This window comes from Numida meleagris, chromosome 9 (genome assembly GCF_002078875.1).
Source record: "Numida meleagris isolate 19003 breed g44 Domestic line chromosome 9, NumMel1.0, whole genome shotgun sequence".
Classification (NCBI taxonomy): Eukaryota; Metazoa; Chordata; class Aves; order Galliformes; family Numididae; genus Numida; species Numida meleagris.
This window is the reverse complement of record NC_034417.1, coordinates 11,424,406-11,496,494: the sequence shown is the minus strand read 5'-3', so window position 1 is coordinate 11,496,494 and position 72,089 is coordinate 11,424,406. Positions and strand designations below refer to the sequence as shown.

The window sequence follows — 72,089 nt, the reverse complement described above, 5'->3', positions numbered from 1 at the left end:
TACAGCCTTTACTTTCCCATTAAGCTTCCTCTCTCAACCCACGAGCTTGTTCAAATTACTTTCTTATCCTGTCCTGTTAACAGAGGGGAGTGAGAGTACAATTCAAGGGTGCCCAAGGGTGTCATAGGCAAAATAATTATTCATTCTGCTGTCTTTCATCCCTATGCCAAAAACATGGCTCCCTTTTACGAGCCTTGATTTGAGTCAAAACTGCTGTGTTTTGAACAGAGCTGTCAGTCTTACTTAGGACTTCCACAAGGCTTCTACAAGGCTCCATAACATAAGATCAAAATAATTTGATTATCTGCAGTTCATGTGTACCTGTTGTGTTAAAGAACACTAACTTTTAAACCTTTTACAAGAGAAGGCCTTCCTTCGTGGAACTCCACTCTACCTAGCAACACAATAATGACAGCTTGAAGGAGTAAAGGCTAGAAGAGTGCAGAATGATACATTTCCTCTTAGTATATCATACACTAGGTACTAACAAAAGCAAAGACATCAAATTGGAAGAAAAAAAGATGACTGCCAGACAGCACCTGCAACTGTAACCCAAACTGGAGGGACATTGGCTCAGCAGGTACCTACATCTCCTCCCAAGCAACAGGGGCTGTAGTGGTAGAGAAGCCCACACACAGAAGATATTATGAGAAGGCCTGGTGAGAAGAATTCTGTGACATTGAAGGCTTTGTGAGAGGTTTTCAACTGGCTGTAACCCAGGTAGTTCTCAGCGTAGGAAATTTATTGCCCTATCTACTTCAGTGATAGCACATGCAGAACTTGCACTAGTATTAGTTACACGGACATTAATTCAGATTCATAAAGATATTTTAGTTCATTTTGAAAAATAAAGAGAAAAATAAAAGTCTTACAAATCAGCTCTCTTCCATTATCCCTAAACTATTAATCCTTCTCCTCAATGGAAATAAGCGTATCCAACATTGGTGCAAATTGCTATGAGGGCATCACCTGGCCAAAGTTGATTAGCATGCTTTACTTCATCACATTAACCACTTCCTACACAGAGCTTCACGTTCACATCCTGAAGGCTAGCATAGCACCCCTTTCACTATAGCTGAGTATCAGAGCAACACTAAGCAATCTTATGGTGGCTGAAAAACAACTGCTGATGGGTGTATGATAGGTCAGTCAATAACCTACAGATTATAATGACTCCAATCAACACTAACCAACAGTAGCTTTCAAATCACTTTGACAGATTATATAATACCCATTATGTAATGTTTGATGCACCACCTCTGTCTCCTTTGGATCCCACAGATTGTCTGATAACTTTTATTAGCTTTCAGTAAAGCAGCACATATTTTTGCCTTGTAAAATTTCTGCATGTACTTGCAGCAGGAAATGAAGATGTTCACGTGAAATATCTGAAACAAAATACTCCAGAGCCCACAGGAATTGAACTAATAGTGTATTTGCTGAACACTGATTATGACATGATTGTTATTGCGCTAACACTTATGGGTAGAAACAAAGTTGGCACACAAGCATACTTCTCCACAGTTGGTGTTTTTCTGTGCCAAAACATATTTCTAAATGAAGCAGTGATTTGGGCATCTCTGATAAATAAGTGACAGATCCCAAGGCATCAACTTGCTTTATACCACATAGGGTGGTTGCTGACAGTTCTCAGAAGCAAAAATGTTCTTGCAAAACCAGTGTCACAATGCAGAGTTAGGCAGGAGCAGAACATCGTAGTAACTCCACTGATGTCAGTCTTCTAGTTTGATCCTAAATGAATTTGTTAACCAATTATCTGTGGATAAGGAAGCAATTCTGGGCTGCATATTTTTGCAAACGTTCTGTAGTAGTTCCTAAGTTGCTGTACCTCGACATTTCATACGGAAGAACAAACCAGTGCTTTAATTTTGGAAAAGTGTCATTACTTATTATCCCATTTTTATCAGTTTACATTTAAATTACATTAAGTGGTAAGTATAAGGAAATACTACAGTCATGCATTTGTCTTCAAATTTATTCTTATTTCATATGAAATAAGAATACATGCATATGAAATACATTCAAGTTCTACTCGAGTTATCCAACCAAATTTAACTGAATAGAACGTGAAAGTTAGATGCAAAAATTCTAAAATAATCTTGTTCAACTAGATACCCTTCATATCTTCAGCTTTTATCAAATTACAAACTTAACCAAAAACAATATAAAATAATTCACCCTATGAATAATTGACACTTGCTCACATTTTACAATCAGTTCTGTAACTAAGAAACCATTTTGGATTGCAAACAACTGACTTAATTTTTAGATGACTCACAGAAGTACTTCTTAGATGTGCATAATATGAATTGGGCAGCAGTCTATAGGTTAAACCTAACACCAGTCTCAGTCAGGAGACATTAGCATGCAAAGTAACTGAAGTGTAAGTGGCATGCAAGGCAAAGCCAAAAGCAGATTAAAGAGGACAGGTTTACCTTTATGTGTGTAGTAGGTTTAAACAGAGTCTTCTGGTTTGAAAGAGCACCGTAGAGCTCATTGCACTTGTTCCTGAAGGAATTCTTTCAACAATACATACACACATAACAGATACCCAGAAAGCATAACAGACAAAAATCTCATTCCCTTTATAGGGTAGAGTCAAACAAATATTTCCTTTTTTTTTTTTTTTTTTTTTAAAGTAGAAATCAAGAGCAGGAACTTGCAACTTTGGAGCAGGAATTGTAATAAGTGAGATGCAGCATCCAACTACAGAGCTCTGCTGTTGGGCAACAAGTTCTATTTTTGAGGAATAAGGTTTTTTGCTAGAAAAAACTAAACACAGATTTCATTTTTGTTCATCTTGGAATTTACATATAAACTTGTAAACGGTGTAAAAGACCTACTCAAAATTCTTGTAGTGTTATCTAAACAGACTTATTTACCTCCTTATTGTTTTCTAGTCCGTGTTCAATCTGATGGTGAATGCTGTATATCTAATCATAATCCTGCTGTTATCACAGCTGTTATGTGCTTTATTTTTGATGACTCAAAGACAGATGTCCCAAAATTGCCCTAGATCCCTGCCAGCCTTTTCAATTGCATTATACAATCAATTAAACTTTCCTGACCCTATTCCTGTCTCTAGATAAAATTCAGACATTGGCACTTCAAGAACCAAATCATGTGTGTAAATTGGTTCTAATGACAGTTATAGATGTGTAGTCATATGCAAATAGTGTATTATCGAACATTAAAATGTCCAGGAGCAGTAGCTAGATGGATGCAGTCAAGAAAAATTAACTAGAAAACGCATACTCCAGATACTTCCCACAGTATGTAATGCAATTAAACAGAAGCAAAGGGAAATTCACACTAGAAACTGCCTCTCTCCTGCCGTGCCTATTTATTCCCCATCATCTGTTATTATTGTTGAGAATCTTCACATTGTGTCCCAATTAAGCAAATCTCTCAGAATTAATAAGGGTTCGCCTTCTCTATCACCACATCTCTAATGGTTGGAACTGAAAACATTGGCACCTCATGCTGTACGCGAGTGTGAGCAGTTAGCATAATAACAATTGTAAGATGTGCTTGCCAAAAAATGATTACAAGTGAAGCTTTATTGCAAGGGTGTCTTGTTTAGGAGGATTTAGCACAATTCGGTGGGGTGACAGCAGTTGTCAGCCATTGATACTGAACATAATAACTATTAAAAAGACAACTTATTTATTGAATATTCAGAGAGCTAAGCCATTGTTCGGATATGTCTGGAATACAGATTATTTTCCTATGGTTTGTTAGTCTGCCATGACAGAGATTTTCAAAAACTCCCTGGAACAAACTCTGTTTTCTTTGATAGCCTATCAAATGAGATTCATATGCCCGATGTCAACAGGATGACGGCAACCAAAGTACCTTATAAGCCTGAATAAGTCATCCATCCAAAGCATTTGTTGATTCTAACTTGTAAGTCACCTGTGAAGAGATTTTAAGGACTCTGCTGTATGATTCAGTATGTTTGAGTTGCATCAATCTTATTACATCTTTCTTTGTATTTTTTTAAGCCAATTCTCACAACTTAAACACATAAGCATCTAATGTATGTACACACACTGTATGAATTTATATGCCTCCTTCCTCATGATCATCCCTGATGTTTTACCAGAAAAACATGCATGCGCACACTCTCCTTCCTCATGATCTGGCAGAGAATGAATGGCCCTCTGTTCCCCTGATGAAAAAACACTTGAGGGGAGAGTTCATGGAGTAGGATTTCATTTAAGAACTTCTACTCTAACATGCTAGTTCAACACAGCTCAGCCTTACTCTTTGCTTACACTTTCATTAGCCCCCTCCCTGCCCTCTCCGTTCCCCTGAGGATGGAGCCCCGCGTTCTGTTCAGAAAAGAGCCCATGGCAAAGACATTTGTCACACCACGGGGACAGCATGCTGTGTAGGCAGGCTCCGTGCATGGCCACCTGAAGTGGTTGCCACCTCCACGCCTAGGCTGCAGCCTTTGCATATACTTGTAGCATACTAAAATTTAACAAGTTCAAAGTAAAGGGAATGAGAAGACCAATTTTTCTTCTGCACTTTAGCTCAGAAAAAAATAGCTACATAATCCTTTCCTGAAGAAAGACCTAATTCCTTCATGGGACCTATTTTATAGGTATACAGAGTTACCTGAGGCTGGAGAAAGCTTTTGAATTTAAACTGAGGTGTGACCTAACCTAAAGTTAAAAAGTTTCTAAGTAAGAACATTATTTCCTCAATGCAGCCCTGATCATTTCAATTTTTATCTTTCTTTGCCTTATAAAAGCCTCCAAACTAAGCCCAAGAACTCCCCCAACATACACACTTTCTGTGGCTGTTATGGTTGCAAGCAGCTGTGTACATAACACACCGTTAGACTCCTCCAATCCGTGTCAGCAAACAACTGGATCAATCCTCAGCTTCAGCATCTGGGACCTCCAATCTGGCCGCCAGTCACATTTGCTGCCTTCACCTTTTTCAGCATCCACCATCTGGTGCAGATTTTAATCATAGGAGTCTTTTTACTGAATTAGCTGACTTTAGGTCAAGCATTTGTTCAATGTTTTTCCTGTTAGAATCCGGCAAGTTCAGACATACAGGTTTTGCAGCCCTTAGTGCTCTTTCAGAAGGACCCGCATGAACAGTTCCCTCCTTTTTCTATAAATTATTGCATAGTTTATTTTGAACCACCACAAAATTCAATTATCCCAAAAGATCTTTCATCCACTGAAAGAATCTCTGAACTCCTGCCATATTTTTGGAAGAAATCTTTTCCTCTAAATATTTGCTACAAAAGCAAAGATCGCCAAAACCTAGGTTGTCGTGAAGTTTTAGATCAACACTTCTTAATGAAATGCTATGTAAAAAGATAAGCATATTTGCAGGGCATAGGTAAAACAGCTCAATAAAACGGTGACATATGTAAATCTTTGTGTTTTCAGATTCTAAGCCACAAAGCCTTTGATACTGTAGTAATGAAGGAAGGCTGTTATTAAAGTAATTATGCCAAAATAATAAGGACTATCAACTCCATCATCTATTAGCCCTCTCAAATAACCAAATAAAACAACATAACAAACACATGTCAAAAGTAAACTCAGGAAAATTCATGTGGGCATGTCTTCATATTCAGTAAGTATATCACATCTCAGACAAACTCAAATCATATTAATAAAGTTTCTCCAGTCATGGTGGGTGCTTTTTTTTCTAATTGAAAATTTCCATAGTTTTACGTAGATATAAACAGATTAAATGAAATCTTCCTTAAGAAAACAAGGTAAATATTCATCTGTGTTTATGAAGAATTTACATTTGGTATCAATGTGTTTACTACATCATTCATTAGGTACATTACCCTAAATAAGGGCCTCTTACCTAAATCAAAGGCTTTGCAAGCACTTAATGTATATTGAGATTATTCAAGAGCTCTTCTGAATGAGCAACCCAATCTGATTTGCATCTACTGTTCCTTCAGGACAGGCCACATTTCTGTCTTGTTTATTCAGAGACCTTCTGTAGAATCTGAAAAGTGGATAACATCTTCCCAAATGTCATAACAATTCTCATTAAAATGTGAACTTTTGGCACGCTTCTCACAGAGCTTTAATTTCTCACTGCACGACCACTGTTCTATGTGTCATCTTACTTCAATTTGAAGCCTTTTCTAATTATCTTTTTATCTTGTTAAAGGGTCAAAACTCTCCAAAGCAGTGGATTGCTCTGGAGACTTGTTTCCACCAGAGAGACTTTGTACATACGTGCAGTATAATTTGCTGTACCTTGGATTTCATTTAGGTTTAAGGCTGTTCCTTTGCCACAGTCAGGCAGGCTAAGCATAGATCTATAGTATAACCAAATTATTCCAGTATTTTCCCTTCTTTTCAAATCATTAGCATCTGAAGCAGGCTTCTCCTTGCACATCTCCTCCTTCTTTAAGTTTGCAATATGTAGTACCTTTTTACCTACATCTATCTGTGCTACTGTCCACTTGTTTTGTTTCATTATTAAACACTAGTTTTCTAGACAACAAGAAAAGGAAACAATTTTTACTAAGCCCTGAGCGCTAAGAATGAAGTGGTAAACATGATCCATTCCCCAGAGCTCAACCCATATAGTTCCTGATACTCAGAAGCAAAGCAAGTTATAATTTGTCTTCAATCCTTGAAATTCTGTCCTAATTTCCATAACACAAATTTAAATAATTACCTGGAACTCAGAGCTAGACAGTTTGCATACAGAGGTTTCATTTCAGCTGATGTTAAAACAAGCTATCATACACAGGAAAGAATGAGATTACTGAAATAGTTTTTACTGAAGTTTTAATAAGTTCAGTACAGACAAAACAGCGTCACAGTTTTTGAAATACTAGTCTGGGACAGTGCCAGATAGCCACCTACTAAGCTCAATTTGTACACGTAAGGTGGCTTTTCAGGGTGAATTCCAAGAGCTGGACACAAAATACACAGAGTACATGAATTCTGGGAAATAGGATCATTCACCCAGAGGCAGAAGCCCTGGCCATATGCAGGGGGTGGGTGGAAGCCACATCACAGTATTGCATCCTACAGACAGAACCTCACGCAGTACACCAGACTGGCCTCACATCCCCATAATCTCCCCGGTAATACCAGAGTCTATTTCAAGCTTCATTTACACAATAAAAATCGATTTACACAACCAAAAATCAAGTCAGCTTGGAAGATACTCATCTACTCCCAGATGGGCTAGTAAACAAACAGCGTAAGTAAACACAGCACAGAGAAATCTTGCATTTGAAGCTCAGGAAACACAAGTTCCTATTTCTCTGCAGCACTTACCCTGTGACCTAATACAAATCCTTTTTATCTCTCGGTGTTCTTACTTCTACTCCAAGAACGAATTTAACTTTTCACATGTTGTGCAATGTAATTCATAGCACCAAACAGCATCCGCTCAGTATGGACTTGTACACATGACCAGTTTTCCACCATGAGGCCAGCTGGTCAATTACTCTTTATATACAACTAACACAATCCTGATTATCTCAGCCTAATTATATCTTGACATGCAGCTCCACACTGGTTCCAGAAGAATCTCACTCTTCTCTGGTCCATCCTCCATAATCTCTCTTAGCTTTAGCTGGTTTGTGTCATTACATACTGCCCCCTTTATGAATAGTTTGGGAAAATTAATTCTTCTGATTCAGGTGAATTCTTTTCAACACTGTATATCACAAGCCTTAACGCTGAAAAAATTAATGCTTCATTAACTATACTGATTAGACAATACAAATTAATAATTCAAACCCTTGCAGAATGTCTCAGTGTACTGGGCAAATGGGCATTACACAGTCTCTTCTTTTTTTTTTTTTTAGCATTCGAGGTAATCTCACCCTGTTCTGGAAGAACGCACCCATCAATTTGTCATCAAGTACTCACAAAACATTCTTTCCCTTATACTATCCTTGCATGAAACACTAAGTGATGAAAGTCAGCCTTACACCACAGTGCAGCTCCTTGCCTGGCAATTGGTAGTCCTCATGCTATGCGTTCTGGAAGCAACAGAGATCAATTTGTGTGATCTATTCACATTTATTCTTTGCCCTGAACTGCAGCGGCCAGTCCAATTTTATATTTATGAGCACTACTCCAAGCAAGCAAAAGGCCTCCTGCTGCTCTCTGCAGAATGAAAGCATGTGTCTGACAGGAAGCAGAGAAAGCTATTTCAGGATTATTCATCTGGCTCAAAGTTAAACAGAATTGCAAGATGAAAATGTAGCAAGTCCTTAAAACAACATAACACCTTCCTGTTTTTTGAAGGAATGCCTAATATTACAAAAAAAAAAACATTATTTAGTTTTAAAGAATTCAGGTCTTTAACAACAGCACCCTGGCTGAAATACCACTCATTTCATTTTAAGAAAGCACCACCTTCAGAAGGCAAGAATCAGGGTTAACAAAAGGTTAATATCTGTCATCTGACAAAGATCAGCATCTCCCCATTCCAGTGGCTAACATTACAGGGGCTACAACAATTAAACCATAAGAAAGCCATAACCAATGTAATGTAATAGCTGTATTAGTCAGGCAGATCATTTTACATGGCTGGGTATTCTGAAAGATTCCATGAGGATTCCAGATGTAAATTCTTGACGATAAAGGAAATGATAGAAGCGTCTCGAAGATTTATTTTTACTTTCTGTTCAGCACAGTGAGCACATGGTAGAATAATGAGTCCATTCATTCATAATTGCAGATGTTTTACACATCTTGCTGAAACATGTGCATTAATATGTTATATGGAGCCTTCTCTTCTATTTCCACATTGTTAGAATAATTACTCTTGATTTGGATGTTTGAAGCGCATACATATAACGCATAAACTTTCTTGAGCTCCTATTACAGTTAACACTGTTACAACTCATGTCAATCACAAATCAAATTTCTCATCACTGGAAGGTATAGATGTTGCAGAGTTACAGATACAGATCTACAGTTTGCACTGATAAGTTCTGGCAAGCCAGGAACTAGGGCTCTTTCCTGCACATTACACAGTGCAAACCTCTTCACCCATGTTTGCTGATAACGGCACATCATATAACACAGGTGTCTTTACAGCCACTGTAAGATTGCTTCCAGTAATCTTGGAACTCTCCTAATCTAGCTGATTTTTGTATAAAACTTTTATAGTACTCCAATATATAATTTCAAACAAGCAGAAAAATACTATGAAGCAAGAAAACAGGATTTTAGGAAATAAACTGATTTATTTAATCAAGTATTAAAACTCTGAATTGTTTCCTTTCTACTTCACAATTGTTTTCTTCCAAGTCTCTCTCCTCCTGTTCCTCCTCCTTCCTTTTCCAAATCATCAAGATATGTTACTGCAAAACGCTGTATTTCCTCCAATTTTATGCTCACTGCTTTATTAGCCTGACATGAGGCTGAAGGCACCTCACCTGTAACGATGTTGGCCAAAGATTCCTTACATCTTACTTGGTCCTGCCAACCTCTCCTACTCAGAGTTGCTTTGCCAACACAATCATGTACTTCTTCCTAGTAACAACTTCATCTCCACAGTCATGAGATCACTGCACCCAATTTCCACTAACCCGTATGATCTTTTTACACGTTACTTCTGTCCAACTGATGTTTGGGTATTTTGTGGGTGTTTTTTTTTTGTTTGTTTTTAAATTAATGTGAGCACCAATTGCTCATCACTGAGGCACAGACAAACAGAGAAGCAGGTGCCTTCTTCTCAAGGGTCCCAAGTCACACAGCCTCCACTGACTAACCCTTGTTCTGGACCTTCAGTTACTGTAATAAAGCAGAAACTTCTATTTTCATTGCCTTGAGGTAGACTCGTGCTTAACTAAAATGCAAACTGGATCAGATCAGTCAACTTTGACTATTTTACTACAAAAGTCTATCAACCAAAGCTTTTCAATTTCATCCTAATGCACCAGTATACATGTACGTAGGGTTGCACATTCAAAGATGGATTAACAGAAGTAGCAGTAACTCCAGAACAGTTTGAAAGGACAAGACAATTGTTGAAATGCATGAAAACAAAGTTACTGAGCTACTGGAGATCATAGTGAAGTTTCTAGTTAATTTTCTTTGAACAGAATCAAACTTCAAATCCGTATTTATATTTCATTTCAAAATACATGCACTTCAGCACACACACTCACAAAAGCTGCACCTCATGCACTGTTTGACATTTCTGATTCACCTGGATTCTTGACTCTTAGCATAAGCAAAGTCAGTAAGAATACCTTTGTCTGGATACACCAAGATAAAAACATGTTATCTGTATGCTAAAGTGTTCATATAATTAACCTCAAAGATTACCGAAAGCAGGAAAAAGAAATATGCTTCACATTATTAGTATGGAAAGATACATCATGAAAAATCCAACTCCTTCATGAAAGAAGGAAAAGATAAATAATTTTCAAGTCTCTATACAAAGTAAGTTGCCCCAACCTGTCACAGAAACACTGCACGTAACAGTTCTTTTAAGCTTGGAGTGTTTTCTAGCATATTTCTATCTTAGTTGTAGATAATACATATAATTTTGTTTAGTCTACAGCTATGCACAGCTAACTACTGAAGCAACTTCCTATCAATGCTAGATATATATATACTGACATTCTCAGTCAAATATACTGCATCATTATCCTTGCCAGAACACAGGTGAAGTTTATTTTCACCCTATAATTTCTACCCAGGCAGATTAATTTAAGATGCTTCCACAAATAAAGTGTACAAGATACAAAATGAATGATAAACATGCCAAAGTAGGAGAAGGAATTAGTCGTGATGGCTGAGTCTCAGCAAAGCCTCATGTTCCATTCACAAAGAGTCCCATTTGAGCTTAATGCAAACTAAATAATCTGAAAAGCTAGGCTGAAGATGGAAGTAGCATCTGAAAAGAAGTATTTCAACCCCACTCTCAGCTTCTTATCCAGGTGAGAAATAACAGAAATGCATGTTTGGTTTTTTGTTGTTGTTGTTGGTTGGTTTAGGATTTTGGTAATTCTGTTCCTATTCAATGCTGAAGTTTGGAGTTTCATTCTAAGACCCAGACAAGTGAAGGAAAGTTACAGAAATAGTTCGGAATTAAGGTAGAGTAGCCACATGTTAATCCATGCACACAATTGAGTAAGTTTACCTGAAACAGGTACTATGGTTCCTGCAAAGAATGGAAGTCCAACCATCGATTGAGGGGCTCTCCCAAAATAACTGACATGAGTTACTGACAGGAGCAATGAATTATTTAGGTTTTAGGTTTATTTAGGTTCAGACAAGTTGTGTACATTTTTTTTCCTATCAGAGTTTTTTCATGACTAAATGTAAGGGGTGGGGAAGCATGAAATCAATTTGCCACAAAAAGCTGCTCCTCACCCCATGAAAGACCACGTTTTTCTAATACAATTAAAGAAAAAAATAACAGTTTTGCCTGGAGGATATATTTCTTTTACTGTGACACGTAAAGCCCTGTTTATTGAACAATAGGTTTTGTGTGCAAGTGTAGTTTTCCTCTTCATCAGAAACTTGAAAACAGGGATGTTAAAAACATACAGATTTTCTTAAGAGTGAGTTTTTGTGGGTTTTTTTTTCCTTTTGGTTTAAAAGAAAAAAAGTTCTACATCCATTGAATATCACATTCAAGTTTAAAAAAGTAAATGCCTATTATGCAAAACCTAAATTATTTTGCACATGACATTGCATTTGGCAGGCTTTGAGTTTTTTCTCTTGAATACTAAAAGCTCATGTTGCAGACACTAAAGCAATGAAACAAAACCTACAGAAGAAAACGGAATTATAGCCTTAAGCATGATGGTATGTGGAGCCTGCATGCTGTTCTTTGTTAAACAAGTGCCATGCTCCCTGTCTGTCAGGGCTCCCATTTGCAGCAATAGCCCAGTGCTGCCTCTCTAAGTGACGCATAGCCAGGAAAATAAGATTTTCAATGAAGCCTCACACAATTAAAGTGGTAAATATTTCACATGCTATTCTGGTGCCTGCAGGAGGCGAAGCTTCATGTGGAGCTAACTTATCCACCACAGCCAAAGGAAATGAAGCAGTTTCAGCCATCAGATGGCATGCTTAAATACGTGCTCCAAAGATATTGCACACACTTTGCTTTGTTTTAATAAAAAAAAAAGGGAGGGGGAGGTGGGAAAGAGGCCAAGTTGCAGAAAGAGCAGCTCAATCTTGTAAGACACGCAGTACCTATGGGTCATACTGTACTATCGATTACTCTGCAGAACTCTTCTTTGATTTCTACAGGGAGTTTAGCTTAAAAAATTGATGAGACCAATATGCCCTTATTAAAGCAGCCACATTAGGAAAAAAATTCTTACCTGGTTAAGGCTGACTTCTGCCTCCCTTGAAGTCTGGGACAAAACCATCTACTGCAGTACAACAAGAACAATCCTTCAAGCCCCAATCTTTAAAAGCCCACTAGGCCCAAAAATTTACCTAGCAGAAAAAAAATAATAATACAAGTGCTTGCAAGTAAAATGAGGCAAGTGCAAGACTGGGGCCCAAACTGTTGCATGGGATCTTAGAGTCGCTTGCCTCCACCTTATCTCCCCTAAAGCTACAGGGTTAAAATGTGAGCAGAATTGGTACAGAAGCAAAATAAATCTGCACCAGAAGTACCAACTACTTAACTGGGGAAACAAAAAGATTTCCCAGTGCCTTTGTTGGTGCACACATTTAGCAAGTCCTAGAAGGGTTCCTCCACTGCTGTGCACGCTTTGTGACAACTAGGACAGGAAGCAGCACAGCTGTCCAGCTGAGTAATGTAACATCAGGCAGGCTCCACTGCAAAAGGGATACAGTTTTGAAAGATGCTGCAGTTCGTGGTCAAAGCAACTTACTGAAGGATTTTACACATCTTGCTCCTTAGTTTTTTAATTTGAAAACACAGAACAAGTGAAGATATCAGTGTCAGCGTCTACCTTTTGTCTGTACTATCTGCAAAAACACGGTAACATTTCTCATTTATGTCACATGGGAGACTTCTGTATGCGCAGCACAAAGGCTGGTGTCTGTTATGGCAGATCTGCTTTGCACAATTACATGCTGCTAGAATGTGAGTAATGCTTCAGCCCAAGTCCCCCACCTGTCCTCCGCTGGGCACAAGCACTGCACATTTTCTCCCTTAAAGTCCACAGAGATAAAGATAAGACATGGGAAAAAATGAATTGTGAGGGTGAGAGAGGTGGAATATATTAAGGTGATGCAACAGCACCATGTGCTGAACTCGGCAACAAAAGAGTTCCAGATGCACAGTGCCTTCCACGGTACTTGAATTTTTCTCAGCCAGCGTGCAAATTCACAGAATACGTTTGTCTACGGAGAAAAAGCGCAGCAGGGAAGTTCCAAGCCTGAGGAAGTGACTTCCCATTTCCCAGACACACACACACTCCCAAACCCTCACTCAGTCTTTCTTTGTGAACTCCTGAATCAAGCACACTCCACACTGAAGGCAAGTACGCACTGCCACTAACCACAGGGGCCTCTTGGACTTATCTTGCTCACTGTCTCAGTGACTGCTACTGTGTTTCATCTAGAACTCCAGGAACAGAAACCAGGCTCTAATGGGAGGAGAGGCAGAGAAAGCTTTCTGTCTCAAATGCTGACAGCACTAGTAGCATTCTGAGGTTGAGAGAAAACAGGTGAAAAGGTAAGTTCGTTACACCTGCTGTTTCCAAAATCTGAGTGTTTAGGATTCACAACTGTCATCTTAAAATCCAAGAGTGATTCTCTAACACAGTCCTTGAAGACAGCCGCTTAGACAACAAGACTTAGATTTCTCTACTTTTCCAACCCTGGTTTTCCACAGCTTTCTGTTCACATGCTTCAAGTAAAGCACTTAATTTTCTTCCAAATGAAAGTGTTTTTCGCAGTTTCTTCCAAAATGGCAAGGTCAGCAGGATTCCAGCTAAATGCAACAGGAATCAACACAGGAGTAAATGCAGGATATCCCGTCACCTGCAAAATGCTGATAATGAGAGCAGCTGAGCTGGAAAGCCACTTGTGGTCTTCAATCCAGCTGCAGTAGGGATTCATTAGATACTGCCTGCAACATGCTTTGAACATGAAGAGCACAAGATAAACGTGCTATCTCCAGCCTCATCACCACCACTACACCTAATCCTACCTAACGGTACAAGGCATCACACAAATGCTTGGTGTTATACCGGGCTGTACTGCAGGAGCAGTCCCAGTCTTGCACAGCCTCAGACACAGCCCATAGCCAGGTTTCACACTTGATCCAAAGTTCAGGTGGTTTGAAGATGTCAGGAAGACAGGAGGATTATGCTGCAGTATGTTCTCATAGCTACATTATAAATGTTATGTACTTTTAAGGAAATGACAATTGATCATTGGCAAGATCTTTTGAAAAATCATCTACTGTTCACTGAGACCAGCTCAACAGTAATATATTCCTAATGTATTCTGCCTGAAAAAAGATACAATAGTACCCAACAACGATAGCAACTTTCATTTCCAAAGCATAAGCAGCAGTGACAGTAACAAAGCAATTATCAGCTTTCCCTAGCATTTCATTTACAAACTGCATAACTCCTGAAGCCTCTGAGGTAGATTAGAGGATGCTGTGGTCCCAAGATCATTTAACACCTCTCTCTGAAAACTACCTCTACCGTAAGAGCTGGAGAGCAAAGGAGAGCAGCCCTTTCACTTATCCATTGTTGTTTAGACTGCATCCAGACAATAGAAGTGCTGCAAGTGGTATCCTCAGACTTCAATTAACTCTTGAAAAGCAGTGTTCAATTAAATGGATGAGGAGGAAAAGAGACATTCTGCTGACAATGAAAGATAGTAGAATTGCATTATACAGAAAATAAGTGTGTTTGCTTTGTGTGTTTTGCTGTGTTTTTGTTAGCCTTCAGAATACTATGTTAAACTTCTGTATGACTTATTCCAAGATGTCCAAAGCAAAGTTAGGTGAACATGCCTCAGTAAGTGCAAAAAGGTATCAGTTTACAAGTATAGGACACAGACCATCAAGGACTATGTTTTTCTGCAGCACTGGAACTAACCAACCAACATTTCACAGTAGTACTTGCCTTCATCAAATATCCCACCAAGAAGTTGGCCTTTGAAGGTAAAGCTGGAGGGCAAGAGAAGTTGACTTATCATAAGGAATGCAATACAGAGTTGCACTAAAAGTCATGTTCTCTGTCAGCGACATGGGTTTGGGGATGGCAGCAGTCACAGGGAAGGAGGCTGCAAATGGTAGAGCACTTCCAAGCACATTGTGCTCACTTAAGAGCTAGTAAGCGTTTGATCCACCACATACACCATATACAGCACTCCTGAGTGACCTCATATTCTGAAACAGCTCCTATGCTACAGGAGAACAGTTAGCATGTGAATTAGGCAATGTATTTGGATTAATTTGACATTTTAAGATCAATGATACAGAAGTTACTTCCCTCATCCAGAAGATGAAACTTACTTCCCCCATCTTGTTTTTCTTTTCTACATTTATTTCTTCATAGTAATGCAAATTTTTAAAATTACACAGCTACAGTGAGACTATGAAGGTAATGGCACATGCTCAACAGAGAAACAGGTGTAGAAGCAGGAACACCCTAGCTAACACGCAGGAGAGAGCAAGGGATCACTAAGTTCTTCATTACTCCTGCCATAAAAGCTTTAAAGCATCCTTTTATTTTGTAAATAACCTCATGCGGGGATACTCAGGCCTCAGCTGATTGAATCTCCTCTTAAAAGGACAGAATCCCACAGCAAAGCTCCATGACAAGAACTCCATGAGACTGAACAGTAACACAGTCTCATTTAGTCTCTATCCAGACAAACTCCAAGGCAAGTACATTTTACATTTGGGTAACTTACAGTTCCCCAAGTTGTCACAGAAAAAGTCTACAGCCTCTTCCCCAAATCTATTTTGTGACAACCCTACAAACCACACTAGAGATTTACCATGACAATTTACGTGCTCTGGCTTTTCCTGAGGGGCTTCAACTTATTCCTTGTCTCAGAGCAGAGCGAGCACAAGAGTACATACCTTATCTCTTCTTAACACAAACCACCCAAACCCATGAGGTTTTCATAGGAAATTCAGCTCTGTACCAACCTCAAAAATCGACGCCTAAAAATAAAAATGCATTTACATTGCATCATGCTGCCTGCAAAAGCTCCAAGGATATGCCATGACTGGCTAGGCGTTCCATTCCAACGCAAGGTGCTTTCACCAGGCTGTTGGTGACATGGTCATGGCTCTGATACAGCAATACAACTCTTGTAGACTTACCACAAACTTCTACGTACATGTTTCATATAACCTCAGTGTTCTGCACATATTTTGAGAAAGTTGAACAGAAATCTCCTTTTTAAGTGATCTAGCTTGCCTTTGAGATCAGATGGATTAATATCAGCATCTTCCGGCTTGTAGAACACTAGCAGAGCTCAAAGTTCAGTGAACTGCATGAGAAGAGTCAGGGAAAAAGAAATTGAATGGATAAACCAGATCTTTCTCTAGAAATAGGACTGAACACAGATTAGCCTAACAAACAGAATGTTTCTAGGAAATACCGATACTGCACTGGGTTGCTGAAATTAGAAGAACTGCAAAGAAAACAATTAGCTACTGCAGTTTCACCCTATGTAAAATGATTGTTCAAAATTATGTTGAATGTATGTAATACGTAATTGATCATACTAAATTCAGAATGCAGCTGTTGGCACAAAGAATACTATTTATTGAATCTCTCCTTTAAAATCAAAGTGGAAACTGAGTGGAAAAAATAGTTCTCTTCTTGGCCCTTTCTGTGTTTATACTCCAATCTACGCCCAACACATGGCTTTGTTGCACATATTGTATGAGTGCCCTCTATAATTAAACCTTTATTCAAATCTCCCCCCGCCTTCTTCACCACCCTTGGTTAGATCAAAACAGTAGAGACAAAAAACTGAAACTTGTCTGGGGTGCAGAAGCAGAGAGGAAGCGATACCATTTAATGAAGCAGGCTAATGGTGGTAGGGAGAAAAGGTCTCAATTCTCCCACCTCAGAAACATTGAGCCTGTAAATATTGCTGAAATCACATTTGGGAACAAAGCTCCGCTTTAAGTAGGCTCACCCTTGAGTGTTGCTAAGCAATGGAGAGAAGGCGAGAGAGGGAGAGTGCCTGACTTCAGGATTAGAAGGATAGATAGGAGGAAAAACACTAAGGCTTCTAGATAGCCTTATTTATAGCCAGCTTCCAAGTTCTATGTTTTTCTTGCCTGTCTTCTGACCTATTTGTACCACAATTAATCAAACGTGGTTCAGTATCTATAGCACCATGCCTCCAGCACAGAGTTGCGCTGCATCCTGGAGCTCTGGCACAAGCAGTTACGCACCGGAACTGTCAACATGTCTCCAGATTGAACAGGTAAGAACTGCAGAAGCTTTCCTGATATAACTGCTGTAGAATTTGCTCTCTTGTGTGTTAGGGAAATAACGCAGACACGTGCTTTTATGTAACTTCAAATCTATGCATAGTATAGAAAATGAAATGCTTGTGATAGCTACAGCTTGTTCCAGCTCTGCTGTTAGGCTGTGGTTGCAGAGGTGTGGGATTTGATTATACAAAGTACATAAGTGATCTTCACCTGACTTAAGCAAAGTTTGTCTGTCCACTTGCTAATGATAGCTTGGTATTGCAACAACTTCCTGCTCTGCTTTTACTAAAACAACGTCCAATCTTTTAGGAAAACTACACCTTTTCAACTGCAGACAAGTACTTGGCATCTCGCACTACATCAAAGCAGAAAAAATTGTTGCCTTGCTCAGTTACTTGCCTCCATAAACTGTAGCATGCATTCATAAAGCATGCATTTTTAGAATCACATATTGATTTTTTTTCGGTTGTCCTTTTTATCTGGCAGCTGCTGTGTCTTTTCTGTTGTTGTTTTAATTTTTATTGGGTTAAATCATCATAAATACCTTGCAATCATTTATGGCTGAATTGTATGCTGCATGCTAAGGCATTTGTAAGCTGCCAGGTCATTTTGTAGGCATTAAACTTTTACTGTCTACCTGCCTTTTTAACATTTTCTAACAACGGAGCTGGAGAGGGAGTGACATTTGCTGCTGAGTAACAGATGCCTGCAGACTCAGCCTGAACTAGCAGCAGTTCGCAGGCTGAGATTTGGACGCCAGGATCACTAACTAGTCACTGTTCTAGTTAAAGAAATTATGAAGGCCTCCCCCATAGTTCAGAATATCCTGAGCTTATCACCCCTGCAATGCATATGGGAAGAATTTCCCTGACAGGTAAATCGTGTTTAACACACAAAATCATAGAATCATAGATTCTATGACGGAAAATGAAGACTAACCAAGAAGACTCAGACTTTTAGCCACATTTGTTTTCCAGATACTTTCAATTAACATTGTGAAAAGCAGGGACTGTGACCCAAATATTTGAAGCTCAAAGCAGCTCAGACAGCGTACAAAGGCGAGTTGAGCCACATGTTGCAGAACTGAGCTACAGGCTTGTCCTGAAAGATGACAAGCGAATTGCTGAGCTCAGTTTCCCATGCTCAACACACAAAATAGGTCACCTGTTGTACCGTATTTATACACACACACCGAGCCAGCAGCAAATCAATGGCCGCTTTCTTTCACGGCTGAACAGACGCAAAGCCAAACCATTTCTCATCCTCCAAGAAAACACGCAGGCAGGCCACTAAAAGCTGATCAAGTGGAAATACAAACGAGGATGGAAGAAATATTCTGCGGACAACCCTGCTAGCAGTTTTTATATCACAAACCTCTCAAAACATAAAGCATATAGAAAATGTCTGAAGATGCATGATGCTGCATGCTGTGTTGTCTAATTGACCTATTTCTTTTTCCCCATTTTTGTTAATGAAAAGAAAGGAAGGAGAGAAGAAGAAATCTTTCCTATCAGCAGCAGCAGGGGTTGCTGCAGGAAGAAGATAATTCCCCCCTGCTGCTCTACTGACAGCCACCGAGCTTCACAGGAGGAACACGGCATCTTAAGGATGGAACCAAAAAACACAGCAGTTCTCAAATCTTCATCTCACCTTGGTTGATTTACATACATTTAGGACAAACCGGCTCACTGTGGAATTACCTTGTATGTGGAAGATAATAGAGGAGGGAAGAATTCAGTGCAATTCCTAGTTTGCGCGCAGGAGAGAGGTTGGCTGTCTGCGTACCCCTCCCCCCCCGCCAAGCATCCCAGATAAACAGTGACCACTCTCTTCCTTAAAAGCACCAAGCAGACTTCCTAATTCCAAGTCACGTGTCTTATAAACTCCATACTATTAAAAAAAAACTTTAAAAGATGAAAGGATAAAAAGCATCTTATTAACAACCGGCAAGTCAAGGCCTGATCAGGGTCCACTGAAGTCACAACAAAACCTGTGACAGAGGCCCAGGAGTTTTGGATATTTTATCAGCTTGTCATTATAACAAAGGCATCTCATAACGGGCCACTAAGATGAATGCAAATCTCGCATCAGAGACAGCCAGGCATTCCCAAAATTAAAAATTTGAGCACACAGCAGATTATAGGCAGCAGCTTTGGGCATGTGGCACAACATCTGTTACAAAAACACTAGAAAGCAGACCTGCGGCAAACTGGACCTCTGCCAGCTCTCAGGATTTTTTTTTTTTTCCCTTGACAAGGCTGTCAGGAAATGGACAGATGGCAGCCGATGCACTCGCAGGATAGTTAGTTCAGTTAACAATCAAGTATGCTAAATGATTTCAGATTCGCTCCGCACCAGGCATTGTATTTTGTACTGAATCATTAACACTATGTCCTGATAGGAATATAGTTTGGTAGCAAGAAACTGGCAGATATTGTATTTCACAAAGCAGTTTCTCTGGAACAATTTGTCAGGGAACATTAGAACTGCCTTCATGAATAAAATCAGAATCGGCCAAGTTTACCAAGCTGGTTCGTGCATAATCTTAACTCTACAGTATTCAAAGAATAGGGATTGAAACAAACATTAAGATGCAGGGCAGATAGTAGCACAAGTTGTTCCCACACGTGCACTCAGCTGAAAAAGCAGCGTTAGCCAGGCACAGTGCGTGCGATACCTTATCACTGCAGCTTGTCTGCCTTACCACGTGCAAGGCACTGAGCTCTCCCAGCAGGCCAGTTCTCACAAGCAGCCCTCTGGATAACGTGCTTGTCCCTCAAGCACACTGATGTGAAGATTTGACCCAGGAAAATTGGTATTTCTTGGCTTTCATGAGTGCAACCCATAAAGTTAAGGCACTATACCTCCAGGGGGCAAATAACTCAGCATTGAACATTGATGAACAGCACACAGGTGGACTTCTGGCATTAAGAGAACTATCTTTTTATTCTTTCTCTTTATGATCATGTCTTCAGCAGCATGTTTTGTAGACCTCACAACACAGTTACTCCATTATCTTGCTTCTTTTTTAAAAAAGCAAGCAGCAGGGCAAGAGTAATCTTTGGAAAAAAATAAGTACATTGGAAGAAAACTGAAAATTGCAAAGCATTCATAGTGACCAAACAACAAATCAGTGATCTACACATTGAGGTAATGGCCTACAGAAGAACTGCAGGTGATCTGACTTGCAATAATGATATTACATTGTGAAAGACTTGTACTTTGGAGCAACCCAAAAGCACAGATCTCACAGTGTAACTACTGAGCCAAGAGCAGCAGAGCAGTGCCAAATGTGAGGACGATCTCAACACCTCTCATAGAGCAACGAACCCACCTACGGTCAGTCAGTGAACGTGACATGGATCTTCTGTTAAGTTCCCATTTCTGCTGACGTTGGTTTTCTTTAGAAGTGTTTAGATGGCATCAACACAGACTAGGAAAAAAAAAAACGAGTAATGGAAGCTGAGAACTCATCTGTCCTGCTCTAGTTCAGCGGAGGTACAAGAATATTCAGAGGAACTCTGTTTGGCTAAGCTCATTTCTTCTGGCTCAACTTCTTGCAAAAATGTGATTATACCTTAGTGAAATTTAATCTTTGCATTCCAAACCTTCTTTCCAAAGAAAAAAAATCTTCTAAGGGCATAAATTATCAAGAGAGGAGAGACACCAACCAACTCTGAGAAAACAGATGAAAAATAGTTGTCTCTTCTCAGCACTACTCATCTGGTAAATCTGCAAAGCTATTCCAAAAAATGAATTACAGAAGAGCTGCATGTCACTTTTCAACAGTCAGAAATACACTTTATCAGATAGAAAGTCAAAAAGAGTATGAAAAAGCAGGACAAATTAGCTACAACAGATTTAGGAATGCCAGGCATTCATAATATTCTTTCATAATGCCAGACAGTCATAAAGATTGAAAATTTGGCTCCCAGTGGTCCCACAGTAGTAACTTATTTCTCATTTTCCCTTTAATTCCTACTACAGCCAAATAACAAAGACAAACGTAGCAGATATGTATTTTTATAGTAACAGCAGTTCCTCATAACAATTCTGCTTCAAAACCACACATTAGGATGGAATTAGCAAAACCCAGTTTGCAGCCTCGTTTTTCAGCCAAAGGTCCACACTTCCCCACCCCTATCTCCCAGTAATATCTGTCCCACATTGTCTCAGGAGAGAAACAAAAAAGAATTCTTTAGTTCTCCACAAAACATTTTTTCCATTTATGGATAGAGAATGCATAGCATCATTAGACCCAAATGAGACAACTGCAGAATGCTTCTGCCTGGGTGTGATTGGCCATTCACAGCAACAGAGAGCTTTCACTGGTGAGGAGGGAAGGGATGTCAGTGGGAGTTTGTTCCCATCTGTCAGCTCAGCAGCACTGATGGTGCTGAATGAAGTCTTTCTGCTCATTCAGCATCTGTGGTCTAATATTTGCCAGGAGTTTGATCTTGACCTCTTGGGTTGTGCCTACAGTACCCAGGGTTCCCAGGTGGCTTCCAGCCAAGTGTCAGCCTGGTCTAGGACTGCTGAGCCTGCAGAATCAGACTGCCCTAAACCACATTTTGTTGATACAGTGTTGACTAGCAAAACCCACAGCACTGTTATTGCTATTTCTTAGTTTCTCCAAATACTCTACTATGCAGTCCACTAAGATTAGGTTTTGCAGCTTTGGGGAAAGAGAGTAAGCAATTCTTATCAAAACACAGATATTTAAAGAGAAAAGGAAATCAAAGAAAACCAGGTGAAAAAAATGGCAGTAAGAAGGTTTTGCAAGTTTTTTTTCCTCTGGTTATGTAATATTCCACCCATCCCAGATCAACTACTTTTTACCTTATACCATCTTGGACAGTGCAAAACATCAGCAGACATCACAAGGGAAATAAAATTTTATGGCCAAAACTAATTATGGATAATCTGAAATAGTTGTAGATTCATGTATTAGGTAAGGCTAAAAAAAAAAAAGAAAGATGCTATATAGGTCTATCCATTCAATTTCTTTTCTTTTTAAGCATCTTTTCTTTTATAACCTTATAGTTGCTAGTAGTTTCTTCTGCTCAGTAATTCTTGAACTCACACAACTATGTAACAAAAACACAGTTATACACATACTGTTACATAGCAGTATCTTTGTGCAGTAAGGTACACTGATTGAAGTCCTTGTATTTTAATCATGCAGTTAAAAATTCAACACTAATATTGCAATAATAGTTATAAAACACTACCTATGACTATAGCTCTGTAGCTTTCTACAATGTGACACCCTCAACTCTTTCTGTGCAGATATACAATAATTCATAAACTGTTCTTACCTGGGCAGGTAAGAGGTTTTACCCTGTTCAAGATTACTTAGGAACACACGCTCCTTGTGAATGATGTCATGGTTATTAATAGACATAAATGAATTCATGTAAGTATTGGATATGTTGCATCATTTTTTAGGTACGAAGTGGATTAACTTTTGACTAAGATTATTGTACATTGTCTATCAATTTCACTGCCTCTGTAGAGAAAGATTATGGACTTTTATAAAGTAGTAGACAATGTATAAGCTTTTCTTTATCAAAAAAAATCCAGAAACACAAGCACACACAACCTTCTTAGTAACACCATGTAACTACAGTGTGGGCTAAGTGAAGTCATATGGCATGACTTGATTTTATTCCGTTAGGGCACCTATAACGTTAACACAGAGCGGGTATCACAAAGACACAGTAATAGCTACCTTCTCTCATCTTATTGCCTTGAGCAAACAGGGCCGTCTCCAATACCAAAAACAGAATAACATCACATTAAACATGCAAAATCCAAGAAGATACCGGCTTTGAATACTCTTTGATCTTTCATAACAGAAGGAAGTGTAAACCAAGATCAAGTTTATTAAATACAGATAAAAGCACAGTCAAGTTCCTTTCTTTCCAACAGCAGTTAAAAATTGGACTTAAATTTTTTCTTAGAGACAATTAGTTTTATATTTACACGTTACTTCAATATACTATTCCAATTTAAAAATCCAACTTCTGGTGACTAGAATCCATATTTCTTCTGCCTTTGAACTGGAAATTGCTCTCTTCCCAACATTAGGGCATAAGTTAATTGAGAGTATGAACTCGTAGCACTCATATGGAGAGGGAACAAAGCTGTAGCAGTAATGCAACAAAAATAAGAAGTCTGTGCATTATTTTAAAATGTACTTTATCCACACATAAAACATCCTTCCAACCAATTCAGTTTTTGCTACATTTTAGTAGCAGATTAGGGGTACAGGTTAGCTGAAGAGTCATTGACTATTAAAAAAATAGATCTCTCCAACCTTGGAAGTACCTTGAAAACTGCCTTCTGTTCCTAGCACTGTGAATTCCTAACTTAAACTCCCTGCACAATAAACAACTGTAGTGCACTTAGATTTCACTTGGAAAAGCAGTTTAGTCACTTTTTATACTTCAAGGATTGTAATTCTTTACAACAGCAGCAGCTTGAAATGCATTATAATGCCTAATTCATTTGAGGCTTAATTGCAGAATGCTTTTAATATGGCCTTTAAGATAAAACACAATCTAAGTACCATAAAAACCTTACAGCTTCTTCCACAATTAAACTCCTTCAATGAAGAGCACTATCTTGTAATTTTGCAAGTCAAAGCATCGGTTGTATGCGTTAGAGCACAACGCAGTGTAAGCAGATGCCAATAACGATATAGGCTTCCCTTTATAACTTGAATAAGTATGACACCAAGGTATTGACGAATGACATTCTCTTCTCCTGTATTCATATAAACATCAGGTTTGAAAAAGGACAAGTATTTTTGTTACTGCTTGGATCATTCTCATGGCTCTCAGCAAAAGGATTGATGTACTCTTCCTACCAATACCAGCAGCACAGGATTTGCTTCTCGTAAGGCATCGCCACCCTCAGCTTCTGCTGAATGAATTCAGCTCACCTAAAGCTTAACACGTACCAAGGTAGACTATTTATTGAAAGATCAGTTGAAAGGTATGAGTGATAACAGCCAAAATTCAAACCAGTTTTAATAAAACTTCCAGCCCTGACTCTCCAAATCAATATTTTCACCCCTCTGTCCCGCTTGACCCCAGGCCCCTCTGCCCCATTCCAGTACAGCAAGCCCCACGCACTGATGTCAGAAGTGATAGATGGCTGGGTGCCTGGGGTGGGTTTCAAAACCAGGAGACAGAATGGCATCTGTCCATATACATGCCCACCTATCATTATCGTGCTATATTCAGCTCCCTCCTAAGATTATTTTCCAAGCACACCTCAATATAAAGAGGGCTGGTTTTTGTGTTTCTTTTTTATTAAATGAACAACAAAATAAGTTTTAACAAAAAGAAAACTACTCAAAACTACAGCCAATATAGTTACGTCTCTCCGCATTCCCAAACCAGTTGTGTAATGTTGCTGCCCTTTTGTTAAGATAGTTCACACTGGCACTTCAGAAATGGCTGCAGTTTCCAAGAGATGACAGAATTTCACATCCCCACCCTATTCCCTCTGAGTGCCAGAACCCTTCCCAATGCCTGCAGCAATGCTTTGAAGTAGGTGCAACTGCAGCAAATGCAAAAGATTAAAGGATTCTGGGGTTCATGAAGAGAGGTGCAGAGCTCACTATCACCAACGAGGTTCATCTAAACATTTTAATTTTTTATTTTAAAATTTTTCATCATGAGAAGAGTTGGACCATTATTCCTTTCCCCAGGATATGTTTTACATAACTGTCTATGCTGTCTGTGACTAAATCCTTAGATGCATATAAATGGACATGCATCTCAGCCTTCCGTCTTCACTCCTGGGAGACTGTGCAGAACCTCACTCACAGACAACAGCATATCAAGAACTGAAAGGATGAAATATGTTCAAAACATACAGCAATATTACCACACATCTCATTTTTTCTTTAAAGCAGCTCTCACATAGGAGGATGTTTAAAATGTGGAAATCCTATAAAAAGAAGCTGCAATATTCCTCTGACAGATTTGTTTTTGTTAAACATTTCATTTATTCAGTATTCTGTTAAGTTTAGAAATTCTGAACTGATGCTTTGAAAAAGCAGCTGACCTCACAAGAGCACCAACCATCATGTGTCCCACCAAAGCAGCCTCCCAAGTGTTATTTCCTTCAGAACAAAGATCTCTACCTGATTTTCTACCTTTGTTCAAAACCTGCTCAAGTCGTCACTATGACTTGCCCCCATCGCTAGCCATTTCTAAACCTCCTGGCAAGGGCACTACTAGGAAAACTGCACGCCTGCATGGCACATGGTACATTCACAAGAAAGCCCATAACACAGGCTGCAGCAGATTTCCTTCTAATTTATAGTAATATTCAAGAGATAACACCCTGTTGCACAGAGCTTTTGCTGTTTAGAGGTAGGGATGACAGATGAGGAAACAGGATCAGTCTGAGATAGAAGATGAAGTAGTTCTGAGAATCAGAAGTTTTCTGTTGTTTTATTATTTCTCTTTTCTCCAAGTCTGCCTGCCCAAAGCTCACCCTAAAACTTGGGGACCGGCCTCTTCCCTTCCATTATGGCACATCTTGCCATCCCTAACCTCAGCATCATTTCCTTTTCTTCCAGCCCACCACAAAGCTTTTCACCTCATACTTATCTATGCACCTTCCTTACCCTCTTTCCTGACTCTGCAGATCCTAGCATTGCCTCAGTCAATGCAGAGCACATGGCTCAGCCAACAGTGGTGGTGTCTTCAGGCAGTAACACGTTGGAGGTATCTATAGCAGCTGAGCTATCATAACCACAGCAAGCTGTTTTCACATTTACTGCTGAGTTCCTGAGCAGCCTGCTGGCCCTGATCTGCAGTTCCCATGAATCAGCTGGTCCCAGTGAAGAGAGTAAACTGCTATTAGTGATGCACTTCAATTTTAGTGAATGTAAAATATCTAGTCACATTTAACAAAGGTTGAACTTGGGTTTTTGCTAAAGGCTACTTTTTCCTGGGATGAAGCTGCTTGCAGATCTTAGTTTCTCCTCCTGAGCACTTTATGCACGTTTATCATAAGGTACTTGGTCACAGTTCTTGTACTTGTCCCTTTCTCCCCTCCATCCCAACTAGAACTGCTGGCACATTTTACAGGAACATTACCAATCTCAGTGTCAGAATCCAAGACTCTTTTTTTGAACCATTCCCTATTGCTGTATTACAAGGGTAATATTTTAGAAAAGGGTCAGAGCGGGAAGCAAGGAATCACAGTGGGGTGCTGGTTTTATAGTTTGAACACCTAGAACTGCTGAAAGGCAAAGAACACGGTAAAACTGGTAGAAATGTTAGTAAAGATAAGCTTAAAGCCCTAACAAATAAACAGTACTTGGCGAGTTAATAACGTTCTATGCTTAATAGTCAGCATGAAAACCTTAAGGCTACTGTAAAGTCAATAGGCACAGAAAACAAAAACTGTGTCCCAGTGTTAGAGATTGTATCTTGTGCATACGCTTCTTCAGATGTGAATAGTTTTTACCAAAGGTAAATAGGAATAACAAGGAAAGTAATAGCCTGTGGCACAGCATTGTCTAAGTATTTGGCAAAATGGTAAAGCACAATAAAATCAAGGATTTTTAAAAATATTAACTGTAAAACAAATTAAATATTGCTATTTCGTTATGTTTTTGATGAGGGTTAATGAGGTCATTTAAAAAATTAAAGCTGCTTCACTTTTGTGTACAGCATTCCAGACATTTCCAAGGGGGCTGGTGCCAAGAGACTATTTGGTTTGTCTACTTCTCCAGCTGGGCAGCCACCTTCCCTCCCCAGCCCTCACACCACAGCCACGCTAAGGGTGCAACACTGCCTGAGCTGGCACACCCTCAGACGTTCCTGAGCCTTGGGAGCTAAATGTATCATTCTTAACCAGTACAGTAGTACCTATAAGCCCCAAAGAGCAAACAGCTAGCACTCTCTTTAACCTGCCCCCCTCCCCTCCGCTCTTATTTTTTTTGGACAAAGCTTTAATAATCCAGAGGTGTGAACAGATGAAAGTGATACAGCCAAAGCCAACAACTCAAAATACAAAATAATTCTACTCCCTGCCTGGTGACTTCTAAATTTCCTTGGCCAGTCCTCAAAGTTTCTCGCAGAGACCAGAGGCCCTTATCTGATGGAATTCAGCATCAGTAACTTCAAAGTTGTGCTCTGCGGGCGTGATGGGGAAATCAATCCAACCACGATACACAGAGATTAGATCAGCTATTGCCACTCAGAAGAGAAATCTGTGGACAGTCTTGTATAAGTGTTAGCTCAGCATTCATCAACAAAGGAAAAATGAATCAGAGGAGCAACACGTCAAGGAGCGGAGAAGGAAAGAAAATACTTTCTCATCTGTCACTACAAATCTATGGTATGTTCCCATCTGTGGTTTTTTTTTTTATTTTTTATTTTATCTGTGTTCACTTCTGCTTCTAATCCCAAAAGAGCACTGAGGAAAACAAAATTCTAGAAGAAAAGTGTGGTTAGAGATATCAAGTGTCATACATGCTGAAAGAGACTAAAACTATGGTATCATTTCCAACTAGAAGAGATATGATTAAAATGGGGAGACAGTATCACAAAACAGTTCTAGAATTGAAAGCTCTCCTTGGCACTAGAACATTCCACAAAGCACAGCTTCAAGGACCTGATCTAGTGCTGATGAGCCGCTAATGAGATCCTCACTCATGGACCCCAGTTAAAAGGCCATTTGAAGTAGCTCACAGCAGAACAACACGTACAGTAACTTCCTCACCACCACCCCCTCAAAGGACAGGCTCAAACCAGGCTGACTTGGTGGTTTGTTTTTTTTTGTTTGTTTGTTTTTTTTTAAACCAGATGGTGTGCATCAAGAGGCTTCCAACAGAGCACTGGCTAGAAGCTAAAGCTGCCCTAAAGATAACGTGCAATCTGAAATTGGAGACTGCGCAAAGATGCCACCTGCTCTGCCCTGCAACGTAAGCCAGCCTCTGGACTGGAGCCAATTCCAGGGGCAGAGATTACTGCAGCTTGTTCACACATACACACATATGTGATGGAATGCATTTTTTTCCTAGTGCAGAGCTGTTATTCCAGAACACACAGGGCCAGTGTTTTTTTTTTTTTTCCCCACCCACTTTGCCCTAGGTAGGTGCCATGCAGTCTGGAGAAATGAAAAAGGATGAGGAAAATCCATGCCTTCTTAAGAATTCTTTTTAAACAAGTTTAACTCCCTTCACTGCCTTAAGCAGCAGATTCAAGTCAGGATGATTATGTGCTATTTTACCATCAAGACCAAGCTAACAAATATATTCAGAAGGGACAGGATTGCTGTTTCCCCTATAGCAGGGCTGTCCCATATAAAGCAATCCAATGTTAAGAGCACCCTCATCCTTTGAAATTCAAAAATAAGAATCTCTGTTCATGAACTCTTTAAATAGGGCATCTTGGCCTATACCCACAAGCTTCTGATACAAGGAACTGTTTGCACCTCCATATCCAGACTGCAATTTTAACTACAACCTTACTGGTCAAAAAGGTAAATTAATTCATGGCACCTGTAGCCAAGTTATTTGTTTCACGTAGCTTTTTCAGCCATTGGTGTAGTCTACTCCATTTCTATCTCTCCCTGCTACCTCGAGCAGTTACAGGAAAATCTTGCAGCTTTCTTTGCAGCCCTAGGAGCAGAGCTCCTCATGAACATCCATAAACTGATCTGAACACTGCCAACTTGCCTGGTCCTGGAAAAGGGGCTGTCAAGCCACCCCCTGCAAGATCCTGCAAGACAAATTGGCATGAACTGTTCTGACCCACTGGATCAAATCTGAATTTTAAGAAAGCTTCCACTTCACAACACATAACTAAGTGGTTGTTTCCACTTCTGATATAAAAAACCCTACAGTCACCTGCCTCTCATGATCATTATGCATGTTTATCCAGGTCAGCTATTTCCTACTCTACTGAATAAACAAATAACTGAGATTTTTGCTTTCCATCTAGCAATCTCAAAATGGTGACATGAGCAGATGCTCAAAGATGTCATCCCTGAATGCATACCTATGTTTGTTAATCCATCGGCTAGAAGTCACAGCTTTGAGTAACACCTCTGGAGAAATCAAGTGTAATCCAAGCAAGATTTAGTTTGAATTTTGGACCGCTGGGGTAATAGAGATGACCAAGGAGAAAAAAAAATCATCATGATCTGAGCTAAATTATTATTGAACTGAACACACCTCTCTTTTATAGAGGAAGATGAGCATGTCAGCATGGTAATTATTACCTGACAGATCTAATTCACACGGAAATCAGCTGCAAGTCTCAGAGAATTGCAACACACTGGCCTGAAGAAAATAGCAAGCAAATGCTTTAAGTATTCATATAAAGTGTAGTCAATGTATATACTGAGCAATGCTTCTAAGGAAGGCCATTCTAAAAGTCACTTAAAATCATCACTCCACTGCTAAGGGCTGGTCCTGTGAAGGTCATCCAAACTTCAGTGCAACTTCAGTTGCTCCCTGGAGCATCCTGCAATACATGCTGAAATCCTGTAGTTTTGGCTTCCTCCAGGAAACAGCAGCTGCCTCATTTTGGACAACAACAGGTCGTTAAGGTTTTCACAAACAATTTCAATAAATTTGAGAGGCCAGTGGTGTTTGCATGTGTGAAGGTGATGGGAGCAGCATGTCAACTTGTACCTTGCTGGCTGGCAGTCTCCCAAGTTGCAGATCTCAGGAAAAGACACTGAAGTGTCAGATAGCTTTCCTTCTGCAGCTTCCCACCCCATTAAAATGCTCTGCAAAGGTGTAATGTTTGAACAGGGGCAAAGCACCACCTCTTGAATCTTTACATCACTCACTCTTGCTTTAATGTCATTTGATTACATACTGCTGTATAAAAGTCAGACACATTTGCCTGCCTGCATTGCAGAGTGAAGACACTTAAGAGATACATGGCATAATCTTTAAGGAGCTTTACCCAACTATTAAACTGCAGAAAAATGTTCTGTTGTCACTTCCAGCTGAAACTATGAGAGGATCATTTTAACAGTCTCAAAGCTGCTTATTACTGCTGAAGAGATAGAAAAAAAAAACAGGCATATCTTAGGGAGAGCAAGATCCAACAGTGTAAAGACACAAACTCCTGACATGGAGGACAGCTGCACAAAACAAAATTAGCAATGCTTTCACTGGTCAGAGCACATACTGAAATAATAACCAGGAACCCAGAGTGATGATATTAGGCTTTTGTTATATGACCTTGTCAGAACTTCCCCTAGCTGGAAAGAGTCCTGCAGCTTTGTTCTTTCATTTCACCCCTACAGCCAAGTATCACTTAGATGCATCTATTTTCCCAGCATGTCATTTTAAGAAGTTGAAATTTTATTCAATACATTAAGTTGCTCATCTGTTTGAAGAAAAAAAGAGCCTCTATCTAAACTTGTCGATAGCATATCTAAACAGTAAGTAAAATTACTGTACTGAGAAAGCATTTCATTACCAGCCATTCAGACCACATCTTTGTTAGGAAACTGCGATGAATAGCACATTTATACTACAGGCTTCCTGTGTTCTCAATTATGATTTGCCCACAATATCCACACTCAACCTTCCTGTCCACTTTTGCAAAGGCTACATTTGCTACAGGATCAGGTGAAGTTCCTATTTGTTTTCAGGCAGAATTTCTAAACATACACATTTGCATTACAAGTCCTGTAAAAACCCAGGCACAGGTCTGAGGGCCTGTACATTTGGTCTATGGTATCCTCATATGCTAAGCTACTTAGTGCTTACATAGTTAATATTTATCTCCTTCCTTCTATAAGAGCTATTGCATTGCAATTGTCATGTAAGGCATCTCCCATCATAGTACAGTTACCCAAGTAACAACCTGGAGCAGCAGCTAAGTTATCATCCCCCTGTACTGGAAAGGCTCAGAGCAGTGTTTGAAAAATGCTAGAAGGAAAGCATCTCAGAAAGGTTAGCAGAAGTCAGGATCAGTTCTGATCAAGGAAGAGCCTAGGACAACCACTGTAGGTACAACACTTCTACACTGAAGTTTAAGGAGCTTGAACTGTTCTCAGCACCACAGCAGGTTCCTAGTCCTGCCAAACAGGCCAACACAAGCAACTGCATCTAAAGAAAGCATCATTTCTGGGCCATGATTGGCCTAGACAGCAACATGATGCAGGAACAGACTTCCTTTACTAGCAGCTTGTTTTATCACCTTTTCTTCAGCCTTCCAAGTGTATGTGCTGCCTGTCTAACTATATAATTAGACCTTATCCTGCTAAGCACTATATGGCCATGAGCCACTGAGTGATACTCCTCAGTGGTCAGAAAGCAAAAAGCAGAAGGTCTTGTCCAAAGGTCAGCTCCTATTTGCTACCACCTGCCTCTCTCAGCAGGTGCTCACAGCCCTGCCTTTTCCTCAGCAAAAACCAGCAGAATAGAGAAGGCTTTTCTTGTCTTCTACTACTCACACGCACCTTGTAGCAAATGAATCCCGGGAACTGAGGTCCCACTGTAGGCTTCAGCAGGGTTTGGGGAACCTGTTTCTCAAGGACAAGTTTCCAGAGACACTGAGCACATTCACCATTTGTTAAATATAGATATCTAAACCAACTGGCTCTCCAGCTGGCCCACCTCCAAGTTTGACCACAGCACTCTGGAGCTGATGTATCCCAGATAACAGCAAGTTCTGCCATTTCCACAGCCTCCTGATCCTTACCAGGAAGAGCATTTTCTCTTTTTTTTTAAAAACAGTTTCCATACCCACTGTGCCAACATCAGGGTTTGATCCTAACCTCATGGCACTGACTCTACACCTGCTTAAAGCACAGCAGTCTAAGGCAAGACTTTTACCAAGTGCCTTCATTCTGCAGCAATTAATTTCTCCCTCAGGACATCCACCCATTTCCTAGGATCAGAAGATCTTCTAGAGCTGTTTTCAGTCATCTGCCTCCTCCCTACACACATCCTGAATGCAACACAAATGCAATCATGAGCAGGAACACTTGGATGCACCATCCCAGCCTTGCTCCCAGCTGGAAATGCACAGCAAGGAGCAGACAGACCTGAACTCGGTGATGAGCCCTCAGTGCCTTTCCAAGCCTCATCACAGACAAGGAAGTCCTTACACCAACTTGGTACAGAAATCATGGTGCTCTTAATATTCTTGCAGAAGACCTATGGAGAACTCAGTGCTTGGTAATTGTAGCTATATTGTCCTGGGTACACAGACATCAGTCACACAGGTCTCCACTTGGAGATCTGTAGATGTGCTTTGCAGGCTTAAGTCACAGGGATTCTGCATACTTAACGCAGATACCTTGAACACCCACAGAAGAAGGGAAAGTTTCCAGCTTTCCTCTAAGATAACTTCCTGATTTTAAATCTCAGGTATACTGAATGCTTTTACTCTCCTGGATACAGTTTCTTTTTAATGATTTTTAGCTTATTGTGCTTAGGTGAAGAGAAGTACTCTAGGAAAAGCTGCTCCTTTAATAGTTTTGCTTGAGAGGATGCTATTGCAATGAATTATCTTTCTTTAGCCACAGCTGCCTCCCAATGGATTTCTTATGTTTCTTACAGGGAATTTAAGAGCAGTCTCTGAAGTCCCACAGAACTGACAAACTACTCATTTAGAGAGGCTCCATGCTGGGTGACTCCCAGAATCTCCTTTTCTTTACAAACAGCATTTCTTTTAAAAAGGTACAGAGTTTGTTTCCATATGCTCGTGATTTCTCAATACTGCTGTTCTTACAAACTAGTAAATGAATGCCTCCAGCTAGCACTAACATTTCTATCAATGTAACAGCCCAGCCCACAGGGATCTAATTTACTGAAACTGGTTAAGTGCTACACAAACATCATCTAGAGAGATTAATTGGCTGTTAAAGTTTGATTGCTTTGCAATCCCTTGGTCATGGTTGGAAAATGAAAAAGTGATCTTTTGTCATTACGTAAATACCTTAAGGTATAGAATATATGCAGGGCTTTGTTTACATTTTCTAAACACAGCAAGTCTTCAGTGGGTAGCAGAGCTATGACCCATTTATTTCTACTGAAGTTTATTTAGTATATTCATTATGAATGACATTTTCCTGAAGTTTATTTAGAAGTAAAGTCTTTCCAGGCTGTAATTAATCCAAATTAAAACACATTTATGCTGATCATTACAGCAATTTGTTGCAGACAAGTTTCCATTTGAACATTTCCCAAAGTCTGTATTACTGTACTCTGAATCTCCAATTTCCGAAGTGCAACTTTCCATTTCCCCTATAAATAGCACAAACCAGATACCCCTGCTCTTGTATTTTTTTTACTCAGAGGTTCCCTGAAGTTCTGTGGTAATTTAGTATCACTCTACTTACTCACTTCTCTTCATTTCCAGTCTGAAACTCTTGCTTAACCATCAGCTTCGTAACTTTAGCTTTCTCAGGGGGAAAGCCTTAATCAAATATTAGGAAGTCTGCAGAAGAACTCAAAGCTCTGTTCACAGTCCATGCTAAAAGACAAGGTGAGGAATGAGAACTGGAGACACCAGCCAAATGAGTTGTCAGTGAGTCCATTTCATACAACTTGAGCAATTAAAACTAAACTATTTCCATAGCACAGTTCCATGGACACAAAAAAACACTTCTTTTCCTTGACAAACTTTCATCATTTATACACATACTACCTCACTGACAACACATCTACAATGATACACTGAAACCTACAGGCATGCCCAAAGGGATGGATGCCCTCATTATTATTTGTATCAACACTAAGGATGATTCAAGTAAGAATCACAAACACGTAGACATTGGAGTTAGAATGAGGTTAAGAACAGAATGGAATTGGCAAAATTACTATTAGCAACATGCATAAGAAATGACATTCACTGTGTTCCAGATACAGGAGAATATGCAGGTTTTCCATGTAGCAGGAAAACCCTTTTCTTTCTCAGGCTCAGGAAATTTGATCAGGAATCAGATGCATTGCATATGAAACCCTCAGCATACCACATTCAATTTCTCTTCTACTGATATGTGAATAAATGCCCGTAATAGTTCCGCATCTGGATTGCATGCAAAGCTGTAATGCAGAGAGGAAGGAGAACTGAGAACCATAGCTGACAGTTCATATAAAATGGTTATGAAATAGACTCCAAGGCAGGGGCTCTACTTCTGCACCAAAATGAAATATTTAAACGATTTGAAGATAGCAACACATTTGTAGTCTGCACAGATAAGAAATAAGCACAGAAATCCACTCTACACACGCAAATACTTAGTTGCACAATGCATATGCCAGCCCATTTACCACAGAACTTGCACAGCTCTGAAGGAAGAAAATCCCAAAAAACATTTTATTCAGCTGGTGAAAAACCCAGCTGGTATAGGAAAATAGGTATAGGAAAAGTAATGGAAATATACGCATATAGATAGATCAATTCCATGCATTAGCAGAAGCTCTGAAATTATCAGCACAGAAAAAGTGCTCAGATACCATGGTGATGAACACATTATAAAAACAGAGTGCCAGCTTATCCAGAAAAGGTGCAATCCTCTAATACATAAGTCCATCAAATGGGCATAATTTTCTCCACAAAAAAAAAACCAAGGTACATGGGTCAGCAGAGAAGGTACTAGGTACTTTGGGAGGTCCTAGGTGCCTCACTTGCCATGTTGAACTTGATTTTGGCCATTGTATAGGAACTTTGAAAAAAAACAGGAAATGTGACATTTGGAAACCAAAGTTTTCCCAAGCTAGATGTAATTATTAACCCTGAAATTGTTTGAAAAGACAACTACATTGACAGACACACATCCCCTTTCCCACCTCCTTGCTCCTGCCTGCATAGCTCTGCAGAGTCTGGAGAGCCTTCCACACACCCACAAACACTCAGTCCAAGAGATACCACCTGAATCCAAAAGACTGCCACTGGATTTGGTAGCTGAGGGATGCTTTAGGCCAAGGCTAAGAGAGGAAAAGGAAATGCACTGTTCAGAGAAGCAGTTAGCTATCATCTGCCACACAGAGCTGACAAAGAGCTGCCTGGGCAGCTGTATTGGTAGCCTGAATTTGCGCACCTCAATGTGGGTGAACACACCAAACACTGCTCAGAATTATTTAAAGGTAGCATACAGCTGGTTTGGATCATGCTTGTATAGAATAGCCTGCTCAAAACCTCAGCTTGCTTCTCCCATTGAGATTACATTCTCCAGTCATTGCCGTATCTAAATGAAGTGGTTTCAAAATAGGCACCTATATCACTTAGGGAAAAAACAACCACACTTTAAAAGAAGCAATAAAACTGTCTCCTTTCTGCAGCAAAAAGGAGACTAGCTTCCTCATGCCTACCAACATCTCCAAGATTTATGGTGTCAGTTGGATTCACCTCCCTCGCATCCCATTAAGGGTGGCTATTTCCTGTCAAAGATACACTGAGCAGAGCTGCCCTGCGCTCCTGCCCCAAAATGCAGACTCCAAGAAAGGCAGACCCCTTATTGACACCACATCCTCTGCACTGACGCTGTTTGCCTTCTTTACTGCAGCTGTACATGTTGGGATCAGCACTTCAGCGATTTTTATGTTCACTTGAAAGTGTCTTTCCTGGGCAGCACACTCTGCAATCTCACCCATAATATATGAGGTTTTAACTGTTTCCTTTTAGGCCTTTTTTTTTTCTTAGCCTATTTATAGCTTCCTAACTGACTGCATTTTGCAATTTATGAGCAACTTAAATGACCTGAATCTCCTGTATCTAATTGTAGTGGGAGAGGCCTCATTATTTGTCATGCCTTTCCCCAATCCCTCGCTTTGAAATCCTTGCTTTGTGTCACATTGTCAGAGGTGATTACAGCACAAATAGAGCCTGCACTAAAAACCACAGATCTTGTGTTATGGGCTCTTCCCGGCCTGTAGGGATTATTGATGGTTGATTTGGCTCAGGAAGCCAAATTCAAGAGTCATGTCTCCCCCAGAATATCATCTGGGGGAGATTTTAAGCAGAGGCAAGACTTCCTCTCTCTAGTGCCTATCAAGAACAATAGGATGCATGTGACAGAAGAGCTACCAGCATTTTGCAATGCCCAGCATCACTTCAATGCAACTTTCTTCAGAACTTTAGTGGTTGTGGAAGGATTTTACTATTATTTTTGGCTTTTCATCCTCCTCCACAACTCACCAAGAGAACTGGTCTATGCTTCAGCAGGTAAACAGTTAATCGTGACATTTTTCCAAGTGTTTTCTCATTTGGTCCATTAAAATTCACTTCAAATTTAAAACAACTTCTAAGACTTTCCACATGAATGACATCAAACAGTGCAGCCTAATGTTTTCCAGTATGTTACTTGACCCTCTCAAGTGAAGGCATTATATGTTAGTCACATTCTAGACCTCAGGAATCTCAAACTGAGCACTTTCATTATTTTTATTTATTTGTTTTAAAGTCTGGTTAGAGCTACAAAAGCTTTTAATCTTTATTTCCCCACATAATACTGGTGGGTACCGGTTCTGTTTGCTACATATTAATTGCTGTTTCTGTTACTTGGAAACAAACTCTGTTGTGTCTCAGGTAAAAATAACCTTTGCACTTTTACCATATAGTTAATGCATCTGCAAACCTTCCATCACAAGTAAAAATAATTTATTCTTATTTTTCAATCATTGCTTTCTCACTGGAGCTACTAGACTGCCTTGCACTATACTTTGGGCTTCTAAATCCAAAGTACTAAGAGAAAATATTCCATCTCTATAGGCAACTCAGTGAGGGGCTCTCTCAGTCCCTCTATAGAACAGCATCCATTGCTAGGAATCTTGTGGCAGTGATTCAGTTGGAGCCATATACTAGATATTTTCATAAACCACGCTATGAAATAAATCTTCCTCAACGCCTTTAGGTTTTTCTTCAAAGTTCGGAGAAAGAAAAAGGTCAGTCTTAAAAGAACATGAGTGTTTTTTACTTTCACGTGTCCTAATTTGCATATTACTTTCCTTCCACGATTTTTAGTCGAATGCCTAGATTCATGCAATCAGAGCCATGCAAAACTTGAGATATTTTCAACTCTGAGCCTATCCCTACTACGTGGCATTTGATACACAATATACAGCACATAAATGTGGAAGCACTTAACAGCCTTCCACCTCTCTACATTTAAAATATTTTTTAAAAGTTCAATTTCAGCAGAAAAACACAACAATAAGCATCATCCCCTATTTCATTCCTTCTCAGCTAACTCACCTTTGACTTTTCAATACAAGGACAGTAACATTACTCAACTATTCTAGAATATCCACAAGGACAGTGGATATTGTCCACTTGGTTCATTTTTTTAACTAATCCTTACAAAGGCCAAAACCCAACAATTAATGCACACAGTCCTCGTCGTCAGTCACTGGGTACCTGACCTCCCCTAGTCAGTATCTCTAAACAGAGCAAAATGCTAACTAATAATTGACATCAACACTTGGACTGTCTGAAGGTCATCTCTTTTCTCATCAAGAGAAAAACCACGACTTTAGGGTAAAGAGTTCGTAAGCTCATTCTTTGCATAACAAATTTGAGATGTTTATAGAAATACCTAAACATTCAAGAAATCTGTCATTTCAATACAAGCTTTCCAATGTAGCCCTAGCAGTGCTGGGATTTAAATTTTAACAGTAACCAGCTATGTTCATCAACTTCTATGGCAAATAGTCATGGTGCTCTCCTTAAAGTATTTATCCCTGCAAGCAGCAAGTAATTGCCCATTACCACAGCCTTAATATTATAGTATTTCTTGTCATTCCTGAAGGAATTGCTGTAATATATATGGCACTGTATTCACGTGGCATGGGCAGGAGCACAGAGCCCCAGTGCAGTCTTCCAGGCAATTTCATCTCTGCCGTTATTATCTTGTTTTCACTAGACAGTAGTAAGTGACTGACTCTGGTATTATAATGTCTAATTTATTCACATCAGCTTTACTGAATACTGCACAACCCCACTGATGTGTCATTTTGGAGGATCCGCGTCTGTATTAGCCCTGGGTACTTTTCAATTACCTGTTCTCAGAATCAACATTAAAAAGAATGAAATGAGAAGACAAATAAAACAAAGGAATAAAACTGGTCATCAAGACCAAATTTTACAACAATTCTAGATCACAGAGCAAAGGCCCTTCCTTCAAGTGACAGCTGTAAGTTCTTCAAGAAGAGTTAAATGACATTTAAATTTATTCAAAAGAAGGTTAATTCAACTATGATGTCTGGCTAATTTATTTTCCTTCCTTTCGTAGAGAAGGGGAAAAATTCTGAAATGAATCAAAACTTTTAAAGATCACTTTGTTCAAAACATTTGCTCATGTGTCTCAGTTTACAAAGGAAATGTTTGCATCACTTACACAAGTACAGTAATATTATAAGGGCATATTAATATTCCCATTATGAGTCTCGATACTTGAATATCACAGATGTTTCACATTACCCACAGAAAAACTTTGACTTTTAACAAATGGTTCAAGCTCTTTTTTCCACTTCTGCCATGCATCAAGAACTAAGAACATTTCAAAGTTTTTAAAAGGCCTTTTGACTGAAAATTGGAAGTGGTTAACATTCTGATGCAATTTTAACTACCATGTGAATATCTAATTGAGCAGTCTTCTCTTCTCTTAATGGACTGTTTCGAAGTGCTGTGTCCCCAAAGCTAATGACTTTGATTCAGCACCGCATCAGCCCACTTTTATAATACAACTAAGTCAGGTTATAGTTCTTGCCATTTTTAATTCTTGCAGTCCTATATTGAGATCTTTATAAAGCTTAACCATTTACCAATTTCCTCCAAGATATTCATCACATCTTCTCTGCACTATTTGTTATGGAGGAAGAAGAACAGAGACTTAAGACCTCTTTAGGAAGGGCATTAGATATCACCAAACCCAAATATTATTTAAATAAACCAATTTGACATTAATCATAGAATACAGATGAGCATACAACTTACAAAGACTCTGCATATAAGAAAGTCATACCCTTGCTACTAAACCATCAGTATTAAAAAAAGATTACTTTCTGCAGAAACATGGTGTGAATTTATGGGCTCAGAGTAATACAGCACAACTGTTCAGAAGGAAGTCAGTGCACACAAGATCCCATGGTTAGTGTTCTGATCTCCTCATGAAGATCTGCAGCATCTCAGCATCTTGCCATTGCTGGTTCATAAACACATCATGCTTCCATAAATACGAAATTCACAGGGACCCAGCTGATGTCAGTGAGTGTTCATCACTTGGCTTTGAATCTGTCCCATTGATAGGTCTGAAGAACACTGAGCACAGCAGACACATTAGTCCCTCAAATTTAAAGAGGGCATGCTGGGAGAGAGACAGAATTTACCTAGCACTGACTTTTAAAACAAAGGCTAAAGGGAAGAGAAAGCCAGTAGCAGGACTTGGAATTGCCCAGAGACATACAAGAACCTAAATAACTGATTACAATGCTCAGGAACTGCACATCCTCACTCAGCTTACTGCAGTGTCAGAACTCTGCCCATCCTTTCACTGAACCATAATCATAGCTGGCCTGAATAAGGCGGCCTGTGGATGTACACAGTCTAAAGATCAAACTAGGTATTGCCTACAATCTTAATTATGTTCTGTAGAAACACTGTAGCCCAAAACCAAATGTCAAAGAATATATTTTTCTTCTAATGGCTCTGTCATGACTCTAGAAGTTTCTTCTATTAGGAAGACATTTCATATTCTATTATGAAGTGATCTATCCTATTCATCACATGTATTTAAATATTCATTAAATGCTGCCAACATTAATGCTGCGTGCAATAAAATGGAAAAGGAGAAAGACTGACAGGTAGCTGAAGTCTAACCAGATTGAAAGCATTACAAGATTTAGTTTATGCTGAAATTTTTAAGAGGGAATGAAAAGCTTTGTATTTTCTTAAGTGGGTTTAAATGTTGTTTGTCTTTCTGTGTTCAGGGAATGGGGTCAGAAGTGGAATCATCTGTTTATTCTGAGTCACAACAGTGTATTTTTGCTTACACTTTTCCTGGGAAATGCTGAAGCCAGAGTCCATTTAAAAACAATCTTTATTATATTCACTTAAGACACTATAATTATTTCACCTACCCCAAAACAAGTTTTGTATTTCTTACACGTCTGCCAGCTTCCTCTGAACTCAGCCATTGCCACCGCTGTTGGTTTCAACACCACAATCCCAGAGCAGCGGCAGCAGAGCCCACAAAGAAACATGGTCCTGAATGAGTCAACAGGCATGGGTCAAAGGTCTGCAAGCAACGTCATGCTCCAAGCCTCAGAGGTTCACTTTTCATTTGCACCAGTATTTCTATTTTTGCTATGTGGCAAAAATACCCAGAGGCATTGGTTGGAGGGGTTTTTAATCTATGATTTGTTTAACTTCAAAACAATAAATAAAAAATAAAAATCAATTAGAGCAGCCAGGAAGAGAGAGAGCTGCTTTTGTTGGCTGGAAATGAAGGAGTCTAATATATCCTTTCATAAACAAACCTCCTCTATACTAGATTTTCTTGTAAGAACAGGCAGGCTTCGAAAGACATTTGGAGGTTTAGTTCAGGATAGGAACCCTGAAAATTCAGTTCTCTGCAAAACAGAGCCGGAAGTCTTGTGAACAGCTTGAGTGAAATTTCTAGTACTTCCCATGTCTGCTCAAGCAGTACTGTGAAAACCACCTCTCAGGCTGCTTTTCAGGAAACTGGCCATTTTCTGCTGAACCAGCCAGAAGCCGTTAAGTTCAATACATAAAATGACAAAAAGAGAAGTTGGCTGCCCTCAAAGGTAAACAGAGGTCAAAGGGGAGCTTGGCACACAGTTCTTTTTTTGTTACAGAAGTGCCCTTAAAAAAAAAAAGCTGTTCTATGCATATTCTGCTCAAATTAAAAGAAATAATTTACATATAGTTTAATAACTCATCTGTTCATCTTTCAGAAATAATGGAGTAGATGAGATTTTTGGCAGGAGTACTAGCAGATCTGAATTCTTTCAAGGAAAAAACAGAAAAGATGATTTGTATGTCTAATAAAAATGAAACCATAATGCTCAGTTTCAATTTGACCAATTGTATACAGACTCTCCAAATTAACAAAAATGAACCTCAGATTCTATTCGGCAAACAAGCCATACATCTGAGAAAATCACAAGTTCTCAACAAGCAATGATAACAGGTTAAAACGCAGTGAATAAATCACTTCCAGAATCCAGAAAAGATTCTGAAGGCTCTCTCATCCAAATAGGATTGCTATTCCTTGACTGACAGTGCTACATCTTCTGCAGTTGTAACAGCTCCTGTGTTTAGACATTCAAGAAGGGGGCTGGGCATACTTACAGCAATGGGAAAGAAAGACAAATAAGATATTCTTTCAAAAGCCCTGACTGACAGACCACCTTCACAGGCCTCAATACAAAATCCACTGAATGAGCAGAGGTGCTCAAAACTAGTATTTGCAAGCCTAAAGTTTTTGAGCATGTAGATGGAGTTAACAAAACTGCTGGGACTCAGCCACTAAGTACAGCTTCCCCTCTTTTCCTTCTCACCCTGCAGACAATCTCATTTTAATTACCGCCTAACACTCCACATATCTTCAATCCTCACTGTATTCTTCATTGTTCTCTTTTCCAGCCTCTTTCTCACCCCAAGGCAAGACTGAGAAGGCAAGGACTGTCAGAGAAACGGAAGGAAAATTTGGAGGGGAAACCATTCCCCAGCAGCCTGGAACTGAACAGAACAGGTTTTCAGAAATCCCCTGCCTTCTCATCTCAGACAGTGCCAGAGCAAATAGCCAGAGAAAGCAAACACCTGAGCCCACGGCCAGGCTCCCCCTCACACACCCCACCGGCCTCTGCTTGCTGGTGGATCCGATCAGACATGTTCCTAGCTCCAAGGGATCCCTGAGTGATAGATTTTACATCTCAACCTTCCAAAAGAAAGCTGAGGGGTAATCAATCACAAGTGTTATTCATTATCAGTCCTAAGAGCTGCTTATGGTGCTATTGGCTGGAGGTGGATTTTAATTTCATCACCCACTGGATATCTGTCTGCCACCTCTATTAATCCCCAGGCTGATCAGAGCAATCTAGCTATACCTATGGCCCAGAGAGATTTTGGAACAATGCAAGTCAAAACACCCTTGCCTTGGAAAAACATTAAGAATAGATACTTTGATTGCACTTAGAAAAGGAGGCATGCTTTGACCCAGACAAGTCCAGGCTAGATTGCCCATGACCTTGACTAATCTTTTCTTGGCGTGGTTTTTTTTTTTGTGCATCATCTCCCTTGAGCACAGCACATGCAGCACTCCCAGTTCCTAATGCAGCTTTCCCCCCCCCCCGGCATGCTGAGAAGAAGAGTTTGAAGCTAGGTTTTCATTTAAGGGGAAGGGAGGACTAGAAGTTTAGATATTCAGAGTAAGTCTGGGGAGGAAGGAGAAGAGTGAAAATTGGAAGGTTCTGGTTGTATAAGAACAACGAATAAGTTCCCAGAGGGAAGACTAGAACAAGAAAGAGTGATGACACTAGGAAGGAGGAAACACTGGGATAGCAATCACGTCCAGAAAAAGCTCTGTATTTCAGAAGTCAGTCAATGAAGATTCCTCCTGGAAGGAATGGTGCTGAGACTTCATCACGCAGCAGTATTAGCCTCTGGCTTCGCACCTTCCTGACCTGCCCCACAAGATCACTTACAATCATTGGTTGATCTGGCTCTGTAAGCATTTCAGTCCTTAGAATTAATTTGTTGTTCACTCTTTCTTAGACAAGCTCCCAATATATTTTTGCTGAATCTACATCTATTTTGTGACTTAATGTGTATATGTTAAACCACAGAGACATGTGACCTAAGCAGTGCCTGCCATACAACAGGATGCAGCAGCACTTAGATCATCCAGGTCAATTAAACAAGGAAGAACTGGATATACAGTGCTCCAAAGACTTCAGCTAAGGCATAACAGGCTGCCCTAGCCAAAACCCCTCATCCCTGCCCTAGAGCTATACTTCATCAGATACCTTAATTCACATTTATGCAGCAACTTTTATCCTATGATCCTGAAAACCTCTTACAGACCGTACATACAGAATAAGTCATGCATACATGCATGCAACTCAACAGATGCAGCCACACTAAAGTCAAAAGTAATATTACATTTTCAATTCTTGGTGAAATCTGAAGACATGCCCTTTTTTAAAACAGATTTCTTCCTTTAACCAAAGAAACACCACACACGAAGTCGTATGAATTTCCTTATACAGGAATGAGGTCCTAATTGTTGCTTAGCTTTGCTAGTTCCTACAATCACCAGGAAAAGATTAAAGCAAGAGTAGATATTGGTTCCTTGTCCTGTTTACAGTAATCAGCTCAAACAAAGTAACTTGAGTCACTTACATCATTAGAAGGTGCATATGGTTACATTTTTCTCATTAAGTTTGCACAGAAGAAAGGAGATAGATGCCTGCAGACAGAACTCCCTGTAAACAACTGTTAGTCTGATGAATTAAGGAAGTCTAAGAAGAATGCTGTGCCTGCCTACCAATGCAATGCACCTTTTCTGAGGATTCATATTCGAGTTGTTCCCAATGACAAGTATGAGTAGGGTGGCAGTGCAGATCTAAGAGCAATGCAGAGAAACAGCAAGCTAAGCTTCACATGGATCAGCAGCCTTATATTTATCAGCAGCTGAAGATTTTTGTGGCGCAGCCAAGTGGCCAGTAAGTGAAAATCACCACCTACCAGCCTCTCCACTGCAAAGTATGTTTATCCTGAAAGCTGGATACTAAATTCATTTTCCAGGAGAGCCTTAACATAGAGAGCAAGTAACACTAAACATACTCCATCCTGCTGGCATTCCTTTCATCCCATAGGATAAAGCAAATATAATTTAAATCAAAACTCTATGCATTAAGTGTCCAGATGTTTGATTATTCCTGTCATTGGTTAGAAGGAAACTGAGCCAGGGAATCGGGATGAATAGCATGAGGATGAGTGGGCACCATTTCAAAAAGTCTGTGCTTTAAATCCATTAGTATTCAAGAGGTTTAAGTGCCATGACACTCAATTCATTTTATCACAATAACGAAATAGCTTGTTCTGCCATTTTAAGTCAGATAATCAAGGATGTAAGCATTTTACCTCAAAAAGCTTGCACACCTACACCACCAGTTGGTAATTACAAGTGTGCAATAGTACCTAAATATTTCTTTAAACCAAAAGCTTTTCCCTCCTCTGGCTCAGCATTAATTACTGAAAATTAAAGACGTGTTATTTCCTCAAAAAAAGTCATTGACAATTATGGTACCTTGCAAAAAGGCTGGGCATTTGAAGCACAAATCTCTGTTCAAGAGAAAGAAAAGCAGAAGAGTTCACAAACTTCTCTGTATGAATCATTCACAGAACTCTGGAATTACAACCACAAAGAGGTGTTTTGGTGTAATCACCCTATCAGCCCAATCTGAATGTCAAAAAGAGAAAGCTGAAAAGTTCAGGTTCAAATCTGGCCAGTTTACAGGCTGCGTTATAAAATGTCTTCACCTTTATTGTAAAGAACCTCAAAGCTCATTACTGTTTTTTTTTCTTCCTGTAAATAATCCATTTCACCCCTTTGCCAAGAAGCAGCCAACTTAAAAGTGGAATTTGGCAGCTTGTTCCTAACACATAACTATATTGAGGCAGAACATGCCATACACAACCAGATCTAAAGGGGAAAAACTCAGTCATTCACATGAGATTTTGAGCAAGATGAGGGCTAGCTTAATTCTCCTCCTAGAGCAGAAAAATCCCTTGAGTTCAGAATGAATGACAGGAGAGGTTTTTTTGATCTGTGCAATGCTGGCAAGGCACAGCCTTGCCTAAACGCAATGCCTGGACACTGGCTTGCTCCCAAGCCTGTGAACAACATCACAGGCTGAAGACATAGAAGAGCTCTTATTTTCTGTAGCAATTCCATGTAGTTCCTGCTTTCCAAGGATGATTTATAGAAAAAGTTTATGCCAGCTTTTCTTCTCTGCTTATAATCCCCAAATTGTTCTGAATTCATCCAGCTGCTTGCTTACATGCAAGATTACCAGGAATACTTAATTTTATTTCACCCAGTTGCAAATTAAAGTCTGATCAGCACTTCTACTGAACTTCAACGTTTGAGAAATCTTTTTCCAATCACTAAATAGCAATAAATAACAGGAATACTGTTACTCCAACCATTAATATTTTCATAGAGAGAGTTTCCATTTACCTAGATTAATCATGTTAAAGAGATTAAAGGAATGGTATTTCTGCATCACTTCCCTGGGCACCTTGCATTCCTCTTCCATTGAATCCCTTTACAATACTTTTTAAATTACTACCAATTTAAAGAGCAAATGTTGCTCTGAGTATAACCAGGAGAGTTACCGGTAATTCCTTTCCAACAGCAGTTGTCAAAGATGTTTGATCTTGAACAGTAATTGCCACTACAAGTTTAGCAAAGTGATTTACAGTCAAACTTTGTAACTCTACATACTCCATTCTTAGACACTCGTTGCAGCAACCAGCATGATCTTAAGTGTCTTGCCACAGAAATTGTTTTCTAAAAACCTGAGAGGATTCCACCACTCAGTAACAGCAGTAATAGTCCTCAGACATCTCAACTTGCTAGATTGATTTTTTCGGTGCTAACTTTGCTGAAGGCTACTTTGCAGTCTTTAGCTTGGTGTCTACACATGCCAAGCACTTCTCAGCAGCATTTTTCTACTTCCCAACACCATGAAAAACTGCCAAATTATATTAAATTCCTGTACTATAGTAATCCAAACCCTTCAACCAGCCCACCACCCTTTCCTTACTCCCCCCCTTTTAAAAAAAATAAATAAAAACGTTAAGAGAATTGTTTTCTCTCAAAAATCACACTTTTCAAACATCCATGACAAGACTTGAAGTGTTTTAGAACTGAAAGTCTAAGACTGGTTTACAACCACTAACTTGTTTTTTTCCTCCAACTTCCTACATTCAACTGATCTATCAAAATTTTCATTCCGTTTGACAGGGCTGATCAAACTTTAGAATCAGTTTTTAGCAAATGCTTTCACCAGTACAAGTGCTGGCTTTGCTGCTTCGTTGTTTGTTAGTACAATGGTGACTCAATCATTAGATACTCAAAGTATTTCCAAATGAGAGAAGTTCTACAAATATCAGTATTCCACAAGAGGCAGCACTTAACGGAAACTATCTTGTAATGCTTTGCACGATTTATTTGTAACTAGTCATTTAGCTTTCAAAAGATAAAATAGAAGCCAAGCAGTAAAAAAGAAAAATCTCTGCTGTCCATCTAGAAATAACTCCTAAGCTGCATGAGCCAAGTGGCTAAGCATTCACCACAGAGTGAAGAGAACAGTTACCAAGCACTCCATGCTGGAAATTAATAAAATGTATTTAATAAAGCTGTGAATTAGCAGTCAACTTTCATTTGAGATTAGAAAATGGGAGCATTTGCCAGCTCTGGTCATGGCCTGCATCACCCTTGAGGGAAAGCTGACCAAAATGTCACCCAAGCTTCTCTAAATTCCAGTATGTTATAGTACTATCTTCAGTAAAACACACAAATAGTACCAGTGCTCCATTCACAGCTCTCTACACAGCTGACTATTATGAGTAAGAAGAACATTTTCTTCCCTGCTGACCATGACGTTTTACAGGAAAAGCTCCAGTGCTCCCTTAGCCTGTATATTCTGAAGTCCAGTGCTGCTCTCAATTAGGCCAGGACAGAAGGCTTGTAATAACTCAGTCTTTAACTGGATTTAGGCTATTTCCTGCCTTTTTTTTTTTTATTCAAGGCCAAGCAGGCCTGTGTTTTAATGCAGCAGCAGTCCTCCTGGCAGACCCACTAATGAATCAGCAGAAGCCCATCCATCCGAGTAAATTTCAGAACCATTTGACACCGATTTAAACATCTCCCTCTAGTCCTGAGCCACATTTTATCTAAGACATTCTTCAAACACTTCTTTCCAGCATTACCAAGTGGGCACATTGCACTGCATTTTAAAACGAGACCATACCTCTGCCCATGACAGAAGGGCACTGATGATGGACACAAAACTTAGGTAGTGTTAAAGACCATTTGCTCTCTTAATCAGAAAAGCTCTCAGATGCGTCAAGCAAAGAACTAGAAAGAATGAGGCAATTCAGAAGGCAAAGCGGTAAGCAGAGGAACTGGATACACTGACAAAGCAGAACCAGGCAATTCAAATTATTTTCAAGTATTTTTTTGTTTCTTTACCAATGAAAAGTACACAAACAGGAAAAAAAAAGAAACTCAACATGTTTTCCCTTTTCCTAAAAACCAGCACCAAGCTACAGACTTTCTCCTTTTAATACTGTTATCCGACAGGTAACTGCAGTGTGAAGGAAGAAAAGATGAATGGGGGGCTAAGCACTGACTTATATTAGGAAGATTATCAATAACATTTGCACAGAGGTAGAAATAGATAACCGCACGATGAATGTCAACTAGAAATAGCAAAGACGGTGCAAATGACATCTTGATTTCATCAGTCTGTTATTATATCAGCCCTTGGCCACTACCAGGCAACAGTTTTTCCTCTGGAAATTGCAAATTTGCACTTTTGGTGTATGCATGGTGGACAGAGGAGACAGAAGATAATCTAGTTATGTTTAAGAGATCATTTTGGTATTTCGCACAAATGTTTATTACTGTAATCCTAACTAAGGAATGAGATTTGTAATGAAGAAAGAACTGCTCTGTACTTCTTAAGTTACAGCTCACCACTTATCCTAAAAACAAGTTTTCCTGGAATAGAAGTAAAAAGACTTATGAACTGTTTATCTCTTTCAGAGCTTAAATCAGCAACATTATATCTTAAGCTGTAAATTATAGTAGCTATACTATCTGTTGTAGTCTCTTTCAATAACATATCATTGTTAACGGTCATCACCACTCTCCTCTTACTTTACATCTTATGTCTGGTGATAACGTTCGTTATAAAGAAGTAAATAAAGCCACAGAGCAGCCTGATCCGTCCTCCGCATAATTGCAGTAACCCATTACCTGCTTTACAACATGGTTTAGGTGGCCCCATCAGGGCCAAGGACCATATTGTCCTAGGTACTATGCAAACAAACCACTAAAGACAACCCTTTTCCCAAAGCATCTTAGTGTAAGCAAAAAGAAATCTAGAGACAGAATCAAGCTGGAAGTGACTCCTGCACAGAGGACAAAAAAAAGGGTCAAGATCTTCGGCAATTTTTCTTCCTTAGGTTAACTTTCTCTGTATTAAATGTAGCTTCTGTATCAAACGTAATTTTTTCTGTACTAAGTGTATTGAATATTAGAAGTTGTCACGTCTTCATATAGAGCCAGATAAAATAGCCTTATCTCATGTAACAAGAGCTAATAGAAAAAGATGAAAAATACAATTTTAAATGAACTCACCAATTGTTAATCCTAAAGTATAGTTTACCAATGGAGATTTATATGGCAGAAGCACAGCAGATACAGAGTTAGTACTAATGATCTTATATCTATAAGATAACAGAAGGTTTCCAATACTGACAGCGCCACTGAGTAGGTCAAAGAGTTGCCCCTGAATGTCAGACTTCCCCAAGAGGTGTTGCATGATATCTAAGGACATGTATCCCAAAAAAGCATTAAAACTGATACCCTCCCTTGGGCTCTGCCACATGACTGCCTTGGACCCTCTGAGCTCCCATGTACATTCCTCCCCAGAGACCTGTATAAGATCTCCTTAACAGCAGTGCACCCCTTCTGTCAGCCTTCACTGACCCCATGCCACAGACCCCATGTGAGAGAAACTGAAGATAACAGAAACCTAAAATAAATGATGTTAAGGTAGGAAAGATCTTTTCCAAGGTCATTAAACATTGTTATGAGATGACTAGCCCAAGGGCTCAGTACTGACAAGACTATAGATGGGCAAGTCGTTCTTCCTTCCACTTCTCAAATTCATCCCATGAGGACGGATCTAAAAATACCCTACATTTGTTATACAGACACAGATTAAACATTCTTACCCTGAATCTACAAGTAACCTAGTTGGTGGGACAGTTGTGTGAATAATTACAGACAATTTCATTGTAATTTCCTCCAAACAAGAATGTTAAGAAGTAATAGGAATGTTTTAAAAGAAAATAAGATAAGCCACATCTACAGTGAAAGTCTCTTAAATGTTTATTTTGACCTTTTTAATTAAAAGACTCAATTTTGCTAAAACTACAGAGGCCATAAGAAGAATAATCACTGAATCTGAGATTTGACTGCAGAAATATTAAATAGGAAACCAGTTTTCTCTTATTTGTGATATGGCAAAATCTTAATGGAAAGGTGAAAGACTGTTAGAAAGAAGCATGAGGTCAAGTGCTCAGAATGCAAATAACCCACCCAGACCTAGGAGTTTATATCCACAGTAACCACACTGAAATATCTGCCAAAGTTCAACTGCAGCTCAAGTTTCAGAGGAAAAAAATGCACAACAGAAGACATCCATTTAGACTTGAAAAGAGCAGCTCTAAAAGACGCAAGCGCAACATCTCACAACTAGAAACTGAATCTGCTTTAGTAAAGCACAGCTTTCCATGAATAATAAAGAAGTACCCTGATGTCCTATGAAATGTAGCTTAGTCATGAAGTCTATGCAAAACATTTGCTTACAACATAGCAATGCTTTTGAATTAAAAAAAGTGACAGCAATATTAAACTAACTGAGCTAAGGCAACTACATACTACACTGATAACCACAGGAAGCAAAACCGAAAGGACATTCTAAGAAATGAATGGGCTAAAAAATATTTTATTTCTTCATATTACCGAAGTATTCAGGAGCCATAATGAACCCAGATCACACCGTGCTAGACACTGCTATACAGCCAATTTATAAACCAGACATGGCTCTCAATGAACAAAAGAAAGTACACGCTAATAATGTTATTACAGCATCACAGCAGCATTATCTTAGACAATGAGAGATGTGAAAGTTTTATATGCTTTCTTTATTGTTATTAAAAGTAGCACTGTTACCTTGGCAACTGCTGAACCGCTTGGGAATTTGCTAAAGAAACCCAAATGTTACTTGTACTTGCACATTTGCAATCAATTTAGCGAAAACAATTGGGTTTTGATGTTTTTTTTTTTAAATCACACATTTTTTCCCTTATGAGGACTATGACCCTGCAACAGTCAATTTTTATTTTATTTTTCATAAATAAATGAATTCTTGGGATTAAGCCACATCTTGTCTCATTTGCACCCAAAACAATCTATAGTTCAGTATGCAATAAGAATCTAGTAACCCACCTAGATTATTGTGCAGAAACAGAAGAACAGACACCATCCAGTGCACACAAGAACACACATCAACAAGCATCCCACCAACTGCGCAGGTACTGGGGAGTCAGACAGCCATTGCAGCAGGGGGATCGGGGGGGGGCATTTAAAAGGAAAAATAAAAGGAATTCCAGACAACCATTCTGTAAGTGTTATAAGCACTTGGACAACACTCCTGGATATAGAAAACACAGTGGGGCACAAGTAGGTGCACAGTATCCCAAGTACACTGTGCAGTCAAATATGGATTTTTATCTTCATCATTAAAGTGTTGGTACCCCTGTTTTTCTCTTATCATTCTTTAGCAGTATCTATTTGTAAGATAAGAATTGGGAGCATGAAGATAAGAGGGACACCACAGGAGGATCAGTCTTTGAGATGGTGACTGTGTGGGATGGCTGTTTTCTTTCTAGTTTTTAATCAATATATTTTGAGTACTGTCCGTCTCAACAAAGAAAAGCAGAATAGTGACAAATCCCAATTTGTCACAGAACTTTGTGAAATGAAATCAGTCTATGGAAAAAGGACACTAATTTTGGATAATTTCTGTATCTGAAATGGAGAACCACCATGCAAGAGTACCCTAAGCAAAACGTCTGTTTTCCTTAAAATAGATACAGTCTAGGCATTGCAGGCTCCTTTAGATTATATCAGCTGTTCAAGGTACTGGATTAAAACACAGAAGTCGAATAAAAGTTATCTTAACACATAGGATGAGCCTTTTGCTTCAGACTTTCGGTGTCTCAGATTTCTACAGTCCCATCTGAGTCCTCAGGAGACCATCCTCCTTTCCACCACCTGTGAAGCTTGCTTGGGGTTACTCCACTCACCAGCATCCCGGACAAGGTTGCTGCTGCAGACTGCCTACTTGCACCTCCCAAAATCCTTCCTCCCTGTAAGCCATGGAGCAACCTGCCTGGTAATCCCCAAGGGTTTCACCTCTCCCAGAGCAGCTCTAAGTGCAAGACAAGCAAGCTGCAGCTCACCACCAGCAGTCATAACAGTACACAATATACCATACATGCCCTCAACTGAAAGCATAAACAGCAAGCTGATAAGCATCATCAAATGGATTAGAGTTGTGCATCTTCTCAGCTAAACTGCTGAGGGACACGCAGACAAAAGGATGCAGTTTCAAAAAGTAAGCATCATTTTTCCAAATGCTTTCCAGAGTGAAAGTTAAGTTTGCTTTCTTTAAAATTAAGAACATCTATTTATTCTGTTGCCTGTCATACTGTGAAACCTCAAATCAGAGCCAGAGGTACTCCTATTTAAAATGATTTTTTTTTTAAATATCTTTCCTGAGAGAACTGTTAGTGAAACCTACCTTCCAGAAACCATAAATACTCAAGAGAATGAAGAAGACTAGAATTCAACTGTATTTAAATACAAATCAATTGTTTCAATATGAATCTTGAATAACAGAGTCCCTATTATTGCCATTCCATTAAGAACTGTGAAGATGTAGAGCTGTTGGCACATACACCACAGGACCCAGTTAAGCAGGGATGAATATTTAATATCCATTCATAAATATAGAGCAAGTAATACTTGTTATTTGCTAGTATTAGGAACTGAACAATTCAATTGCTCAGAGCATTTGAACCACATACACTATTGCATATTCGCTTACAAGTGTACTACTCTGAGACAATGACTCAGATGCAACCTTAACTTTTAATTTCCTGTCATTTAAATCTGAGATGATCACACAAGGGCCTCAATATTTTATTTTTATAAGATTGTCTTAGAACTTAATAGTAAACAAAGATTTTTCCCTGAATTGGTTCCCGAGGATAAGAGAAGGCAGTACATGGTGGTGTTTTTTTTTGGTTCTGTTATTGTCTATGAGGTTAATACATGCCTCACATGAAGTTGAAACAGCACAGATCAGACTATTTTAAGGACACTCATAACTCCAATACCTTAGACATGTTTCAACAACAAAGTGGAGTCTAAGATCTGTGCAGAAATCTGCAGGTTCAGGACACCTGCAAGTGTCTTGTACACTTTATTCTGTCAATCCCTCCTCATTAGCATGACTCTTCTGTCAGAGAATATTCCTGCATTCTGGGGATGTAGGGACAACAGAACAGGCCCTTGACCTGAGGTTGCTAACTGTTACCACATCATCTACATATAACAACAGTACCTTTAGATCACTTTTTCCAAGAAGAATTACAGTACAGAGGGACACTGAAATGGAAAACTTGACAGCATAGGGGAAGTAACTTCAAGAACTGCCCATGCCCAGAGAAAGTGAGAGGCTGAGATATACAAGAAATGGCATGAGGGCACCTGCCCTGGAATACAGATCAGTAAGACATGCTCACCCAACCTGAACAGACTCAGAGTACTTTCCAGTGCCTGTTAAGGCCCAAGTGCTGTGATGCATAGTCAAAACAAAAAACAACACAGGGACATCAACAGTGCCAGCAAGAAAATTTAACACAGAGACAGCAAAACTCATGATGACTTGTTACTGAGAGGAACAGCTTTCAAAAGAGGGTTGGCACAGACTCTGCCAAACATCCCAGAGAGAAGTTTGACACAAGAGAGAGAGGAACAAAGTTAAGCCTCGCTACTGCCTGTGGAACAGCACTTTCTACTTTGATCTAGATGAGATGCTCAGGGCCATGTTCTGATGCAAATTCCTACAGTAGGAGCTAACTACAGCCTCCAGTCAGCTGCCACAGCCCTCCAGCCTGGCATCTCTGCTGACTAGGCCCAAGGACTGCAGGCAAATTGGTATGTTGCTCTCAGACTACGAAAAGAATAAGTTATTACGTCAAATTTTTAGGAGTCTGAGAGGTTTAGCACCTTACACACAGCACTGTGCCACTCATATCAGTGTTTCAGTGAGACAGCACAAGGAGAGGCAGCCATTTTAATCTCTCCACATGTACCTCATAACAAGCACTGGGATCACTTTTGAGACAAGATGGCCGCCACATCCTCCTCAGAGCTTTCCACAACGAGATGAAGGTGAATATGGAGTGAAAGAAATGTGCCATGAGTGCATTTTGCTTAGATTAGTATGAATAATTAAAATGCAAGTCTATTAGACTAGTATGTTTCCCCTGTATCACATAGCACCAACACGACACTCAAGGCAATTACCTCTGTTTACAGGACATAACAAATAAACAGCTTTTAATGCATAATATCCAACTTCAGAGCTACTATACACTCCAAGAAAGGGCCAAGAGGAGCATTTAGTTTTGTTCACTCCACACAGGTGAGCAGCTACCTTAAAGAACATAGCATCATTACAAGGAAGGTAATGATAATTATACACTTCTATACTAGAGAGAACCACATTTCACATTTTCTTTCTGCTCTGGCTCCACAGTCCCTTCCTGTAGCCACTCCAAGAGGGCAGGGAGAAGGGTCACAGATGAGAGCACAAAAGTAGTGTTTTCCTTCGACCATTCCTTGCCTACATGGCAAGATGCAGGGCAGCGTCTGTGTTTTTTTTCTCTAGCTTTTCCAACCCTCCTACCTAAAAGCTGTTTGCCATTAGGAGGGCACCGCCATCTGCTAACTCACTATTTCATTTTATTCCAAAGTCCCACCAAGTGAAGCTGGTCATCCCATCAAATATTCCCACAGCAGCTCAATCGGTTGAAACAGATCTCATTAAGCAACAGCTCAAAAGTATTTTAAGAAGGACTGAACACTCATCAGCCAAGGCTGCCTAGCAGAAGAGGAAGTCTGTCATTATGGAGCAGGAAAAAATTCCCCTTTCACTTCAAATATGTGCAACGTCTACATCGTTAGTTTGGGTTTTTTTGCTCAGGTTTTCTTCCTCTTTGCATCTCCCTTCTAAGAAGAAACCAGATTATTTAAAATAGATAGAAGCAGAAGTGTTTTACTGCGTCTGCTTACAAATATATATATTCATTAAGTTCTGGCCACTATGCACAAAATGATTCATAGCAGCACTTAGTTTAAAAAGACTGGAGAGAGCTCTTGCTAACTGGTGAATACAAGCAATTAGCCAAAAGAAGAGCATAAGCAACTCACTCTGCCTCCACGCAGCTTATCAAATTTATTTTGCACTGTTACATCTCTGTAGCTTATATATAAAAAGCCAGCAGCTATTTGGCAATATTTTCACCTAGAAACAGCAATTTTATCATATATGAAACATCAGGGGAACTGGATGCCTCAGGACATTGGAAACTTCTCACCTCCCACTATCCTGTCTGAAACTTGCCTCGGTCATGTTAATTGTTAACCAAAAATAGATTTTAAACATGTTTCTTTATTTGGCTTGTCCCTCTAAAGGGAGGCATGAAATTTATTAAAGTTATCATGTGAAATATTGAATGCGTGCACAGCAGAAACAAGCAGCATGCAAGTCAGCATATTTCCCTCTGTAGTGCCATAACTGATCGAACAAAGCAAAATTCCTGATGACTTCATGGTCAAGTAGAAACACGCTTAATGACAGATCATTTAAAGAAAAAAAACTCTCCAAAATCATACTTTTAAATTCGACTTTCCTCCTCAAAATAATCTATCAAATGCACTCATGTGTAACCTTTATGCAGTGGCTCATTAAATACATCACCTTTGAAGACTGACTTCAGGATACTGAAGTTTTGAATGCCGGCACTACAACTAGCTAAGTGTCTCATCATTGGAGGCCATCTGCATTTATTGCTGTTATAGATCACACAACTCTTAATCACTCAGGCCTCTCAGAAGCCTCAGTTCATTCTTCTTTAAGAACAATTTTGTGGGCAACAGTCAAAGAACCAGAAGTTGTTCAAAAGTGTTCTAAATGTATATGTGCCTGCATTACACAGTCATGGCAACGGCTACCCTTCATAAACTCTTAAGGACTGAGGTCAAGAATGGGAAGGGTGTTAAGTTGGCATTAGCTTCTTAGACATGGGACTAATGGCTCCCATACCAAAACTGATGCAGAGCATGGACAGTTTGTTGAGATGCACTTGAACCATGAATAAACCCCTCTTGCTTTGTCGATATTCCACTTCAGAGGAGGATGGAAATTCATATTTTAAAAGTTGGAAGAAAAAGGAAAAAATGTTCAACGTATAGCAAAGCTTTTCCCTGTAAGCCAAAAAAAGACAATTTTGTCACTTGAACTCTACTTCAGAAGCAAGCAATAGATTTCTTACTTAAACAAGTTACCCTTCATTAATCTTTTCTGAAAATGAAGGATCTCTTCAAGAGCTGTAGCCTTGAGGGAATTTTTTTTTTTAAACCACTCATTTTTCTCTTTCTTTTGAAAATGCAATCAAGTCCAGCATAGCAGAGTGTTTGAGTATAGTCCATGAGATCACAGAGAAGCTTGTGCTGCAGAAGAGCATGTTCATCTTAACACCAAGGATGGTGGAACATCATACAATTTCATTGTCTGATATAAACACCAAGGCCAAACCTCACCTCCTCCTATATTCAGCTGTTTGCCAAACACAGCATGCTGTCTCAGCAGTAGCAGAACACAGTGCTTCAAAGCTGTTTCAGCATCCTCAATTTTTAACACCTGTCCAGGCCTTGCAGCACACTCATTAGTCCATTTTTACAGTCAGTGTTCTTGGAAGAAAAAAAGAAATCAGATTAAAGAGGTTCAATTGGGAACTCAGTCGTAGGTGCTCTGTTTAAGATGCACTGGAAGTAATAGAGAAAGCAGAGATAAGGGTTCATTTATTCATGTTTAAATATGCAACAATATGTTGGATTTTTCCAGAAGCCCAGGCAACGAACACTATTGAGATATAATTCTACAAAACAGTGATAATAGGAAGAGAACAATCTTTTTTCACTAGTATAACTGAAATTTTAGTGTAGCTCTATATTGCAATTAATATCTTTTTCTTAAATCAAAAGGTATGACTATCCATGCCACAGGTAACTAGTTATGAGCTTATTTTCTTTCATCTCAGAAACCCAAAAGGATTCTCACAATCAACCTACTTAAAAACAAACCTAATTTAAAACAACAGTTGTAAACATTAATAGGTTTAAACCATAATTGTGATGATTTGCCTTGCACTTCCATCTGTAGCCAAATCTATGTTAATTCGCAGTTGCTAGCTAATTTGTGCTGTGTCAGAAAGAACCACAGAGATGTGCTCAATTAGCGTGTCCAGTAAAATAAAGATTGGGAAGACAAATTCCTAAATAAACACTGCCTATTATGCTTAAAATACATACCTAAAATTAATTTCTCCACCAAAATGAAGTTATTTTCCAATAAATTAAGATTTGGGAGTCCAATATGTTCTGAGATAAGGATAAAAATGAAGAATCTTTTACTCCTACTAGGCTGCTGTTAGTTTTTGTTCTTTGTGCTGTTCTTTTCCATTTCCTTCTTCCTTTACCAACATATAGTCCGAAAAGAGCAGCTATTTCTTGCCATCTCAAACTAAGCTATTTTGCTGTTCTTCCCAGTTAGCCTACAGTCTCATTCCAAATCCTTAGTTTTCAGCAGATGTTTGCAGGAAACTCTGCAAAATTTTAATCCCAAGGGGAAAATAGTACAGAGATGTACTATGCTGATCTGAGACAGTTAAAGAAAAATCTAATAGCCTACATTATCTATTAGCAATCTAAGAAGTGTAGCATATGAGGAATGACTTTCAAAAAGGAAGTCTTTAAAGATTTTGTAAACTAGAAGCAAGATCACTATTTTATGATACATAAGGGAATCTGTAGACCATAGAAAATCTCTTTTGTTCATCCTTCTCATTACTTTCTATTAAAATGCTCTATTTGGGATTTCCAAGATGTTTCAGCAATAAGATTTTTAAATAATGAGTTAATAAAAGAAAAAAGCTACAAAAAGGTTTAAATTGCTCCAAAGCTTCAGAATCAAAGATATATTTCAAGTCCTTCTAATTGTGCTCTGTAGGTTGTTTTGTCAGAATGTTCAAATCTGAAAAAGTGATTAATGTAAAGAGGTGTTACTTCAACCAGACAGACCATGCTGTAGCTAACAGCAGTTTGGGGGAGGAAACAACAAATATGTTCTCTCCAAAGGACACAATCAAACTATGTATACAATGTAGATTTGTTCTGAAATACAATGAATTTACACCAGCCTTCCAGGTATTACTCATTTAAGCTAAGCAAACAATTAACAGCTCTTCACTTTACCCTTCAACAGAACAGCCAGCTGATTCTTAAAGATGAGAGGGTGGAAATAACAATTTTGAGAGACCTTTGAACAAAGGAGTCATGTAATCCATGAAAAAATTCAGATAACAACTGAATTGGACATAAAAATCTTCTTAAGATTTGCTCATTATTTCTGTAGTTTATTCATCCCTCCTACTTAATGCTGGCACGAGAGCAAGAAAAAAAAAGATAGCCCTACAATGTACATATCTGTAATGTGTTATGAACAAGTATAAACAGATAAAAACTTGTAGACCAAGAACATTTTGGAATTCTTTAGAAAATCCTTGTACACTGAGAGAGAAACAATACCTCCAGCCCCCCCCACCTCCTGTCCTAACTTTTGCAGAATTTCAGCTACATAAAACAGTTTAATGTATTTATATGTTTCATATGTGGGTCACTCAGAACATTTACATAGCCTACAAAAAAACATTTTTTGCAAGAAAAGCATTAAGATATAATCAAGGTAAAAATTAAAGTTTCCTCCTTATTAAAAAGAAGTTATTTCTAAGTGAAAAATGCAGCATTCTAAACTTTTCCTAATAATACTTTCTGCCTAATAAATTTCCATCTCATAAAAGCTACACAAAACATTATTGGTACTGTCATAAGATGCCAAATAATTACAGGCTTTTTTTTTAAATTTATGTACAAATTTAGAACTTGAATGTGGGCTTTCTAGGTTTATTTTCAAATTCATTTTGGTGATTTACCACAATTCCTTCCTAAGCTGGCCTCTAGTTAATAAGCCTTCACATATGGCCTGACTTTCTAAAGGGCCTATTAGGAAAGAAAGAAAGAAAAGAAATTCCATTACTGTTTTCATGCTTTTTCATTGAACCATCACTGCATTTGCTTGCAATAACTCCAAAGGAGGATTATAAAAGTGTTTTCCCAGAACGTGTACTAAAAGGAAAGGAGCTCCAAACCTGGAGAGTATCTGAAAAGGGCCTCTTATGAAGTGAATTCTCCCATGCAGCCCTTTGAAACACTTTGCCTGGTCAAGTTGCTGGGCCTCCACATACAATTAGCTATTACCGCAGCTTATCCCCAATACTTTCAGCAGCCCATCGCAGCAGTAATTAGTAAAAGCCTTACTACATGTCTTCGTATTGGTAACAGATCTGTTAGCAGGATCCTACTTCAGTTCAGAACAAGTCGAAACAATTTTCACTTTCTTAACATAGCTTCACTGCATGTGGGCTTTTGAAGAGCCACATGTTAGCTACTTCTCTGCACTACAACTTAAGGGATCTTTCCTGATTACTAAGGCTTCAGTGATCAGTACTGTGGTCCTGTTTAACTAACTGAAAATATTTCCTATTTGTCAACAACGTGTGTAAACCAAGCCTCTTAAAAAAAATAAATATTCATCCATTGTGTATGTTAGGAGATCTAGATGAAGTAAAAGTGAGAGCTACCATCTGCACTGTTTACCATTAGAGAAGAACATAGTAAACATTATCTATGTGATTTCAAAATGACTAGCCAGAAAGAACATTTTGGAAGGGCTCACGGAGAAGAGCTGAGGAAAACAAAAAAAGAGTTTCTATACCAAGCTGTAGCAAAGACAGTGACATAGCAAGTCTCTTATTTCTCTACTTTGATGTTATTCATTTTTTTAAGAACATGTCCCAAACAACTTATTATAGGGATTTTACTTTAACGAAGTAGTTGTGCATCACATGCTACCCATATCACTGAGAATCCCAAATCTTCTTGTTGCTTTATTCCCATGCATGAATAAACGAAGACAGGAAACACTGTAAAACATGTAAGGAGACCTAAAGACCACAAATGGAACCAGAAATCCAGACCAGAATGAGGTTCCTGCACACGTTCAGTTTTTGAACCAAAGCATTAAAGAATGCCACAATACACCTTAAGCCACATTACTTCAGGGAAGAAAATAAATAAAACTGCAGTTTGACAGCCACACTGCATCTAAAAAGCAGAACTGGAAAATCCACAGAGGTTGAAGAACTGCCAAGGGAAACAGTGGAATTTGCTAGAAGCTTTGAATTGCAAATGTAAGGGGAAATCCTCTTCTGGAAAATATATTCAGACTCTATATTCAGAGCACATGAATGCCAGAAGAAATCTGACACCTCTCCCTCTTTCACCTTTTGTTTTCTTACCCTCTTTTTCTAACTCACTCCTATACTTTTTCTTCTTTTTCCATTAACTGACCATTGTCATTGCTGCAACTTTACTACAAGAGAGAAGTAGGCATAGAATGTTTGTCCTGCAGACCACCCCAAAAAGGAAGGGCTCAGTCTTCCCCAGGGGACAGGGAAAGCCCTGAAAAATTCCTCACATCAAGAGTTGTTCCCCAAAGCCCTTGCCTTATACGCAGGTCTCTGATAGTGCTGTTCGCTGCCAACATACAACTCCATTTGTTTTATCCTCATTTAGGCTGTCCATCAGGAACCATCTCACACTTGCAATGAAAAAAGCCAGGAATGATCCTACAAGCTCAGGTGCTGCACGTCACCACCACTGGTGCAACCTAGTCCCTAGCACCAGCTGAAGCTGACTGGAAAGCTCCAGGAACCAGGGAGAAACTGCAGTACAAGCCCCAACAATACCATTTAAGCCATAAATATGGATATAGATAAGTGAAACATATTTAGCATAATCTCAGGATCTACATGATCTTACTGTCCAAAAGAACTGAGATAAAGAGCAGAGTGAGTTCCTTCCTCAACAAGATGGTAGCATGCCTCCAAGCACCACGAAGTTCACACCCACAAATTCATCCTGCACCGAACAAATTAACAATAGCCTTCATGTTATCATCACTAACTGCAGAATTCTTAAAGCACAACTAGGCATTCCAAAACTGCCGCCCAACACAACTGCACATATGTTTCCCATCAGTGACTAATGGTTACCTTGTTGCTGTGAAAACTTATTTGCAGATTTTGACAGCGCTTGGAAATGGAGGGGCAGTACAGCTTTCAGCTGCTGCATTTGCAGGACAATCAGCTACGCAGTCATTTAAGCACATTGTGAGCTTTATCACATTTGTAGGCACACAGTTCATGAAGTCATACTGTAGCACTACCTCGCCTAAGAATGATAAGTTCCACACACAGCTTTGCCTAAAATAAGTTTAAACAAAGTACCTAGAACTTTGACTCCTCGTGAAAGTGGAGTGGAATTGCAAAGCACCCTGATGTTAGGAACTAACAGGCTGCTCCTGGAAGATAGTACAAGATTTTCCAATCAAAACAGACCACCAGAAAGGTACCTGTAGACATACCACTCCTTCCTTTCGCCCAGCCACATTAAAAGAAGTTATTTAAATTTACTCTTGCCTTCACAAGCAGACCAGAGAAATGCCTGGTACTCATACCACATGCAAGAAGTGCGACATACATATGCTCCAGCAATCAGACCTACATTAACTAGACATCAATTGTTCGGTTTTGTGACCAGAAGAGCTAGGATACAGTTGTATCTGTCAAAAAGATCCTATCACAGTAGCTGATGAGAGCATGCTTTCTGCTTACCTGACACAAAGAAAGATTTCCATACAGTAGAATAGGAGAGAAACCATGAGCTATGAGCTACCTTAGCCACTGAATTCTGAAAGCCTTTCTTGTTTTCAGAAGAGATTCACAGAAAAGAAAACTGAATGTTGTTGTGGGAGAAACAAAAGGAGTTTGACCTCCATAAGTTTTTCCTCTACTATTGTAAGTTTGTAAACTGGAACTAAAGGAAATTACTTCCTGGAATAACAAGACATAGCCAGCTTCTCAGATCATTACACATACATGATTTTTTCTAATCCAACATTTTAGAGATTACAGAAAAGCTTACAGAGTTTTCGCAGCAAATATATTTTAAACTGCAAACAGGCTCTGAAAATACCCACACAGGTTATCTCTTCGTATTACATTTTGGGGACAAAAAAATACCCACGCTTCTCTGTGTAGATTACGTGTTCACCATTCTTTGAGCAAAAAAGATCAGAGAGCCATAGGCTATACCCTACTATAGACTCCATCCATCCTCCACAACTTAGCTCTCCCCCAAATTAACAGGAGAGAAAACCCTAGGCCCTCTCTCCATACTTAGCATACAAGTACCCGATGAGGAGCAGGAGCAACAGCAAACTTGACTCTTCAGTTCTCCATCTAGTGGTTCCTCAGGCAGCCTCTGCCCCGTCCCCTTTTGGCTAGGGCAGCCAGAGCTACAGCAGCTGCTTCTAATCAGCTTCTCAGTCACAGATGAGGAAAGTAATTAGGCCCTTCCTTAGCTCTTTGCAGAGGATTGCTTCTAAGGCACACCTGTATCCCATCTCATCACCAAACACCAAATAACCTGTGTCGGGCATGGAGAACATGACTTTCATTAGAATCTTTAAATGTTAAACCTCTCTGAAGCAGTCACTTTCCTCCAAGAAAGCCTAACAAAAGGCACAGTCCTAGCCACAGCAAAATCAGCCTTTGCACCATTCACTCCTGCTGAGAAACACTGAAGTTCTTCATGTATGCCTATGCAGGCCAGGACTCAAGGTGGATTTGGGCCACTATTATCCTTCTTTGCTTGTATCAGCATTACACCAACCTGAAAATTAATCATTTTCTATTCAGTTACACTTCCATCCAAATATCTTAAAGCGCTTCTCAAACAACAATTAATTAACCTCTGTATCTCCCTGCAAGGTGTGCACATGTAGGCAGAGGAGCAGGTTTATGTGTGAATTACAAGCTGTGCCAGGGAGCAGCTGGAAGGCAGCACAGCCTATTCCTCCTCCTCCTCCCCTTCCCATGCCTGCACACAGCCAGCAGAGTGGCTGCATACGGCCCAGTTTATAGATGACGGAAGCAGACACTGGGAGATTACACATCATAAAACACGGATGTGGCAAATCCAAAAAGCAGGTCATAGTGCACTGGGGATGCAGCTCTAATTAAAAATAATAGGGCAGCTCCGTGCTTTAACATTCTCTGTGCTTCCGCTGAGGAGGATGAAAAAGAGGGGTGGTATTTCTGTGGCAACAAGGCTGCATTCTCAGCTTCTTCACCCCTAAGAAAGACTTCAATTATTTGCTCTCTCTCTCTTTTATTTTTAAGCACTGAATTCCTCAGATAAAAATGTGTCTGTGTGCCAAATTTTGGTAGGCAATCTATACACCTTACCAGGGTGTAACGCAGTATCTCTTCCAAAAGGTTGAGCACTGTGCAGAATAGCACAAAAGGCTTTAGGAGAAGCATTATATTGTCGAGTGAAAATACAAGGACTATGATGTGGATTCAGCAGATCCCACAACCCAAAGCTGCTGTCCTGATGCTCTGCACTCTGCAGCACAGCCCAGTCCCTGGCTCTAGTCTCATCCCAATGAGCCAGTTCTGCTCTGAACCTGCAGACAACTGCTCTCCTGGTTTGCTTCGTTGGTTTTCAGTCTCAGCACCCCGCTCAGGACCCGGGCTGTGCAACGGAGCAGCCTCAAACATTTTCCTGCTCAGGAGGGGATGTAATTTAAGGTTGCCTTTCCTAAGTATAAACCCTACTGTTGTAACTCGAAAAGATAACAGTATGCTTTAGCCTGTGGATTTTCACATAACTCTTAAAAACGAAAAAGAGGTTTTCTGCTGCTTTCCTTCCAGCTCCAATTGTCTTTCTCTAGCCTCCTGAGATATATTTGTTAGGTAATGCAAGATAATCGCCAGTTGTCAAGATAATTGTCAATTGTCAGCTACTCCAGATAATTTCTACCTTTTCAACCTTTACTACTTCCCTGCATGCATACAGATGTTTAGGAACTCAAATATAATGTGTCTTTTTTGACATGGGGCAGGATGCAGGTGTGGGAAGGGATTTCCAGCCAGCGTCCTCGTGGCTGTGGTACCCTTCAGCTTTATCTTTTTTCTGTGTGTATCTCTCAGCAGGCTGCCAACAAAAGACAAAATCAAGTGGCAGACTGTGGGGCAAATGCATCCCAAGCGTTGTGCTGCGGTGCTATAGAAACTTCACTGCACTTTGGTTGTTCTTGTGCATCACTGTAAAAGATGGGCAAAGCAGTCCAGCCAGCCCCAATGCTCCGACTGTGTAGTCCTGTATTTTCTTCAGATTTTCCCTTTCGGAAGGTAATTTACTTGGACAAAGAGGTGTCTTTGTCTCACCCTCGGTTATGAAATTCAAATGACAGCCCTTTGCCGTAGGTGCTGCTTCTGCTTTTCCTCTCTGCTTCTTTCATTTCTCCTCCCTGCTGTTACACTGGAGTGAATAATGCATTTTTTAGAGAATTTCCGTGGATTAGGTTTCCAATTAATTCAAGTCAGTTTTACAGACTCTGCCAGTTCGGGTTGCTAAAATTCACTAGGAATTATTGGGGCAGGGTGAGGGGTTTTCCTATAATTTTTTTTTCCAGATTAACTACAAGAATATAGTGGAAAGAAGTTATTCGTTTTTACACGAGTGTATACCATCAGTATGCATAGGATTTGTTTCAGCCCAAACTGAAGGCACAAATTACACTCCCTTCCTTTCTAAAAGGCCCAAACATGGTTTCACACCAACTGACAGTGGTAGTAATTAATGTGGAGGACCCCTGGGGTCTTTTAACCTCCTTTCTCAGCTTTTGATGGCTGAGACAGCCACAACCTGTGTGCCATTTAACTATCTATAAAACGGAGGGGGAAAAAGCATTTAAACACGACATTGAGTTTTCTTTAAACTCTCTAATGAGCTCTAGATAAAGCGCCAAGACTTTTACTGAGGATTTTAAGAAATGCTTTTTTCCCCGCAATTGTACTCCCTAGGGCAGAGTATTTCTGTCTCCTCGTAGACAGACAAATTCTAGGAAAAGCTTCCACAAAAACCAGGAGCGCTGATCATGTGCAGTGGGATCACACAGTAAAGATGTGCTCTTGAACCATTTTATCCCTTTCATCAGCTTGGTGAGTGTCTCTATTCACCAGCAAGATTGTGACAAGTGCTTTCGCTTCACTTCTTTTGTTTGTTTGTTAGTTTACTGCAAACCTCAGGATAATTCAGCATTATAAACTCGTGCAAGTAGTGCCGATTTATGGCACTTTGCTTCACTTATCACTAGGAGAAATAGTGAGAATTTTGGTTGGACCTGGGGGTTGGGAGCTCCAATTTGCCACCAAACTGTAATACTGGGCAAATCACACAATCTTCTTAAGCCCAGGTCTCTTTGTACTGCATGAGAAAGGAAGCATCCCCCTGGCAAAGCATTTCAATATCCTCTAACAATGGTTGGCTATTAAAGGACCAGGGAGAATTTGCTTTTAGCTTTATTTTCATTTCCAGTTCAGGGATTTCAAATTACCAGTATAGAGGTAGCTTACTGCTAAACATTCTAATATATTGCATATTACAAAGTAACCTCCCCAAGATATGCACCTTAAAGTCATGACACAGATGCAAAATTATGCACTCATACCCTTGAACTAAGCCTACACGTCCCACAGCTCTGCCAGACACACAGACTTCAGAAGAGGCAGCCGACTGCCAAACCCCACTCTGCTTTGTGTCTATCTCCAGTGCTGCATGGCAGGAGGAGAAGTTTTAGCACAAACCATCAAAAAAGGTGGGTTGTGCCTGACAGCACTGAACAGAACCAAGCCAACGGCAGCGGTTCCCTACATTGCCACCCAAGCTCCTTTGCGGTGCTCTGGGCTTCGTGGTGTCCCTGGGGGTGTTTGCTCGTGCATGACCACAAAGCCTCATCCTGTTCAATTCTCCTTGCCAGTAAATGGGTGAACTGGTTCAGGCAGAGCAAGAGCGATGCCAGAACATCACGCACCTTCACTTCTCTCCATGTTTTATCGAGTGTCTGAAATTCCTGGTTCAGGCTGGAAGCAGAAGCAGAATGCAAGAATCTTTTTAAAATACAGCCATCTCTGGTTAATGACGGGATCAGAGGAGCAGCAGCTCTCTAAGCTCTATATTCCTTTTATTTATACAGTGCTCTGATTTACAGAAACTGCTTTATAGAAAATTTTGACACAGCCTCTCCCTGGAGATGAGGATAATTTAAGATTCTGCATCTGAAGCTAATTAAACATAAGAAACAGCAGGTGAGTAAATTGATTTTCCCATTTTGTGGTTTTGAGAAAAAGAAAACCAAGAAAAAATGGAACTGAAAGAAATGTCTCTGGCTTTCTGGCAGAATTATTTCCTTTAAAAAAGAAGTTAGCTATGTCTTCCCACCCGAAGTGAAATGTTTTGAAAGTCTGAAAAGCTTCCAGCTATAAAATAAAATGGTTTTATATGTTAAAATGCTGTCCTTCTTCAGCTTCTAAATTTTGGCTGAAACCATTCCCCAAATTTACCCAAATTTCTGAGTATTTCACTCTCCAGGAACTTCATTTTCCAGTGAAGTCACTTTACTTGGAAAGCTTTTAAACTTTTAGTCTTTTTAATGGCAGAACTACTATGCACTGGCACAGTTAAGCCACCTATTATTTATTTACTGTGGTCTACACTTTAAAAAGTGTTTCATGTTCTAACTGTTGAATTTGAGATACCTTCCTGAGATCTAACTTTCCCAAATTCAGGAAGCTTCCCTTACAAGAAATCAGAGCCAGCTGACCTGTGCCTACACGTGTGTTTTGGATGTAGCTTGGAAGCAAGCCCCCACCTGAACCCTGGCACTGCTCAATGTATCAAACCAGCTCACAATCTTGTTTGATTCCTTTCAGACTAGGAAGAACTGGAATTTTGTCTTCGAGCATGAACCGATTTACAGCGATATAGGGCTTGAGCCAATAGCTGCCTCTTTGGGCAGCTTCACACCAAAGTGCCGAAATTTAGCCCAGGAGACCATAATGAATTTCTTCTGAAGAAAAGTCTCCAAAATACATGCAGTACTACAGTGGGATTGTAGTGGATGCAGAATTCTCAGCAACAACTTCTTTAATCAACTGATCTGCTCCAATTGCACTGATTTATTTGCTAATGTGGCCATAGCATAAGACAGCTCATGGTGAACATCACAAAATGCTAACAAATCACAAAGAGTTCCTGAAATTAAAAGCAATAAAAGAGAGCAATTTTCAAGATGAATTGAAATAAAACAGGAAGGATAATGCAGTAAGCTCATGAAATTATTGAACTTGTATTTCTTCAGAGTAGTTTCTTGGTCAGGGCAGGGCCTAATAACGTCCTATGTTAGTAGAAAGGCAGAGACGTCTCAGTCACACTTTTAGGTGACATTAGGTAATCTTTGCATAGAAAACCACCTTGCTGCTAACTAAATTCAACAAGAGTTCTACCAGCAGAGAGGCTGCAAAATCAGTCTCTGCATCTGAGAAGCAGAAAATGCCATCACTCTAACAGTAAAGTATTATTTTTCTATGAATGTTCCTTTAAAAGTTAGCATAGTAACTGTGAATGCAGCTCAGTATATTTAATATGACCTCACACAGCAGAATTTTGGCTGGGAAAAATCTATGATGTCGTAAGTATTCATTACAAATCCACTAACTGAATATTTACCAAAAAATTTTGGAGCCATTATGTTGACATGGCACAATAATTACGTCAACATCTCCATTAGTAAAAGAAATAGGAAAGATGTTATTCAGCTTTATGCCAGAACATTGCCATCACAGTCAAATTTACCACAAAAGGAAGACCGCATTTTTAAGACATTAAAAAAATTTGCAGAAGTTTGCAAAATTATCAGCTGAGGTCCTGACATAAATGTGAGATCAAATGGGAAAGACATCGTAGACATCTTAGCTACATCCAAAGTTTTTAGTGCAGATATGAGGAGACACACCACAGCGGGCTTTGCTGTAATGCAGTCCTTATGTTTGCAGGTGAGACCTCCATGGATGCTGGTGGAGAAGAGAGTGCAGCAGTCAGGTTGTATGGAAAATGGTCTCTGACAGCTCAGCCATTCAAGGAGTTTGGTTATAGCTCATCCTGATAATCCTGAAAGCTTTATGCCACTAAATTAATGGCTAAACCTCAGTTTCTACAACATGTAAAAATAAATCAGGAGAAACGTTGGCATCCGAACAAGCTTTTCTGTCTTATTATTTCCAGTAAGTGGGACTGTGGAACAAAGGTATGAAAGCCACATAAAAGTTGCAAGTCCTCAGCAGTTGTTTTATCTTTGTAGTTCGTTTTTGTAGTTTACCAAAAATTTCAGCTGATCTTTGCTTCCAGTAGAGATGTGCAGTTTTCTTCAGTTACTTTGTCCAGTAAATTTGTACGCTTGAGTGCACACGTGGATGCAGCAGTGAAAAATAAGCTAATTCTAGATAATGTGGGAGTCCTAACCAGCAAAAGATATCTCCTTCAGCATCAACATCACTGTTAACCCTCTGTGCATTTCTTCTACAACTATGACTATGAACCAACAATTTCTTCTTTTTCTGTTTATCACATTATGAAATATACCTTAAGTTATAATTAAACATGTCTTCTAAAGCTTTATTTTTTTCTTTGAAAATTTACAAGGGCTGCCCCACGATTAGATAAAAAGCTGCCTAAATTATAAATGCATGCTGCCAGCCAGGAGGAGTCATGCATCTAATCCTTTTGGGTGACACAACTCCTTGCAAAGTGAAAAGCACAAAGCCTAGATAACACTTAAGTGCTATTTTAAGAACTTCAGTACTGAACAAGTTGGAAATACAGTGGGTAAGTGTCCCATAGAGCCCTGCTGTTTCAGAAGACAAGTCTTCAAGTACTGCAGAAGACATTTTTGAGCACTTTAGACCACAGAAAGTATTGAAAGAATTAAAAGTGTCCCTGCCTCAGGATCTGATCCAACCCTGAGTCTCGAGTCTTGCTTTTTTAAACATTTATTAACGGCTATTAATTCACCCATTAACAAGTTCCATTAGCCTCTATCTGTACCAAAGTTAAATGCAACCTTTTATTCCCAGGGGTGCAGAGAGGGTTGTGCTGCTGGTAGTGATAAGCCCATTGGCCCGCTGGTGTTCTATAACTAATACTGTAGCTTGATGCCAGATAATAATATGATTTGATTTCTGTAGTTACTTTGTGCCATTTCAAATACAAAGCAGGCATGTCTCCTACGATGCCTTATAAAACATGAAACCAGTGTTTATGCCTGACAACGAAAGGGATCTACAGAAGGTTTACTGTTTATTTGTTTTTTTGAGGAGAGAAGTAGAAATTTTACCTCCAGAAGGATTATGAATAAAGTAAATATAATGAGATTTGCAGTTCTATATTTCAGGGCCAGAAGACTTTATGGTTTCCTCTGGAGTGTCATGTCACCTTCCAGAGTCCCATAATCCTCCAAGTGCATCCTGGAAGAAACTCTAGTTTGGGACAGCTGGAACGAATATTTTGGATGAGGCTTTAATATTGGCTACCAAAAACTTGGGTCTTTTCCTAAGTGTTCCTGAGAACATGAGCAAGTGCTCTTGAGACTATTCCAAAATCAAGTTTATTTACTTTAATGATGAGAATTAAATGTGCAGAGATCGGCTCTTGCACGATAGGGGTGGGGGTGTTATACGACAGAGCAGCTTTCAGCATTTATAAATCACACATAAGGGCTGTATCCATAACAAACCTCGCTAAATTCCTCAGGACAGTATTTGCAGAGTCTGTTACATACCAGCTCTCCAGCTCATGCTCGCACCTTAAGTAATTGATCAATACTAAACAACGACGTTTCCAATTATTCTAAATATGCTTTGTTCTTGACAAGGTGTAACATTAATGGAAGGTTACAGGATTTTCATATTAAGAAGTAATGCTGTGAAGTTCTGCAGTTTCAGAGCTTATCATCCTAGCTGTGCGGGAGGCAAGCTGGATCTGGGGGCTGGTAGGACTGTTTTGAGAAACCTGTGTAGTCAGTCGGAACTGTGGTGGGTGTTCCTTCCTGGAGACGATTTAACATGCACCACATTTGGGCATGCTGCTTAAGTAATAAACAACAGGGGGAAAATGGGCTTTTAAAGAAGCTGCGAGCAAGTACTGGAAGCTCTGCTTAGAACTACCTTTCAGGACCTAGTTTGCAATTGAAGAGATACAGATGCTGATGGAATCTTCATAAATGTAAAAAAAAATATATATATATATATATCTAAATGCCAGACTAAGATGTATGGTCTAAACGTATTGGATCCCAGCTTAACTCTGCTTTCCAAGGCTTTAGGAAAACAACTGTGTCAATTGCTTTCATGTATGAAATGAAACATCATTCATTTTCTTCTGTGAGAGGTAATCATGAAGATGAGAAGACCTATATATTCCTAAAGATGGATTGCAAATTGTGAACTGTACCTATGTGATAGACAATTATTGAAAGTGTATAGATTATTTTATCTCGCATTGCAATTGCTTAAAAGTAAAGGTGGTAGTATTAATCAGGAGACAAGGACACAAGTTCTGACAGAAGAACTGGATGGCTGAAATGTAACGCTCAGTGAGTGTTGCAGAAAATCTCTTTCCATTCTGGAGGGGGAGGATGCTCACAAAAAAATAACTTACTGATGTATATCCTAAGAGATAAGCTTTCTGGCCTTGTTCTAAAACTTGAAGGCTAAAACTTATACATACACAGATACATGTCCATGTGTATTAAAATAGGAATTATGCTTTTCCAGCTTAAATTTACCTTTCTTATCATTACCTCTCCTCAAGCTCTCATCATGGAAAGCATCTTCTCCATGAGAAGGGAACTGTGGTCCTCATTGCTCTACAACAGAACACCTCCACTTAGTACGAGAAGCTCACCTTCATAAAACAAGATATATATATATATATATAAAGACTTCACTGTACTGTTCTTTATTAGCCATTAGGAGTAAAAAATATGAAGTAAATAGAGGATTGTGTCCAATTTGCCTCAATTGTGATAGAAAACCAAAATGATTCAGCCAAGTTATTAAATGAAATAATGCTGAAGTAATCACTGACTGTCAATAAGATTTTTTACATATTTGTTTCTTGGCTTAAAATAAACAGTAATAAACAGAATTGTAAAGTTCCTTCTTTCAATGCTTCTTCATGGAAAACCCCAAAACTGAGAAAATGTTTTCATCAAATTTAACAAATAAAAAAGAACCTAATTTTAATCCAGTGACAATCTCCGAGTCTAACAATGAAGTAAAGCATCCATAATTCTGTTTGACTCTGCTTGATGTCAAGGTTTTATTTTGTGATCATTTTAGTGCATAAACCCTGATGAATAATGGAATTTTTGAAAAAGCACCCCTATTGAGTCAAGCTTCATTGACATCTGACTGGTAGTCCAAAAGCCTGCAGAGAGGGTCCAAAGCAATGCATCATAGCCTCCCAGCAGGTCATTAAGGCATTACCCAATTAGAAAGCAAGGCTACGGGGTGACATTGTTCACAGCAGAGCAAACATAATTGATTTTTATTTCAACTGGGGGGAGAACCTCCTTACTGAAGAGCTTTAGCATAATTTCTTATTTAGGAGAGGTTTAAAGAGATTTGTGCTAGAGTATTTAATTCCAAACCCTGGGACAGTCTCTGGCGATGTGTATAAATTAAGGGGCAGTTGACTTCACTCATTCATATTCAAAATAGAGACTCGCCTGTTGCTCAAAAGTAGCCTGAAGATTTCTGAGCAATGGCATCCAACACCAGCTGTGCAGGGCATAGTGCTTGGGCCCTCACAGCCTTTATATGGTTCATGCAGCCAACAGCAAGCCAGCTTCCTACTTTAAGAGTTATCTCCTATGCATTTTAACGTGCTAACACACTAGGTAGTCAAGAGCTCCTTTAGAGCACGGTGCGGATGGAATTTGCTGCTGAGACATCTTTATTGCCATCTATCTCCTCTTCATTTTAATCTTTCCCAACTGGAAATTTTTGATCCCCTTGTTCATGGGCAACATTGAGTAGCACTGTGCAGAGACAGCCAGCCCGCAGCAAGAGGGCTTCTAATGACAGCTTGAATTGTCCCAATTTACAGCATCACTGTAACACAGTGGAAAATGTTACCTCTGATACCTCTTCATAAGAAACCTGCATTGCCACTGCATATGATTAACATGATGCCTTTTCTCATTTTAAACCATGTAAGACTGAAAAGTCTTCTTGAAGGCACCAAGCTCCAGCTTTTAAACAAAACAGATCATAAATCATACAAAGAACACTTATTTTAATTTACTAACAGTTAGTGTTTCAGCAGCAACAAGTAACTTTTCAGAAGAGGCTTTTTTTTCTGTAGACTTTGCATTTAAGATCCTCTTG

General features: G+C 39.4%; 2 long non-coding RNA genes across 2 annotated transcripts; both read left to right on the top strand.

The window, feature by feature from the left end:
- On the top strand, positions 16,939-28,500 carry LOC110403877. The gene is made up of 3 exons (XR_002441879.1): positions 16,939-17,411; positions 18,901-27,792; positions 28,260-28,500. It is a non-coding gene; the product is annotated as an uncharacterized LOC110403877 (long non-coding RNA).
- On the top strand, positions 52,553-67,951 carry LOC110403878. The gene is made up of 3 exons (XR_002441880.1): positions 52,553-53,724; positions 65,840-65,951; positions 67,698-67,951. It is a non-coding gene; the product is annotated as an uncharacterized LOC110403878 (long non-coding RNA).